The sequence below is a fragment of the Cetorhinus maximus genome, chromosome 11 (genome assembly GCF_964194155.1).
Source record: "Cetorhinus maximus chromosome 11, sCetMax3.hap1.1, whole genome shotgun sequence".
In the NCBI taxonomy this organism is placed as follows: Eukaryota; Metazoa; Chordata; class Chondrichthyes; order Lamniformes; family Cetorhinidae; genus Cetorhinus; species Cetorhinus maximus.
This window is the reverse complement of record NC_135889.1, coordinates 90,639,269-90,711,357: the sequence shown is the minus strand read 5'-3', so window position 1 is coordinate 90,711,357 and position 72,089 is coordinate 90,639,269.

Sequence of the window (72,089 nt, the reverse complement as noted above, 5' to 3'; positions counted from 1 at the left end):
AGCAGAGACAATGATGGAACCCAGGATTATTCATTAGCATCTAGATCCTTGCTTTTATTAACCGAGCTATTCGGAAGCTTTAAAGGATTGTGGCCCCATCTCACTTCTGCAAAAATGGCCCGAAGGTGGGATAGTGCCAGGACATTAGCATGCCGATCAGCCGGGGCTTAAAATTCTGCCCATAATTTTTGGAATATAAGCCTGTTTCAGGAAACTACAATTTGATCTGAACAAGAATAAAAAGATTTGGGAGAGAACCTGAAACTTAATTTTCCACTTGTCTATTCATTATAACATTCAAGGCATTCTTTAAATCACCTACATAAAAATAAACTAGTAGGAAGTTTTAATGGGTGTTCGCTGACTTCCTATTAGTAATTATGGAATAGTAAAGCACAGAAGGAGACCATTCAACCCATCAAGTCTGCGGCAGCTCTTTCAAAGAGCAATCCAATTAGTCCTGCTTTTTCCTTCAAGTAATTATCCAATTTACTGTTGAGAGCTACTACCGAAATTGTCTCCATCACCCTGTTCCAAATCCTAACCCTCATTGCATTAAAAAAATTGTCATGTTGCCTCTGTTTCTTCTGCCAATCACCTAGGAGTATAGGAACAGGATTAGGCCATTTCGCCCCTCAAACCTGTTCTATCATTAAATGAGATCATAGCTGATCTGTGATCTAATATATGCACAACTTTGTTCCATATACCTTAATGTCTTTGGATAATAAAAATCTGTTATTCTCAGATTTAAAATTACCAATTGACCTAGCATCAGTTGCCACTTGGGGAAGAGAGTTCTAAACTTTTGCCACCCTTTGTGTGTAGAAATGTTTCCTAAGTCTCTCCTGAAAGGTCTAGCTCTAATTTTTAAATTATGCCCCCTTGTCCCAGACTCCCCAACCAGGGGAAATAGTTTCCCTCTTTCTACCTATCTTTGAAATTTTGATTGAATCATCCCTTCACATTTTAAATTCCAGGGATTACAACCCTAGATCACCTTAAATCTGGAGCCTCTTTTTCAACCCTCCAGCCATTGGAAACAGTTTCTCTTTATTCTGTCTAAACCCTTCATTTTAACCACTTCTATCAGATCTCCTCTCAACCTTTTCTGCTTTAATCATGCTAGTAAATCTCATATACACCCTCTCTGAAGCTTTCCTAAAAAGTACTGCCTGGAATTGGACACAATACACCAACTGCAACTGAACCCATGTTTTATAAAGTTTAGCATAATGTTCCGGTTTTTGAGCTCCAATATCTCTATTTACAAAGCCCAGAACCCCAAGTGCTTTAATAACTGTTTTGTTAACCTGTTCTGCCTCTTTCAAAGGTTTGTACATAAGCCCATCCAATAGCCTTTCTCTTCTTGCACCCTCCTTAAAATTGTAACACTTAGCATTAATTGTCTCTTCTCATTCTTCCTACCAAAGTGGATGACCTCACACATTTACGTGTTGAATTTCATCTGAAATGTAACTATCCATTCCACCAGCTCTTCTATGTCATCTTCAAGTCTATTACTATTTTCCTCACTGTTTCCTACACTTCCAAATTTTGTGTCACCTGCAGATTTGGAAATTTTATTCTGTACAGTCTAGGTCATTAATGTGTATCAAAAACAGCAGTGGTCCCAGAACTGAACCTTGGGGAACACAACTGTATACCCTCCCTTCAGTCTGAAAACAGCCACTCATCAAAACTCTGTTTCTATCCTTTCACCAAGTTTGGATCCACGCCGCTGCTGCCTCTTTTATCCCATGGGCTTCAATTTTCCAACAAGCCTAATATGTGGTAATTTAATGAATGCCTTCTGGAAGTCCATATATATGACAACTTCATTGCCCTCGACCACCCTCTCATGTTACTTCATCAAAAAAAGCACAATCATATTAGTCAAGCCCTTAAACCCATGTTGGTTCTCCTTTCAGTCCATTCTTATACAAAAGTGGTTGTTAATTTTCTCTCAACTTTTTCTAAAATCTCCCCCACCATTGCCGTGGCCTAATATTGCTGACTAACCTGCTACTCGATAAGTTAGATTGCTTCGCATGCTGACCTGTTCTAAGCAAGTGAATGCTGCTTTGTGCACGCTATGGGGTATGCTGCAGCAACAGTTATGACAAGCGCATGGTACATTTACTTTCAAACATTTGGGTATACGTTCAGGTTGCAAGGAATTTGGTAACGTTACAAAGGGCGGGATTTCCCGCTGGTGGAATCTTCTGGTTCCGCCGAAGACGACGGAGATTTGAATAGCTCGCTGCATCTGCCACGGGGGACCCCACCACAGTGGTGCCAGGAAATCCTGGCCTAAGTTTTACCTAAAAGGTATATTGCCCTGACTATGTTGGTGCATTGCAAAATATGCCGTTAAACAGTTTTAGTAAATGAGCATATGTGTACATTCTTAACTATTATGGATATTGCAGAAAACAATAAGGGTGTTAAAGTTCATCATGAAATGCTGTAGAATGGATTTGTGTCGTCATTTAAAACTCGTGCTTTCCAGTCTTCAAAAATGTTCCTGCTGCAGCCAGTTAATTTAAGTGGGGCTTGTTCCCAAATATCCACACCCACCAACTGTACAATCTTTTGGCCAGAATTTTGAATAGCTTTATTGCACTTGAGTATCTGCAGGCATTTGGTCAAGGAACTTCTTCCGCTACAAGAAGTAAAGTAATGAACACTCGGACCGTGCCTTTTTAAATAGATTGGATTACTGACTACGTTGTTTTATTGAATAATGAAGAAACAATGCTAGATTTATGCAAGTGTTTAAGTTAGGGTCAGACAAATGCAACATGCCTCAACAAGATCCATTCAAGACCCCACCCCTACTAGAGCTGTACCTTGAGTATCCTGCCATCCATTCTTAATTAGCACATTTTCTTAGATAATATCACCACCTTCAACACCTCTTTGATCCTTTTGTCTGTGATATCTTTTGATTATCTGCTCCTATCACTGCTTGCTTGTCCCTACAACCACCGCCCCCCCCCCCCTTCAATTTCTCTCTCCCCCCCCCACCTTAAACCAGCTTATATTTCACCCCTCTCCTAACTATACTCAGTTCTGCTGAAGGGTCGTGAGGACTCGAAACGTCGACTCTTTTCTTCTCCACCGATGCTGCCAGACCTGCTGAGTTTTTCCAGGTAATTCTGTTTTTGTTTTGGATTTCCAGCATCCGTAGTAGTTTTTTGTTAAGATCCATTCAAAATGTTTGCTTTCCTTGTGCTAATACGTCAGTTCCATATTAGACCACTAGATGGCTCTATAACTTTAACATACCTTTCTTGAGCCAACTTTTCCCTGGCGGATGGATGGCCCTCATTGGGTGCTGAATGGGTGCAGCCTATTGCAGCAGGTAAGGGAGCTGTAGAGAAAAGTACACTAGATAAAGGAAGGCAAAAATATGTATATTTTGTAAGGTATATAATCCAGATCTACTGTATACTTCTTCATGATTTATATAATTTTTTTTTGATGTTTCTGTAGTCTGTACTTTCCTGGCAGATTTACAAACTGTTCCACTGAATGCTTACTCTATGCTGGCTGGCTTGTGTATCAAAGGCATTTAGGGGGAAAACAATCACAGAATAGAGAGTTGTACAGTGGCAGTAAAGGTAGATGATAATAGGCCATCAAAGCTCTGACAGGTAAGAGCAGGAATAGTGGGGGCTGATAGAAAAATAGCATGGACAGGGAGCAATGATTTCAGACAGCATAAGGGAAAAAAGTCTGCTGAAAACAAAGAAGGATTGTTTTGAATGAGAAGTCTTCAGTGCAACTTTCGAGATCAGCTCAAGGAAAGGAGCTGGTTAGTGAGGAGCTGGTGATTGTTTAAATCTTAAATTTATTTATTCTTAATTTAGTTAATAGCGTAATAAATAGAAGCATGGCCAGTCCTGTGAAATGCACATCGTGTCTCATGTGGGGATGCTAGGACACGTTTTGTGTCCTGGACAACCACATGTGCAAGAATTGTCATCAGCTGGAGGAGCTCAAGCTTTTGAGCAGCAGCTGACATCACTGATGTGCATCCGTGAGGCTGGGATTATCACATTTCTGGAGATGGTCACCTCGCAGCTTGAGAGTGAGCAGGCTGAGAGGAAAATATTGCCTGCCAAGCAGTCATGGAGGACCAGGCAGGTAGTGTACGAGCCCATCTCAGGTTGCCTCTCAATAGTGCCGGGACCAATGGCTTTGCAATAGAGTTTGCCAGTGCGAGGGGAGAAACTAATTTGTCAAGGGAATGGGAATCAGGATGTAGCTTTAGAAAGGAGAAACAAGGTGCACAAATGATTGGGAGAGATAGCACGAGAGTAAGGAATAATGAGGTATTAGCTTGGGCCAGACTAAGTTGGAATACAATAAGGTCTAAGTTAGATTTACAGTGTATGTATGTAAGGCACCAAGTGTGATAAATAAGGTTGGTGAGTGGCAAGCGCAGATAGCTACTTGGCAATATGATGCCTTGGTGATAACGGAGGCCTGGCTCAAAAAGAGCATCACTAGGTACTAAATAATGTGTTCAGAACACACAGGGTCAGAAAGAAAGAAGGAGAGGTGGCAGCATTGATTAAGGAGGAATATTAGAGTGCTGGAGAGAAAGGATGCTCTGGAGAGGTCGAGGACAGAATGTAGTTGCTGTGTTCTATTGGCTGCCAATGAGTGAGAAGACATAAAGGAGAAAATTTGCATGGAAATTACAGAGATGCCAGAAATATACAGAAATGATAATGGGGGATTTCAGTTATCCTAATATAGACTGGGATAGTATTAATGTAAAGGGCAGATAGGAGGAAAGATTTATGAAGTGTGTTCAGGAGAATTTTCTGGATTAGCATATTTCAGTGTAATGAGGAAGGAGGTATTGTTGAATTTGGTTCTGGGAACGAGATGGGTAAGGTGGATCAAGTGTCAGTATAGGAACATCTAGGGAACAATGATCATCGTATCACAAGGTTTAGATTAGGTATGGAAAAGAACAGGAAGAGGAAGTTTATACAATCAGCAGAAAGTTCCTGACTTTCGCAAAGACACCATCCACTAGACCCCGCTGGGCAGAGATTGAAGCTATGAACCTTTCAGTTCTTCATCAAGTTAGGCCAGAGGTGGTGGATACTGAAGGTACTGCGGCAGACAGTCACCATCCCCATGAAGACCTGCTGGGCCTGAATTGGCTCTTTCCAGAAGAAAGTGATGAGGAAGAATCCCTTGCTGCACTGAGTGATCTGTTGGAGGATAAGGTCTTAGATGTTGGTCTGTCTTTCCAAATGAAGTACCATATGAAGTCTCTGTTGTTTTGGAGTGAGCTATGTTTCTGGTGGCTAAGCAGCAATCAGATCTTTGTTCCACTGAACCAACCAATGTTTTGCCTAGTCTATCTCTTATTCTCCATGAAGAGTCTTTCAGAGAGAATGCTGTGCCTGAGTCCATGTCAGAGACCATTGAGGATCACACTGTCAAAAAGCTGGTAGTTTCCAGGGGTGACAGTCAAGTGAAACCCATATTTAAGTCCCAGCTGAAAGTTTTTTTCCCTCTAGAGCTGTAGGTCGACACAGAATCTGTGGCAGAATCTTTAGCACGTCTGAAGCTGTGGAATCATGTCCAGCAATCTTGTCTACGAGTTAATCGTCTACAGGAAATTCATCCAATTACATAAGATGGTGTTGTCTTATCTCAACATCCTCAGCAATTCTTAACATTGTCCAGAGTGGAGCAGCATCATACAGAGAGAGGTATGGCTTTATTACGACTGCCTACAGAAAGTAGACAGTTGTCCCTAAATATCATTTGGAAATCGTCCCTTCACCTGAAAGGCATACAGGAATGTTGTCTTTTTTTCATTCATCCTTTAAGTTCATTGAAATCTTGGATATTCAATCCCTTTTCAGTCTTCAATGCAGCAGTGAATGATACAGTTGTATCAGTCCTCTCTGGAGTTGAAGACCATTCCTCTTCTGAAGGTCTTTCCCTGTGTACTGTGAGGGAGCAGCAAGCTCCTCAGGAAGCCCTGAGTTCTTCTCTTCTAGTTTCAGGGAGCCAAAGGTTGATTCTCTTCTCTCACAAATCAGCCTTTTGTTGGAAAGTCCTCGTTGCCCGGCAGTTTAATCATCCTGAATCCTATATTCTGCTTACCAGCAATGCTGCTAATTTGCTGTCCCATTCTGATGGTGATGATCTCCTCCAACAAAGTGAGAACCCCGCTTTACTCCAAGATGTCTTCCCTAAGTGCTGAGAATACTGTGGGAGATTAAATCCCTCAAGACTGTGACTTGAGGAGCGGGAAGAGTAGGAGTTGGAGTTGGGTAGAATCTGTAGTTGTGAAAAGGGAGGTACAGAAATGCATTGCAAACAGTTAAAGATATGGTTTCATGTTCTTGTGGAAAATTGGATAGTATACTTGGGGGGGGGTGTAGTATAAAGGGTTGGCAGGTGGGATGTGCTAATGTATAACATAGATGATGATGTACAGCTGACATCAGTCAGTCATGTGTTAGATTTGAGAGAAAGAGATTGGAACACCATGCTCAGGAGCAACATGCCTACTCTGTAACCTGTTTAGATGTAGTACTAATAAACAGGTGTTAAGCAGATACCAGAGTATGACTACAGTCTGTCTAGTAACCAAGTACCATGCCTAGGGTCCACAGATAGAAGAACGATCTCAGAACACCAACATAAAGTGGAATCCAAAAGTCTGCTATAGGCATATGAATAGTGAAAGGATAGCATGGTGGGTGTGGGGTCTATCAGGGACTAAAAGTGAGGCATGCACATGGAAGCAGAGAGGATGGCTGAGTTACTAAATGACTGCTTTGCCTCTGTCTTTACCATGGAAGAGGATGTTGCCAAACTCATAGTGAAAGAGAAAGTAGTTGAAACACTAGATAGGCTAAAAAATCATAATGTGGGATATTAGAAAGGCTGGCTGTACTTAAAGTTGATTAGTCACCAGAACTGGATGGGATGCATCTGAGGATGCTGAGAGAAGTAAAGGTAGAAATTGTGGAGGTTCAGGCCATAATCTTTAAATCTTCCTTAGATACAGGGATAAGAAATTGAGATTTGCAAATGTTGTACCCTTGGTCAAAAAAGTGTGTAAGGATAAATCCAGCAGCTACAGCTTGATCAGTTTAACTTTGGTGGTGGGAAAGCTTTTAAAAACAATAATCTGGGACAAAATTAACAGTCAGTTGGGCGAGTGTAGATTAATTAAAACCAGCAGGGATTTGTTAAAGGCATACCGTAATTAATTAACTTGATTGAGACTTTTGATGAGGTAACAGAGAAGGTTGATGTGGGTAACGTGTTGATGTATACATGGGCTTCCAAAAGGCATTTGATAAAGTGCCACATAACAGGCTTGTCAGAAAAGCTGAAGGAACAGTGGAGTGTGGGGTCATGAAGTTGGCTGAATGACAAGAAACAAAGAATAGCGATGAATAGTTGTTTTTTGGACTGGAGAAAAGTACATCATTGTACAATGAGGTTCCCAGGCATCGATAGTAAGGCCACTGCTTTTATTGATGCATGTTAATAGCTTAGATTTGGGTTTACAAGAATTTGCATATGCCACAAAACTTGGAAGAAAAGTGAACTGTGAGGAGGATAGTAATAGAATTCAAGAGGATATAAACAGGCTGGTGGAATGGGCAGACACATGGCTGATGCAATTTGATACAGCGCGGTATAGAGTGATTCACTTTGGTAGGAAGAATGAAAGGAGAGACAATGTAAATAAAAGGATACAATTCTAAAGGGGTGCAAGAACTTAGGGACCTGCGGATATATGTGCCCAAATCATTGAAGGTGGCAGGGCAAGTGGAGAAAGTGGTTGAAAAGGCATAGGGGATTTTGGGCTTTCGAGGCATTGAGTATAAAAGCAAAGAATTTACAATGAACCTTTATAAATCACTGGTCCAGCCTCAACTGGACTATTGTGTCCAATTCTGGGCACTGCACTTTGGAAGGATGTGATTTGGAGAGGGTGCGGAAAAGATTTAGAGGAATGGTTCCAGGGATGAGGGACTTCAGTTATGTGGATAGATTGGAGAAACTAGGGTTGTTCCCCTTACAGAAGAGAAGGTTGAGAGGGGATTTGATAAATGTGTTCAAAATCATGAAGGGTCTGAACAGAGTAGATAGAGAGAAACTGTTCACATTTGTGGAAGGGTTGGGAACTAATGGACACTGATTTTAAAGTGAGTGGCGAATGAACTAAAGTGGATATGAAGAAAAACGTTTTTACACAGCGAGTAGTTATTGTGATGGACTACGACATCACACTATACTTTTTTTTCTAAAATATATAATTCATTGCTATTTCCAAATTTTAAAACTGGACCTTGGCTGAACATGATCCTTAATATGGCTGAAGCTATGCCTGTCTGTGACCCCAGAATAAAAGAAGCCCCTTTGCAGTTTCGGGAAAATTTGCATCTTGTTATCTCTGAAGAGCCACTAACAATCACCTAGGAACAGCACAGCTCAACTTCAAAGAGAGCTATCCAAAGGCCATTTGCATTTGATACCTCAGGCTTTCCAGCAGGAGACAGAGGGTCTGCTAAGACAAAAGGCCCCTCAAACATCCCTTTCAACTCATAATGGCTGGGATGTTTAGCAGTCTTTGAGACCCAGCCGAATTCTAGATTATGGATACAGATCCTTTGTTGAAGACCTGGTGGAGAGGTGGGGATCATGTAACCTAGACCACTGGCTTGTGGAACAAATAATATTACCTTGCTAAACTGTATAGCTCAGTTTGATCTTTAACATCTGACTAGCAGCTACATAGAAAAGAGCTCTGCCCAGGTTGAACACCTGGCCCCATCTATACCGCTCCTGTGGAAGTTCTGTACCATCACCTACAAGACTGATATAAAAACAAAAAGCTAAAAGCTACTGCGGATGCTGGAAATCCAAAACAAAAACAGAATTACCTGGAAAAACTCAGCAGGTCTGGCAGCATCGGTGGAGAAGAAATCAGTTAACGTTTCGAGCCTTCACGACCCTTCGGCAGAACTGAAGCATAGTTAGCCTACAAGACTGATTCGTCTCTTCGTGCCTACCTCATCTTGTGAACGCAACAGCACTGGAAAAGTGAAATTATGCAGTATCGGTTTTCAGTCCACTGGCCTCTGTGAAGGAATACTTAATTGGACTTTGATTCTGGACTCTGGAACTCATGTGAACCAATATTTATTTTCTCTGTAATTTCTATACTGTAAAACCTTCTTTTCTCTATCCCTCTCTTTAATGTCTGAGTGTGGAGGTGACGTTACCATGTTTTGAGTGTGTGCAAAAAAAACCTTTGCTTTCATCTTAGCTCAAGTTTGATGCAGGGTCATTAATAAAAAAAGTGATCACAAAAAAACTGAGGGGTTTGGAAATATGACACTGCTTATAAAGAGGGAAACAAATCAAAAACAGTTGTTTACAGACAAGCACTTAGAGGAGGAATTAGTGCTGTTTAAATTAACCCCCCCTCCCATGTCTGTAACAAAAATTGGGGGCTCGTCCAGGATCACCCCTTTGAATTTGACCAGTGTCCAAATTTAAGACATGAGCCAAATCTGATATAAAAGAGTCAATTGGAAGCCAAAAGCAAAAGCTTGGTGGTGGGAATTAATTTTAAAACACAGTAACTAAGCACAACAGATTCCTTTTTCTTAGCACTAAGAAGATGGCAACTTTCAGTGCCCAGATGTGGGTCAAGCAAGGAGACCTGAATGGGTGAAACATTAACATCCCTTAGCACAGAGAAACTGAAAGCTGTAGCTAGGGAGATACAGTTAAAATACTCAGCAAAGTGAAAAGAAGCGACTGATCCAGTTGTTGGTAGAACATTTGGATCTCACATCTCCGCCAGACCAGTAGAAGAAGAGCCCCACTATGACTCCAAATCCCCTCCCCTCGTCAAATTCAAGCTGGAAAAGCTCAGAATGCAGCTAGAATTTCAGGAGAGGGAAGGGGAGAGAGGAAGAGAAGCTTAGGAGAAAGACAGAGAGAGGGAGAGAGAAAGGGAAAGAGAGAGAGAGAGCTAAGAAACTGGAGGGAGAAATAGAGGCTCAGGAGAGGGAACAAGAAAGGGAAAGAGAATTCCAGCTCCAAAAATTGGAAATGGAGCTAACAGCTCAAAGGGAGAGAGAGACCAGATAGCTGGAAGCTGCGAGGCAAAATCTCTCTCTACCTGCTAGCACCTCCTAATTCCTTACCCCAGAATCACTCTCAGAGGCCGTCAAGTATGCAAATTTGAAGAGAGTGAAGTGGAGTCATTTTTTGCCACTTTCAAGAGAGTAGCAGGACAGCTAAAATGGCCATCAGATATCTGGACATTTTGAATTCAAGGGCAGCTGTCAGGGAGAGCCCAAGAGGCCTACTCCATGCTGCCTCCTGATGCGTCCTTGAATTATGAACAGACTAAAGCTGCCATCCTAACTGCCTACGAGTTAGTCCCAGAGGGATATTGCCAGCAACTCTGGAACACTGGTAAGAAGCCCACACAAATCTACATTGAGTTCGAATGGTTGAAACAAATCGCATTTGACAGATGACTAAGTGCCCTAAAGAGTGTCATGCATTTATAAGGGATTGCGTGAGTTGATATTGTTGGAGGAATTCAAAAATTGCTCACCCTCCAACCTGTGGACGCACTTGGAGCAGAGAATTCTCACAGTCTGGGATGCAGCCATCACAGCAGACAACTATGATCTCACTTATAGACATGGAAACTCAGGCAGACCCTTCCCAACCATTCCCATGACCATTAGAAAGATAAGCAGGGGGACCAAGATAGGAGAGGTCCCCCACCCATAAAATAAAACACAAAGGAAGGCGCGAGGAGTCCACCTACAGCTCGAAAGGGGAACACCTGAAAACTGGTGTTTTCCCATTGTAACAAAATAGGCTACTCAAAACCTGAGTGCTGGAAATTATGAGGAAGGTCTGTAGTCTAATGGTGCTCCACGCGAGTAGCCCCCAAAGGACGTCCCAATGAGTAGTGTGGCAATGCAGACAGACACTCTTGCTGCAGAACCCTACCCCTTGTTCAGCATGGCACTATGTGTGTGCAACCAGACGAACCTCCAGAGAGAGCTTCCAGAGTTTTGTCCTTTCAGAATCAGTGTCCCCGTACCCATCCCAAAATGTGAGCAAGTCTGTTGTACTGCTCCGGGTCATAGGGGCCACTCAGCCCTTAGTGTTGAAGGGAAACCTGAAGTCCTCCCTGAAGGCCAAAGCCCTGACCAGTGGATTGGGAGGAGGATCTGTGTTTGTGCCCCTCCATAAGGTCCACCTAGAGTGTGACCTTATTTCGCTCCCTGTCAGACTAGGAATTGTCCTGAACACCAATAGCAGGAATCGATTTCCTCCTTGGAAACAATTTGGCTGGCAGCACATTGTTAGCCAATGAAAGAAAAGAGGCCAATGTCAGCCAGCAGAAATCTGCAGGAGTGCAGAAGGCTGGGGAATGTTCAGAGGCTCAAAAGGGTGATGTAAAACCCATAACGATTGAGCAAGGGCTGCTTGAATGTAACAAGGCCAAAGTCAGGCCAGTAGAGTTAAAAGAGGTCCAGGAATGGCCAATATAATGTAAAACAGACTTGCAGAGTATCCCAGGATTAAACAGGGACCAGAAAAGTCCCAGAGCAGGGAAAGAAATAGTGAGGGAGATGCGCCATGTAGCCGAACAGCATGAAGGAAGGCACATTATTAAACCAGGAAAGGAAAAGGTTAAGGAATTGCTGGAAGTATGGCTGGCAGAAACCTTCTTCCCAAATTTAAGTCAGAGCCAAGGGAGTCCCCAAACAAATAAGCAGATAGGGAGTGAGATTCCTCACCAGGTGAAAAGTCACAAAGGAGTATAGATGGAGCTGCACCTCCACTTGAGGGCAGAAGTGTTCCAGGGTATATGGAACAAATTAGGAGAGTGCCCACTCCCAATCCAAAGGACTAGCTAAGAAGCCATTGTTAGGTCTAGCTGGCAGGCTTATGGCAAATTTAAATGGGCACCAGGAAAGTTCCCAAACTGACCCAGAAAGAGTGAGGGTGATGCCTCACTTAGCTGAAAATTCACAGGGATGTACAGTGAGAGTTGACTGTCCAGCAGAGGACAGTAGTGTTCCAAAAGACATGGAGCCTACTACCCAACTGACCAGCAGATTCAAACCACATCAGATCCCCTACTCACCCACCTTGATGCAGAAGCGTGAGGCAACCTGACAGAGATGACCACTGAACTTAAAATGACCCATACCAGCCCACCAGGCTGCAGCGCTGTAGCCCTACCCAGAGGAACCCCTTCCAGAAGGCAGTCTTCCTATTATTCAGGACCCGAAAAGTTGGCCCAGGTTCAGGAGAAGATTACCGACCCGTTGCAGTGCTAATCCCTAGTGCCTAGCAACAGTAACTGGATCCCCCCTGTTGTGCTCGCACCCAAGCCAGACACTGAACTGGACTCTTTGAAAGAGGCCAAAGACCTATTTAAGAAATCCCCTCCTGTCAATAACATTATCATCTAGGCTGCATGGCCCGAAAGGGTGATGAGGTAGATTCAAGCATGGCTTTTTAAAAATAAATTGGATGTGCGTCTGAAAGGAAAAAACATTGCAGGGCCAAGGGGAAAGGCTGGGGAATATGGCTAGCGAAGTTACTCTTGCAGAGAGTCAGCATGGACTTGAACATTCCTGACTGGTCTGACCAGCAACTGACCAAGCTAAGATATAACAGAAGACTGAACAATGGGGAAGGCCAATAGAGCAACCAGGAATACAACACATGGATTGTGAAGATGAAATAAGTGCATCTTCTCTTTTAACATAACCAATTCAGGAGAATTAAGCTACCTGATTCTTTCCTCACACCACACCCTGATGGACTAAAGATGCCCTTCTCCAAATTTGGGGAGAAATTAAATAATTCTTCAGATAGATATAAACATATTTTTTTGAAATATTAATATCTGAAAGATTTAAGTCTTAAAGACATCAATAACACCCTTTGGATTAACTGTAACCGCTACAAAAAGAAACTGAAATGCTAATTCCCTGGAACTCATATTTCAATTAGTTCTGTGCAGCACTACATATGGAGCAGTTAGGAACAGCTACTTAGGGATTAGAGCAGTCTCCGAACTGCTTCTAATTGTCATCCATCTTTCAGCAAATTATAGAAGTGATTTCTGTTGTGTAACTGTATACACCTGATTTAGATTTGGTTATATTATACTACCGTTAATCACATCTCTAACCTTACTGGTGCTGCAATAGAAGAATTGTTAGATTGCTTCTCATTTTATAGCACGCAGAGTTGAGTAAAGCCCTTAATTTTTTACTCGCATCTCTGTGAAACATTTTTGGAATTTTTTTATTTGCTTGTGGCGCACTCTACGATTGCAAGCCTTGGCATTTTAAAAAATTAATTAAGGAATAACTGGTAACACATATCAAAAGTGCAATGCTATCATATTGACTGCTAAACTGCGATCATTTTTTCTATTTGGATTGTTTTTACACTAGGACAACTCGGCTTAACATATTTAGCGTGACAATATAGTTAATCCCAGCTACAAATCCAAATTGATCATTCTCAGAGCGCTATCTACTAATGGCTATGTTTTGCTTTACCAGATTGCAAAACCTCAGATGGATTAAACTGCTATGCAGCGCTTGCTGCTTTGATCATTTCTTTACCCCTTATTGCAGCATGGAACGTCTGATTTCTTAGGCAAAATAGACTTCAGGATATGAGGATTCCTTAAGGAATCATGTCTCTCTCTTTGATGTTGCTATGCTGAGACTCTGAGATTCTGTATCATAATGTACAAATATTAAATGTGTTTTAAAGATATCATGGTAACATTTTGTCAAAGTGTTTCACACAATTTTTAATGTTTATCAGTTAAATTTCAAAATTGAAGTTAATAGGATTTTTTGGTGGACAAGGTTATTAAGGGATACGGAAGCAAAGTGGCTAAGTGGTGTTAAGATACAAATTATCCATGATCTAATTGAATGGTGGAACAGGCTTGAGGGACTGAATGGCCTACTCATGTTCCTACGCAAGGAATGTGACAAGGTCATGCATCCTGGAAAATGGCAAAAATGTGTCAAAAAAACAAAGGCTTGGAAACGACTAGGGCCAAAGTACTTTGTGGCTCAGATCTTCTGAACAACAGCAATGATTGTCGGATTGCCATTGCAAGCAAAAATTCCCCTAACTCGATGCTGCTGCACATTTCTACTGGGACATTCCGAGTCCGGCTTTCCCAGAAATGCGCAGCATCCCTCAGGGAACTCCATCGGAGCGGAGTAGAGTTGGGGGAATATAGGACACGTCCCCTTTTTATGGCACTGGCTGCCATATGATAAGTTTAAAAGTGCAGTTTGAATGTTAGTGAATGAATGTTAGTGGATAGGTGAGTGGATGGGTGAATGAGTGAATGGGTTGGTGGTGAGATATGTAAGAGGGTAAATTGGTAGTGGGGTAGGTGGGTGAGGTTGTAGGCAGGTGAAGTGGTAGGGTGGGTGGGTAGGTAGATGAGGTGGGTGAGGTGGGTAGGGTGGGTGAGGTGAAAGGTAGGCAGGGTGGGTGATGTGGTAGGTGGATGAGGTAGCAGTCGGGGTAGTTGGGTTGAGTTGAGGAAGTGTGGGGTGGTCAGATCGGATTAGGAGGGTGGTCAGGTCGGCTCCAGTCGATGAGGTAGTCGGGTCAGGTTAGGGCTGTTGTCAGGTTGGGGGGGAGGATAATTGGGTGGTCGGGGGAATTAGTTAGGTCAGATCGGCGATAGTCAGAGGGGTCAGGGGGGTGATGAGGGTGGTCAGTTGATAAGTTATACAGATATTATACTCGGTATTAATTCTGTCTAACATTTCTTTGTAACTGCCCAGGTAAGTGCCGCAGAAATGTCTGAAGTCTCTGACTCTAGCTCAGAATCGGAGACATTCGCGGAGGGTCCTGAGGAGTGGGGAATTGCCCATTGGAAGTTGCAATTTCTTAGGCAATTCTCACATGGGTCTGTGCATCAGGATCCACAGGGTCACATCATGTATCTTCAGTTGTACATCCTGTCTTGACGATCCGGAGACTGGAAGATTTGGGCCAAGGTACTTGTTGAAAAGAAGATCGTTAAATTTAAAAATGACTTGTGCACACATATCTAACGTATCCTAAATAATGCCACAATGCTCTATTTTAATCTGTCTTTAAACAGTATTAGTTAAAAAAAGTACTCTTTTAAAAGTTGTGAATTTCTCCTTGGTGTACAGTATTACCAGTTGTTAAGTTGAGAGTTCTAGCACATTGGAATTCTACTTCATTAGAATTCCTCACTTGATTTCCCACCGGACATTTCATTCATTGCCAGAAGAAACCAAAACGTGCAATTAGTGTGCAACTCACTGGCTGCCCTTCTACTCAGCATAACTGGTAACCTGCTGGAAATAACAGTCCATGTCTTCACTCACTTTGAAATTCCTAACATAGTGACATTATTTACTTAGAACTAAAGAATCTAAGAGCTTTCCTTTTATTTAGAGCCAAATAATTCCTTGGGGTCTTGCAAGTTGTTCTTTCATAATTTTCCTTCTGTTTGGACTCTTGCCCACAAGTAACTGGATTAAAAGCATCCAGAAGCATTTCGCTTGTGCTCTTTACAGAGGTTCAGAGAGACAGAGGACTTCAGTCTCATTAGTTTGGGATTGAATCAGATTCAGGTTATAGATATGAAAGCAAAGTGTCCCAATACACTACCCCACTTGGTCCCTTATTTAATTTCAGCTCAAACAAAATACCAGCAGTAAAACTACACGTTCACATTTATTTACATTTAAATAAGGGGAGGTGATGACGTAGCGGCATTGTCACTGGACTAGTAATCCAGAGACCCAGGGGAATCTCACCACGGTAGATGGTGGAATTTGAATTCAATAAAAATCTGGAATTAAAAGTCTAATGACAACCGTTGTCAGTGTTGTAAAAGCCCATTGTTGGTGTTGTAAAACCCATCTGGTTAACTAATGTCCCACAGACAACCTAATGTGGTTGACTCTGAACAAGGAAATTAGGGATGGGCAATAAATGCTGGCCTAACCAGCAAAGCCCACATTCCTTGAATGAATAAAAAAAATAGATGCAACAATGGTTTACATTTCTAGAATGTTCCTTACTTACAGAAAAACATTTCAAAACTTTTAACCATGTGGTTAAGCTTGCATTTTGTGCCTTTGATAATCTCATCTAAGCACTTCCTAGCCAATGAAATATGTTTAAAGTGTAGTTGCAACTGTTGACAAAAAAGGGAAGGCAAAAAGAGTGAAACAGGTGCAAAGAAATGAAAGTACAATTAAAGGAAAACATCTTTCAGGAAATTTTCAAAAGTAAGGAATAATTATGAGAAAGTGAATATGTTGAGGGCAAGGTGAAGTTTGTTTTATTCTTTCATGAGACGTGAGTGTCACTGGCAGGGCCAGCGTTTCTAGCCCATCCCTAATTACTCGTGAACTGAGTGGCTTGTTAGTCCACTTCAAAGGGCTGGTACGAGTTAACCACATTGCTGTGGGTTTTGAATTATATGTAGGTGGGAGCAGGTAAGAATGGCAAATTTCCTTCCCCAAACAACATAAGTGAATCAGATAGGTTTTTACAACAATAGATGATAGTTTCATGGTCACCACTACTGAGACTAGCTTTCAATTCCAGATTTTTTGTTCTATTAATTGAATTTGAATCCCACCAGCTGCCGTGGTTGGCTTTAAACCTGTGTTGTCCCCAAAGCATATGTACATACATATCAACATACAAATTAGGAGCAGGAGTAGGCTACTCTGCCCCTTGAGCCTGCTCCACCTTTCAGTAAGATCATGGCTGATCTGATTGTAACCTCAACCCCACATTCCTGCCTACCTCCCGACAACCTTTCACCACCTTGTTAATCAAGACTCTATCTAGCTCTGCCATAAAAATATTCAAAGACTCTGCTTTCACCGACTTTTGAGGAAGAGAGTTCCAAAGGCTCATGACCCTCTGAGATAAAAAATTTCTCCTCACGTCCATTTTAAATGAGCGACCCCTTATTTTTAAACAGTGCCCCCTAATTCTAGATTCTCCCACAAGAGGAAACATCCTCTCCACATCCACCCTGTCCCTCAGGATCTTAAAGGTTTCAATCAAATCAACTCTTACTCTTCTAAACTCCTGTGGATACAAGCCTAACCTGCCCAACAATTCCTCATAAGGCAACCCAACTAATTCCTGGTATTAGTAAACCTTCTCTGGTAAACCTTCTCTGAACTACTTCTACCACATTTACATCTTTCCTTAAATAAGGAGACCAGTACTGTACACAATACTCCAGATGTGGTCTCACCAGTGCCCTGTACAACTGAAGCATAACCTCCCTGCTTTTGTAATTAATTCATCTCACAATAAGTGATAACATTCCATTAGCTTTCCTAATTACTTGCTGCACCTGTATACTAGCCTTTTGTGATTCATGCGCTAGGACACCCAGATCCCTCTGAATCTCTCACCATTTAGATTCTTTTTTATCCTTCCTGCCAAATGAACAATTTCACATTTGCCCACATTATACTCCACTTACCAGATATTTGCCTACTCACTTAACCTATCTATGTCACTTTGTAGCTTCCTTATGTCCTCTTCACAATTTACTTACCTATCTTTGTGTCATCAGCAAATTTAGCAACCATTCCTTCGGTCCCTTCATCCAAGTCATTTATATAAATTGTAATAAGTTGAGGCCTTGGCACTGATCCCTGTGGTACACCACTCGTCACATCCTGCCAACCAGAAAAAGATCAATTTATGCCAACTCTCTGCTCCCTGTTTGTTAGCCAATCTTCTATCCTTGCCAATATGTTATCCCCTACACCATGAGCTTTTATTTTCTGCAATAACCTTTGATCTGGCACTTTATCAAATGCCTTCTGAAAATCTAAGTACAGTACATCGACTGGTTCCCCTTTATCCACAACACATGTAACTCCTCCAAAGAACTCCAGAAAATTGATTTCCCTTTCACAAAACCATGTTGACTCTACCTGATTGCCTTGAATTTTTCTAATTGTCCTGTTATAATATCTTTAATAATAGCTTCTAATATTTTCCCTATGACAGATGTTAGACTAACTGGCCTGTAGTTTCCAGCTCTCTGTCTTCCTCCCTTTTTGAGGAAAGGAGTTACATTTGCTATTTTCCAATCTAATGGAACCTTCCCCAAGTCTGGGGAATTTTGGAAAATTAAAACCAATGCATCAACTATCTTACTAGTGGCTTCTATCTAGACTTGAGGATGAAGTCCAACTGGACCTGGGGATTTGTCAGCAATTTGTTCATTCCACTTCCCTGTTGCTTGTAATTTGTGAGCTCCCCCCTCCCTTCTATTTCCTGATTTACAGCCATTTCCGGGTTGTTTCCTCTATAGTGAAGACCGAAACAAAATACCTGTTTAATTCATCCGCCATCTCCCTACTTCCAATATCAATTCCCTGGATGCACTTCCTATAGGTCCAATGCTCACTTTGTTAGCTTCTTTCGTATTTAAATACCTATAGAAACTCTTACTATTTGTCTTTATATTACTAGCAAGCTTTCTCTCGTACCCTAATTTTTCTTTCCTTAATTTTTTTGTCATTCTTTGCTGTTCTTTATATTCTTTCCAAACTTCTGATTTGCCACCCATCTTTGCATAATTATATGCTTTTTCTTTAAGTTTGGTCCTATCCTTAACTTATTTGGTTAACCATGGACAGTGGGCCCTCCCCTTGGAATTTTTCTTTCTCATTAGAATGTGTATGTTCTTTGTATTCTGAAATATCCCTTTAAATGTCTGCCACTGAACCTCTATTGATCTATCTCTTAACCTCATTTGCCAGTTCACTTTAGTTAGCTCTGCTTTCTTGCCCTCATTTAAGATTAAAATACTAGTCTTGGGCTCACTCATTTCTCCCTCAAAATGAATGTAAAACTCAATCATATTATGATCGCTACCCTCTAAGGATGCCTTCACTGTGAGTTTATCAATTAATCCTATCTCGTTGTTCAACGCCAGGTCTAGTATAGCTTTCTCTCTGGTTGGCTCCAGAACATGCTGTTCTAAGAAACAATCCTGAAAACATTCGGTGAACTCTTCATCTATGCTACCTTTGCCCATTTCATTTTTCTGGTCTACATGTAGATTAAGATACCCCCATGATTATTGCTGTACCTTTCTGACAAGCTCCCATTGTCTCTTCTTTTATACTCCGTCCTACTGTGTAGTTACAATTAGGGGGCCTGTACATCACTCATACAAGTGATTTTTTGCCTTTATCATTTCTCATCCCAACCCAAACCGCTTCTACATCCTGGTTTCCTGAACTTAGGCCATTCCTCTCTAATGTGCTAATACCATCATTAATTAACAGAGCCGCTGCTCCACCTTTTCCTAACTTCCTGTCCTTCCTAGATGTCATGTGCCCTTCAATATTCATGTCCCAATCTTTGTCATCCTGTAGCCATGTCTCTGTAATGATTATACTTACTTATTTCTATTTGTTCTATCAGTTCATCTGTTTTGTTTCGAATGCTACATGTGTTTAAATGTCGAGCCTTTAGTTTTGTCCTTTTATTATTTTTGTAGCGTCTAGCCTTATCTGCTGACTTACTTTTAGATTTGTACTCTTTGTCCCTTCCTGTCACAGTCTGTTTATCATTTCCCATATTAATACCTTTCTCCCTTGCCTTGTCTCTTCTTGGTTTACCACATCTACCCAAATTTGATCCCTTGCCTCCACTATTTAGTTTTAAACCCTCTCTACTTGCCTAGTTATGTAGCTCACAAGGACACCAGCCCCAGCACGGTTCAGGTGTAGACCGTCCCAACGGTACAGATCCCACTTTCCCCAATATTGGTGCTATTGCCCCACGAACTAGAACCCACTTCTCCCACACCAGTCTTTAAGCCACACATTCATTTCTCTAATCTTATTTGTCCTGTGCCAATTTGCAAGTGGCTTAGGTAATAATCCAGAAATTATTACATTTGAGGTTCTGCTTCTTAATTTGTTGCCTAGTTCCCCATACTGACTATGCAGAGTTTCCTTCCTTATCCTGCCTTTGTCATTGGTACCTACATGGACCACAACCCCCAGATCCTCCCCCTCTCACTGCAAGTTCCTCTCCAGCCCAGAGCAGATGTTCTGAACCCTGGCACTAGGCAGGCAACACAGCTGTCTGGACTCTCACTCTTTGCTACAGAGAACAATGTCATTCTGTCTCAGTATACTGTCCCCTACTACCACTATATTCCTCTTGGTGCCCCCACGCCCCCACTTGAATGGCTTCCTGTACCACAGTGCCATAGTCAGTTTGCTCATCCACACTGCAGCTCCTGCTGTCATCCAATCTGAGAGAACCCCAAGCCTATTGGACAATTGCAGAGATTCACACTCCTGCACTCCTGCCGTCTGGGTCCCCTTACCTGCCTCACTTGCAGTCACGGCTTCCTGTCCCTGACCACTGACCAAATCAGAAGACCCTATTCTAAGTGGTGTGACTGCCTCCTGGTATAAATCATCTAGAATACTTTTCCCCTCCCTGATGTGGGCCTCTGGATTACTGCTATCACTACACCACCGTATTCCCCTACAGTACAAGTACCAATGCTAGGGCAAAAGGGTGGAGGAATGAGGAGTAAACTAACTTTGGAGGAGTGGAACATGTGAGTATGGAGGCAGGAGCTCACTGAGTGATGTGAGGTAAGGAGGGTTTCAAAGGGAAGAAATCTTTTTGTTGGGAATAGACAAACAATAGACCTCACTGAGGGTGAAGGCGGGGTTGGGAGATAGGTAAATGGTCCATTGTGAAGCAAAGATGCATGTTATCAATCAACAGCATGAAATACATTGTAGTTTAGTATTATAGCCCAATGTAATATTTGTTTTTCACCAGTTTAACTAAGACCCCATACCTTCAATACTTAAACACATATATTTCAGAAATAGCCTAAATGTAGGATTCATGATTGTTACAAAGTTTTATTGGCAAACCCCCAAATCCTCTGCAATTCTGAAATGTAGTGATGTAGACAATTTGTATTTTTCTCAATTATTCAGCAGAAAAGAACCTATTAGCATTTTTGGTGAAGAATTTTAGTAATTATTGAAGCTTTCAGCATTATGGAATAAGTAAGTACAAATAGATTACAGGTATTTTACTTTCTATTCATGCTGAGATGCAAACTGGATATTGCTATCATCAGGAGGAGTATATCCAAAGACACCACTCTTGATAACAAACTATGCTGTGAGTGGTGGGGTAAACTTCCTTCCGTTTGCTGCATCACAGCTTGATCTGGAGTCTACCTCCAGTTGATTTTTTTCTCCTCTCTATAGTAGGTTATGTTTCTATTTCATGCCAGAAATAAATCTGAAATTGGAGCTTTTTTGTTGTTGAGAAGAGCCGCGGGAATTCTTTAGATAGTTTCTTGAGTCCTCTGAAGCTGATACAGCAATTTAATTGTACAAGGTTCTTGTGTCCTTTCTTAATTCCACCTTGAGTGGAGACGCTTTGCAGCCTGCACTGTTCACAATGACTTTGGCCAACGTTGGCCATTATCTCCAGCTGGCTCCTTGCTTTAAGATTTGAGTTGAGTACTAAACTTTTCCACTTGACTGACAACTGCCTAAACTCTCTTCCATCATCTAAAGGCATTATGTTTATTCGAGACCTGATACAAATACTGGATATGACCATCTTATTTTTTGGAAGGCAATCTTGCTTATGTTATGACTGGGTCAGGAGAGATGAACTGGCCTCCCTTTATTCAGCCTCCTTGGTTGGCCACAACAAAGGTTTTTTAATTTATTTTCCCCATGGACGAATACTTCACATCTGTCTTCACCCAAGAGAATGAGGATGAAGGTATCGAACTCGGGAAGAGAGACTGCGAGGTTCTTCAGCAAATTGATATAGGGAGTGACAAGGTATTGGAGGTGTTGGCAGGCTTAAAAGTGGACAAATCTCCAGGTCCGGATGATTTGTGTCCCAGACTGCTGAGGGAGGCAAGGGAGGAGATCGCAGGGGCTCTGACCCAAATTTTTAATTCCTCTCTGGCCACGGGAGAAGTGCCAGAGGACTGGAGAACAGCTAATGTGGTTTCACTATTTAAGAAGGGTTGTAGAGAGAAGCCAGGGAACTACAGGCCAGTGAGTCTCACATCAGTGGTAGGGAAACTATTGGAGAAAACTCTGAAGGAAAGAATCCATCTCCACTTGAAGAGCCAAGGTTTGATCAGGGATAGTCAGCATGGCTTTGTCAGAGGGAGGTCATGCCTAACAAATTTGATTAAATTTTTTGAGGACGTGACCAGGTGTGTAGATAAGGGTAGTGCAGTTGATGTAGTTTATATGGATTTCAGCAAAGCCTTTGACAAGGTCCCACATGGGAGACTTATAAAGAAGGCAAATACACATGGGATACAGGGTAATATGATAAGGTGGATTCAAAATTGGCTTAGTTGTAGGAGACAGAGGGTGATGACAGAAGGATGCTTTAGTGACTGGAAGCCAGTGTCCAGTGGCGTACCACAGGGATCTGTGCTGGGTCCCCTATTATTCGTCATTTATATAAACGACATAGATGACTATGTGGGGGGTAGGATTAGTAAGTTTGCGGATGACACAAAGATTGGCCGGTTGGTTAACAGTGAGATTGAGTGTCTTGGGCTACAGGAAGATATAGACGGGATGATCAAATGGGCAGATAAGTGGCATATGGAATTTAACCCTGAAAAGTGTGAGGTGATACACTTTGGAAGGAGTAATTTGGAAGGAAGTATTCAATGAACGGCATGACACTAGGAAGTTCTGAGGAACAAAGGGACCTTGGTGTGTGTGTCCATAGGTCTCTGAAGGTGGAGGGGCATGTTAGTGGGGTGGTGAAAAAGGCGTATGGGAAACTTGCCTTTATCTCTTGAGGCATAGATTACAAAAGTAGGGAGGCCATGTTGGAGTTGTATAGAACCTTGGTGAGGCCACAGCTGGAGTACTGTGTGCAGTTCTGGTCACCACATTATAGGAACGATGTGATTGCGCTGGAGTGGGTGCAGACGAGGTTCACCAGGAAGTTATGAAGAGAGGTTGGATAGACTTGGGTTGTTTTTGTTGGAGCAGGGAAGACTGAGGGGTGACCTGATCGAGGTGTATAAGATTATGAGGGGCATGGACAGGGTGGATAGGGAGCAGCGTTCCCCTTAGTTGAAGGGTCAGCCATGAGGGGACATAAGTTCAAGGTGAGGGGCAGGAAGTTTAGAGGGGATGTGAGGAAAAACTTTTTTACCCAGAGGGTGGTGACGGTCTGGAATGCGCTGCCTGGGAGGGTGGTGGAGGCGGGTTGCCTCACATCCTTTAAAAAGTACCTGGATGAGCACTTGGCACATCATAACATTCAAGGCTATGGGCCAAGTGCTGGTAAATGGGATTAAGTAGGTAGGTTAGGTGTTTCTCACGTGTTGGTGCAGACTCAATGGGCTGAAGGGCCTCTTCTGCAATCTGTGATTCTGTGATTGCATGCCTTTTCCAATCCAAATGTATTTACTTTTTAATAAGGAGCCAATCAAACCAGGTTTTCTTGAGCCAAAGAAAGAGTAAGTTTATTAGCTGCTAAACCTGAGGAAAATTAATAGAAGATGCGATCTCTCTCTCACACACACACATCAAAAGTAAGAAAAGTTAGAGTCCAAATAAAAGAATATATGATTAAGCCCTTTGCTTGTCCTTGAGATGTAGATTGTTGAATGTTGCGGCCGTTTGAATTTAGCTGGTTCCCTTTAAAATCCTGACGTTGAATTGAAGTCCAGGTAACTTCACTTTGCTGGAGACAATTTCCTTCCTTTTAATTCCATGATCTGTCTACCAGAAAGTGATGGGTTTCTCCTGAGGTTCTTTCCGATGGACATTGACTGTCTCTTGGGTTGGATTTTTACGCTGTAGAAATAATGCTTTTCTTAACTTAAGGAAGAGAACGTGATTCCTTCCTTTGCCCTTCAGCAGGTTTTCCAAATGACGTTGATGACTTCTCTATGTGACTGGCTTGGAAAATCCAATTCTTAAAACCTTCTGTCTGTATATTCCCTAAAATGAATTTGGTTAACATCTCGTGCAGTCATTGTTGCAGAACAAGTAACCGCATTTTGATTTTTCATCTAAGAATCTATTGACACATTTCAAGATAGTAGAAGCCAATAGGAGATGGGATTATTTCATTCTCCACGGATGGGGTTTGAGTGTCAATTGTGTGTATCTGGTTGATTAGCAGTTCCCATTGTCTTTATTGTTGATTAAAATTTAGCACTTTGCATTTTTAATCTCTTCCTTAGTTAGAGTGTTGGGTTTTGATGTCTGTAGGTTTCCTTTGAATTATCTCTCTCTTCATGCTTCCTTTCAGAGAGGATTCTTGTTTGCTTTTCACACCTTCACCTTGGAAGGTGGCCTTACATTTCAAAGCAGTTTGCTGTCTCATTTTTTAAAGTTCCAGATTTTCAGTCAATTGAAAGTTTTTAAAAAAACATTTTTCAAAAATAAAGAGGCATTTTTCATGACACTTAAAAGAATGTCAAGCTTGATGATTTTGATGCAGAGAGATTATGGAATCCAACCTAGTTTCAGTTCTCCACTCTAATCCATAACATGGAAACAGGCCATTCGACCGAACCAGTCCATGATGGTGTTTCTCCCCTCACATCAGTCCTAATCCCACTTTGCCACTCTGTTCTATACATTTTTGCTGCCTTTTCTTTCAACTACCTATCTTACCTATTGAATGTTCACAAGCCTTGGCTTCAATGGTAAGCAATAATGCATTTCATAGTTTTGCAAGCCTCTATGTTAAAAAAAAGTTTCTCCTGCTCTCCATCCTAAATCTTTCATGTTTTATCTTGTCCATGTCTCCCTGAGGCCTCTCAATCATTAGATAAGGTACCACACATAAGGCTACTTAATAAGATAAGAGCCCATGGTGCTGGGGGGTAGTATATTTGCATGGATAGTGGACTGGCTAACTAATAGAAGACAGAACGGGGGGCATTTTCAGGATGGCAACTTGTAACTAGTGGAGTGCCACAAGGATCAGTGCTAGGGCCACAATTATTTACAATATATATTAATGACTTGGATGAGAGAAATGAATGTACTATCGCCAAGTTTGCAGATGACACAAAAATATGTGGGAAGGTAAGTGGTGAGGATACACAGAGTCTACAGAGGGATATAGACAGGTTAAGTGAATGGGCAAAAACGTGGTAGATGGAATATAATGTGGAACATGTGAGGGTATGCATTTTGGCAGGAAGAATAGAGGAGCTGAATATTATTTAAATGGAGAAAGACTGAAGAAAGCTGCAGCACAGATGAGTTTGGGGGTTCTTGTGCATGAATCACAAAAAGCTAGCATTCAAGTTCAGCAGGTAATAGGTAAGGCAAATGGAATGTTGGCCTTTATTTCAAAGGGAGTGGAGTATAAGAATAGGGAAGTCTTGCTAAAACTATACAAGGCACTAGTTAGACCACACCTAGAACACTGTAAACAGTTTTGGTTTCCTTACTAAAGGAAAGATATACTGGCATTGGAGGCAGCCCAGAGAAGGTTCACTAGGTTGATCCCAGGGATGGAGGGATTTTCTTATGAGGAGAGGTTGAGTAGGTTGGGCCTGTACTCATTGGAGTTTAGAAGAATGAGAGGCGACCTTATTGAAACATATAAGAATCTTAGGGGGCTTGACAGGGTAGATGCTGAGAAGTTGTTTCCACTTGTGGGAGAGTCTAGGACCAGAGGGCATAATCTCAGAGTAATGGAGAGCCTACTTAAAACAGAGATGGTTAGGAATTTCTTCTCTCAGAGGGTAGTCAACCTGTGGAATTCTTTACCGCAAAGGGCTGTGGAGGTTGGGTCGTTAAGAATATTCAAGGCTGAGATAGACAGATTTTTAATCAGTAAGGGAATAAAGGGTTATGGGGAAAAGGCAGGAAAGTGGAGTTGAGGATTATCAAATCAGCCATGATCTCATTGAATGGCGGAGCAGACTCAGTGGGCCAAATGGCCTAACTCTGCTCCTATGTCTTATGGTCTTATAGATATAGCCTGTTCTTATCTACTCTATTCATAACTTTAAGAACTTCTATTAATTTGCCCCTTAATTTCTGGAGAATGATAGGCCTCATCTCAATGGATGTGCTTGCTTCTAGTTGCTGACTGAGCTGGGAGGTGGGAACTCCTGGTGTTGGAAGTTCTCTCTTGCTGCACCTCTCCACAATAAAATTTGGTTTGTGGTGAGTGTGTAGAAGTTCCGTATCTTTTACAAAAAGCCATAAAATGCCAGAAACAGCAGAAAAGGGCCCAACTGGATCCCTGGTGTTTCCCAGTGGGTCTGTCAATCTTCCATTGGAATTACAGTTGGAGACCTGCAAAACCCTTGCAATTTTTGGGGCCGGAGAACTGCCTCCATCTGAGTGCACCTTGGTATTGTGGGCTTCATAAAAGTTAGATAAAAGTGGAGCATGCAGGTAAGGTAATTTATAATGAGCATAGGCAATTGATTCACAGACATCATGGAAAGTCATAAAGAATCATGGAACTAAAAGTCTAAAATAATGTTATTTCACTTAGTCAGATAATGCTATAGGACATATAACATTCTTGTTAATAAAACATGTTTCACTTAAGTGTGACTAACACCATGCAAGATTGATTTGTGTGAATAATATAGCTCAAGTTTAATATAGCTCTACATAAGATAGCATACTTCAAAGTGACAAAATATAAAAGGAGTCAAGGAAAGAGTTGTTTCATGCTGGTTTCTCCTGCCTGGAAATTTACAAGCTTCTGCCAATCTGTAAACTTTGTCAATAGCAATTCACCACTAATTGATCTCAGGAACTCCTAATTGCAGTAATTGGATTTTGTGGCATAAGAGAACCACTACTGGTCAAACACAGCTGGATCTTTCATGCAAAACAATACAATGTGCAATAAATGTCACTGTTATAAAATCTCACATTAGCTGAACAAAAACATGATGGTTCAGCTAGTTCTCTGCTGAAATGCAGAATGGACATTTGTTTACGTCTGCTTTTGCTCAGTGGTGGCACTATTACCTCCTGAGTCAGAAGTTAGAGATTCAAACCCCATTTCAGATACTGTTGGAGTCGGGCGTCATGGTGGCTGGGAGGGGAGATAATATGTCAAGAAGGCCAAAAATTGGTTTTACGCTGTTGTGAAACCAGTTTGCGATCGGCCGCTCCACCTGTCAATGGTGGGCTGTGTTTCCCACCTCCGCTTGTCGGGAATGGCATTTTAATAGATTTGCATCTAATTATAAGCCCTACTTGCCCGGATCATCCCCCCATGTCAAATTTCACCGTCTACATCGGTGTAACTTCAGAATGGTTTGCTTCACGACTGCCTTTAAAAGGTGTGCACCTGACGACCCGAACTTCGAGGGGAACTCGGAGGTGAGTGCACACAACGTTTAGCAGCGCTTGCGAGCAGCGCCCGTAGAACATCAAGGAAGAGGCACCGCGCATTCGCGGGGGGCACAGGCAAGTCGCTTTTTCCCTGCTGGCTTTCAGTGTGGTCCTGGGGCAAGGGCTCCAATGCAGGTCAGACCGGGGTGGCAGGGGTGGGAAGGAAATACTCAAACACATGCCAGAGAGTGGTGGATGGCTAAGCAGCACAGCCAGACTGAAGGAAATACTCAAGTACATGCCGGGGGGGGGTTGGGGTGCAGGGTGTGCGGATGAAAGAAGCAACCACGTACTTGGAAAACTTTGTCAAAAGTGAGCATTCTTCTGCAGCTGAGACCGTTCAGCAGCAGCTCCATTGACATGCTTGGAATCGGGCCACTGAAGCTTTTCTGTCCACTCGAGCAACGCAAAAGCATGTCAGTGCCACCTAATGTTCCAGAACTTTTCACCCCTCAGGCGCAGACTGCAAATTAATGTGCGGTTTAGGGGGCAGCACAGCAACTGGCCAACTGGGCAAGTTGTACAACCCTTTTGTGAAAGGTGGCCATGGCGCAGGCACTGGTGGAGGTGCTCAGAGCAATGCCTTTATTAAAGTTTGGACCAGTATCCCTCATGGCTCAAGCTAACAGTGCAGCCTTGCAGTGCAAGTTAGGAGAATGCATGTGTCTGAGCTGAGAGCACAGTATGCAGTCCAGTGGGCGAAGCTGCCACCAGTCGGTCAGGTGGAGTGGGGCGGAGTTGGGGGCAGTGGTTTCAGACAGCCAATGAGCGCATTACACACTGGCCATCCAAGTGATGCACAGCACTCTCCTCCATGTGTGAAGGGACATTCAGACTTAACAAAGAGAGGTTCTTCGAACACATATGCTAACCCAAGCATCTCTTTCTTTGATCATGCAGAAGGAGAACATCAGGATCATGGAGCCTGGTGATTCAGCAGTATGCCTTATGGCTTACAGAGACCAAGAAGAAGAAGAAGAGAGCAGCAGAGGTGCCTCGCTCAGCAAAGGAGGGAGCACCTAGCCAAGCTGTACAGCGACAACACTGGCATCTACCCAGCAATGTGGAAAATTACCCAGGTATGTCCTGTACACAAAAAGCAGGACAAATCCAACGCAGCCAATTACTGCCTCATCAGCTTACTCCCCATCATCAGTAAAGTGATGGAAGGGGTCATCAACAGTGCTATCAGGTGGCACTTGCTTAGCAATAACCTGCTCACTGACCCTCAGTTTAGGTTCCACGAAGGCCACTCAGCTCCTGACCTCATTACAGCCTTGGTTCAAACATGGAGAAAAGAGCTGAACTCTGGAGGTGAGGTGAGAGTGGGCAGAAAAGCTTCAACGTTGACACCAAAGTCGCATTTAACAGAGTGTGGCATCAAGGAGCCCTAGCAAAACTGGAGTCAATGGGAATCAGGTGGAAAGTTGGAGTTATATCTAGCACAAAGGAAGATGATTGTGGCTGTTGGAGGTCAGTCATCTCAGCTCCAGTACATCACCGCAGGAGTTCCCCAGGGTCGTGTCCTCGGCCCAACCATCTTCAGCTGCTTCATCAATGACCTTCCATCATAAGGTCAGAAGCAGGGATGTTCCCTGATTATTGCACGATGTTCAGCACCATTCATGACTCCTCAGATATTGAGTCAGTCCATGTCCAAATGCAGCAAGATCTGAACAATATCCAGGCTTGGGCTGACAAGTGGCAAGTAACATTCACGCCACACAAGTGTCAGGCAATGACCATCTCCCATAAGAGAGAATCCAACTATCGGCGCTTGATGTTCAATATACCATCACTGAATCTCCCACTATCAACATCATACCGGTTGCCATTGAGCAGAAATTGAACTGGACTAGCCATATAAATACTGTGGCTACAAGAGCCGGTCAGAGACTAGGAATCGTGCGATTAGTAATCCACCTCCTGACTCCCCAAAGCTTGTCCACCATCTTCAAGGCACAAGTCTGGAGTATGAAGGAATATTACCCACTTGCCTGGATGAGTGCTGCTCCCACAACACTCAAGAAGCTTGACACCATCCAGGGCAAAGCAGCCCGCTTGATTGGCACCACGTCCACAAACATTCACTCCCTTCACCACCGACGCACAATAGCAACAGTGTGTACCATCTACAAGATGCATTGCAGGAATTCACCAAGGCTCCTTCAACAGCACTTTCCAAACCCATGACCACTACCACCTATAAGGACAAGGGCAGCAGATAGATGGGAACACCACCACCTGGAAGTTTCCCTCCAAGTCACTCACTGTCCTGACTTGGAAATATATTGCCATTCCTTCACTGTCGCTGGGTCAAAACTCTGGAACTCCCTTCCAAACAGCACTGTGGGTGTACCTACACCACATGGAATGCAGCGGTTTAAAAAGGCAGCTCACCACCACCTTCTCAAGGGCAATTAGGGATGGGCAATAAATGCTGGCCCAGCCAGCGATGCCCACATCCTATAAATGAATGAAAAAAAAGGTTGTTATGACAAAGTCCGGAGGGGTGAATAAATTCCTTTCTTTTCCGTTCCTGCAGTTGGTTATAACAATGTTTGAATTTTTAGAAAATTGTGATTTTTCAATTCAATATGTACCTGACCCATATGTAAAGCTACATGAAGAAATAAGGCAGCCATATCTCTTGAGTTAACAAGTAAAGAGTTAGTTTTATTGTTAAAAACTCAATCAGGTAAAAGTATAAGGCTTATTAGAAAGGTAAAAACATGTCCCAAATCCTGCAACATGCACACACACGTACACAGTAGCATGTAAAAACAAAACAAACTACAGGGTGGAGGCGGTGGAATTGATAAAAAGTCAAGTCCACAAGAAATCCCAGTGATGCTGTAGCCAATGTAATCTGGCTGTTTTTCTGGAGACAGTCTTTTTAAAATCCATCTTTTTTCAAAGTGGATGCTATGACATTTGAAGTTCCTTTCGATCAAAATTCTCTGTGATGTATTCCAAAATGTAACAGAAAGATGGTTCCGACCCTTAGAATAGCATGGAGAGAGAGATGATGTTACATTCTGCAGTCTTCTTCTTGATGTTACTGGTGCATTCTGCAGACTCCTTTTGCTGTAACAAACAGACAAGCTTATAATCATAGCTTTTCACAAATGAGGTTCTGATCATTTGAAAGCTGACTATTGGCACACAATTGAGGGTAATGCATATTATTGAAAGTGCTTAGATCTTCCATTGGCAAAGCTATCAAGATGCCATTGAAACAGAGAGCTCCCACCTTATATAATGAATTTCAGTAGTTCTTCTTTGTACCTGGCAGTTTCTGGAGTCAGTATGTCTGGTCGCCTAATGTATTGCAGAGAGTTCAAACAATGGTAGGTGTGATGTCCATCAGGGGAATTGCCTGGACGTGCCCCTGGTGATCCACTTTCAGAGGCTTCTAGAAACTTAGCTAATTTGTAGGTCAGATGACTTCTGCAGCTATTTTAAAACACAGCGTCATTACATTTCTAGCTGTTTCTTTCCTTTATAAAAGCAATCCAGGGCATTATACCTATTGATGAAACTAGCGATTAATATTTCACATTGCGCACAACACATTATCGTGAAAAGGGTACAGCAAGTAATTAGGAAGGCAAATGTAACGTTGGTCTTCATTGCAAGGGAGATAGAATATAAAAGTAGGGATGTCTTGCTACATGGGCATTGATGAGACCACACCCAGAGTACAGTGTACAATTTTAGTCTTGATATTTAAGGAAGGATTTACTTGCATTGGAGGCACTTCAGAGAAGATTCACTAGGTTGATTCCTGGGATTGTAGGGTTGTGCTATGAGGAAAATAATTGGAGGTTGGACCTATACTCAGTGGAGTTTATAAGAATGAAAGGTGATCTCATTGAAACATGTAAGATTCTGAGGGGGCTTGGCAGGGCAAATGCTGAGAGGATGTTTCCTCTCATGGGGGATTCTAGAACTAGGGGGCACAGCTTCAGAAAAAGGGGTCTTGCCTTTAAGCGAGAGGAGGAGGAGGAATTTCTTCTCTCAGTGGGTCATTAATGTTTGGATTTCTCTACCCCAGAAAGCAATGGATGCTGAGTCATTGAGCATATTCAAGTCTGAGTTAGACAGATTTTTGATCTACAAGGGAGTTAAGGATTATGGGAGTGTGGTGGCAGGCAGGAAAGTGGAGTTTAGGGTACAGTCAGATCTGCCATGATCTTATTGAATGCCGGAGTAAGCCCGAGGGGCCAACTCTTGTTCCTATTTCTTTCTTATTTTGGGATGTATGTTCCCTTTCAAAGGACTTGAAGCCCAAACTTTCCAAACATGTATATGTGAAGTTACGCTTTTAAGTAACCACAATAGAGATTAATTCCTCCAATTATAAATTCTGCTGCAAGGAACATACTTTCTGTCGAAATTGATTGAATAAAGATTCCTCAGTAAACAGCTGTCTGTGTGAAGTGACTGGGGAGTTTCTCAATCACAGTTATTAATACAGTACAGTAACACAAATGCACGTGAGCAGAACATTGCTGTGCATGCTTCAGAATGGCACTGGAGCTGCTGCTTCTCTGAAGATTTGAACAGGAACTAAAGTAAGTAGTCTGAGACAATTTTCTCCAGACTTCTTTCAGCTAGTTATGTTGAGTTCCATGAATTATAGCTGATTGTTCGATTGAGAATGTAAAAGGATTCATCAATTTAGTATTTTCCATTTTTATTATCAAGTGAACAAGTAGATTTGCATGCAAGAGCAGCAGAAAGTAAATCGTGAGACTATGTTTTGCAAATTTCAGCTGATATTTGTTTAAATGTTCCCCTATTGACGGAAATGTAATCAGTACTGTAAAGGAGTATGCATTGGTAAAATAAGTTTCTTAATCCTAGAATGCTTGCAAAGATCGTTGTCCATGCTCACAGAAAAGCAATTGATCACGTCTTGTCTACACTGAGTTTTTGTGCTGTGTTGGAAATAAGGATAATGTAGAGTAGTGTTGCAGTGCACGCAAACTGCCTCAATAAATCAAAGTTACATATGTATTAAGAGGTGGATAAACCTGTTTATTTACATTATTGCAGCAACCTCAGATGTTTGTGACAGCATTTGGAAGCTGCTATGCTGGCATCCTGCACTAGACATCAGTAAACAATTTAACTTGTCTGTCTGCTTAGCCCGACTTTCAATGGATAAATGTACACTTTAGCATTTGTTTGGATTGAGCTCAGATGTAAGGCATTTTTGTTATCTTACAGCGACAGCAACTTCTTCATTGCTTTGGTGTTTTGTGATTGCGGAGATTTCTCACTGTTTGTTAACTGAGAAATTCCTCTTTGAAATTCAGTGTTGCTTCCCTGATGGCTCAGTGGTTATATGCATTCAGCAGGGAGGATGAAGCCATGGCAGAGTTAGTAATGAGTACTTTGTCTGACTATTTCCTAGAATGCAACAGCGAAAGAGGAGGAGCCAATTAGATAGGATAACTCTGGATAACAAAGTGGTGCTGAAGAAGTTGGTAAAGCTTAAAATGCGAAAGGCACTAGACACTGAAGGCATGTGTTCTAGAATGCCGCAGAAATTGGAGGAGGACTGGCTGAGGATCTGACTGCAATTATTAAAACATCTTTGAATATGGAGTTGTTCAACAGGTTGTTATTATCTTTGTCCAATGTTGGCTTGATCTCTTCCTCTTTTCAAACCAGTAACTAAAGAAATAAAGGCCCTGAATTTCCCCAGCGGATGTCGATCTCCTGCCAAAGTTTTATCGGGAGATTTCTGGAACTCTTGGAGAAATCATGTGCATAGTCTTTTTCAGTTAATTATTCTATTGTTCAAGGGAAAACCATGCAAACTTCAGGGCTAAGTAGTTTCAAAGCTAGATGCAGTTATTAAATTTTTGAATTAATAGCAAAGCACCAAGAAAGGAACAAAGAAGTTTAAACAACAAAGTTGATAGCATAAAGACAAAAAGCTAAAAGCTACTGCGGATGCTGGAAATCCAAAACAAAAACAGAATTACCTGGAAAAACTCAGCAGGTCTGGCAGCATCGGTGGAGAAGAAATCAGTTAACGTTTCGAGTCTTCATGACCCTTCGGCCGAAGGGTCATGAAGACTCGAAACGTTAACTGATTTCTTCTCCACCGATGCTGCCAGACCTGCTGAGTTTTTCCAGGTAATTCTGTTAAAGTTGATAGCATTGCTGATCGGCAAAGTGTTTGAAGTTTTCTTGTCCATGCAGTAGTCAGTATGAAACTGTAAAATGTGTCATTTACAAAAATAAATCATGACCAGGAGCATATGGGCAAAACAGTTTGAAAATCAGCTGTTCTGCCCATCCATGTAATTCTGCTGCAAGCTCACCAAATTTTACTAGGGCAGGCTTGAAATTGGCTTGACGAATTCAAACCAATCAATCATTGCATTATGCTGGGATGGACTTCAGTGGTGCTGGAGAAAAAAACATGAAGACATGGAGGAATTCAGGGTAGCTAAAGCAATTAAATCTAACTTCCTCCATGCCACATATTACCACACAATGCCACTGCAGGAATTTAAATAAATGCTCGATTCTGCATGCTTTACCTATAAGAATGATGACTCATCACTTTACATGTCATGCCCTCACTGTGAAATTAATTGGGTAAAAGGAAGGTTGCACTATTGACCAGAAACTCCATACCACCATTCGCAATTTCACTGCTTTGCAGGTTGCTCTGGGCTATGAGGAGAGATGATCGAATGGAGCCTGCACCTGTGAACATTATGATTATGAAATGGATGCAGAGACCTGGGTGAAAAGAAGTGTAATTGTTCATTGTTTTAGTGCAGTGCAGACAAGCAACAGCAGATGTGTGAGGATGGCATATGACAGACGAGCGTGACAAACGGTGACAGCAGATATCCTGGTAGGAGTAGCAGCAGCAGCTTTCTTTACAGGAAAAAGTAACTCAAGTAACTGCAAAAGAAATGCAGCAAGGTGAGGAATAACTACTCTAAGAAGTTTGCATTTGCACAAGGATGACACATAGGACATGCAGTGGGATATGGGAATAAAAGGAAATCAGCTGTCAAGGAGAGGTTAGCAACTGAAAGTAGAGGGAACAGCTTCTGCTTTATGTGGGATTTCAAGGTATGTAGATGGACTGCTAAACTTTGCTGCATCTTTATCCAAAGAAACATTAGTGTTAGTAAGCTCTGGTGCATAAAGGGTTAATATGGGACTGAGTACCATACTGCCCAGACAATGATGTAGGAAGACACATGACCCAGAGCCAGAGTCAGCCTAGAAATGGACAGAGTTGGGTGAAGACCTAGGATGGAGTCAGCTCCATACCTGTACCTTCTACTGTCATTATATACATAGTTATGAGTTGTTAATAAAGACTTGCTGTTACTCATTCCTTTGAGGAAGAGCTGAAGAAATCCCTGAAAAACGGCATGAAAGGCATTTACCCTATTTTTCCCAGTTTTTCCTAGCTCTCTTTTCAGGGTTACAGCAGATAAGTGGGGAACCCCTGTGGAAATTCACCTCTACAGTGCATGGCAAACGGTTGGCCGTGATGCAGGTCTTTCTGGAGAGGTTGCACATCTCAGTCACAGCCTTTACGGTGGGACCTCTATAGCCCACCCATTTCCGTCATCCACTTCATTATGGCAGATAAACAAGTTTCACCATAGTGAATAAATTGAAGAGGGAAGCAGTGCTGGAAGTACTCGCTGAGTACTTAGTGAGCTGGAGCCTCCACAGGCACTGCTCCTCTGCCGTGCCGAGGTAGATGGCTCTGTTTCAGTTCCTCTACTGCCCAGGGTAAAACTTGTTATATGTCACCCGCCTCACAAGTCATCTATCATTCTCGGCTCCCTGTTCCAATCTTACATTCCTGTTAACGGGTACAGTAACCATGCTCACAGGCAGGAAACTCCTACATAGCACTCATTTATTTTATTGCTGTGGCTAGATTTTGAAATCATCCTATTCTGTCCAGTTGACTAACTCCAGATATAATTTGGAGTGAAATAATCAGTTTTCTGTGTGACTGCAGTTGTAGAATCCTGCAAAGGTTCATTGCTAATAATCTGTAACTTGGCATTGAGCTAAATTGATCTGTTTTCTCGTGGGTTTTCTGCTGCTTTATACAGATGAGTCATACATTACATTTTTCCAAGCATTTTTCAACTCTTTGCCCATGTCCAATTTTTTTTTTACTAAGCTTAGTGAACACTGAAATGTTGGCCCATCTGTGATAAAGCTGGTAAAATTACCCATGGCAGCTTGACCTATATAAGCTTATAAACGAGTGCTTGCAGCCATTCTCCTTCCTTTCGTATTTATTTACCTGGATTATTTGGCAGAATGAACAAAACATAAGAAACACAAGAAATAGGAGCAGGAGTGGGCCATTCAGTCCCTCAAGCCTGCCCCGCTATTTAATAAGATCATGACTGATCTGCCCCAGGCCTCAACTCCTCTTTCGTGCCCGCTCCTCATAGCCCTCAACTCCCCGATATTTCACAAATCTATTTATCTCTCCTTTAAATACTTTCAGTGATCTAGCCTCCACAACTCTCTGAGGTAGAGAATTCCAGACATTCACTACCCTCTGAGAGAAGAAATTCCTTTGCATCTCAGTTTTAAATGACTGTCCCCTTATTCTGTAACTATGCCCTCTAGTTCGAGATTCCCTCATTAATGGAAACATCTTCTCAACATCTATCCTGTCAAGCCCACTCAGAATCTTGCACGTTTCAATAAGATCACCCCTCATTCTCCTGCACTCTTATGAATAAAGGCCTAACCTTTTTAGCTGTTCTTGATAAGTCAACCCCTTCATCCCACGTATCAGCCTAGTGAATCTCTTTTGAACTGCCTCCAATGCCAGCATATCCTTTCTTAAATAGGGGCACCAAAACTTTACACAGTGGTCCAGGTGCGGCTTCACCAACACCCTGTACAGTTGTAACAAGACTTCCCCATTTTTAATCTCCAACCCCAAGCAATGCAGGCCAAAATTCCATTTGCCTTCTTAATTACTTGCTGCACCTGCATGAAAACTTTTTCTGTTTTATGCACAAGAACATCCAGATCCCTCTGTGCTGCACTTTTTTGGAGTCTCTCTCTCCATTTAAATAATAGTCTGCCTTTTGCTTTTTCCTACCAAAGTGCATGACCTCACACTTTCCTACATTAAGTTCCACCTGCCAAGTTTTTGCCCAATCACTCAACCTGTCTACATCCACTTGCAGATTCCTTATGTCCTCATCACAACATGCCTTCCCGTCTATTTGGATACATTACACTCTGCCCCCTCCTACAAGTCATTAATATAGATAGTAAATAATTGAGGCCCTAGGACTGATCCTTGTGGCACTCCACTAGTTACGTCTTTCCAACCTGAGAAAGACGCATTAATCCTGACTCTCTGTCTTCTGTGTGCTAACCAATCCTCAATCCAGGCTAATACATTACCTTCAATAATGTGAGCTCTTATCTTGTGCAATAACCTTTTACGTGGCACCTTATCGAATGCCTTCTGGAAATTCAAATGTATTACATCTACCAGTTCCCCTTTATTAACTCTGCTTGTTATATCCTCAAAGGACTCAAGAAAATTTGTGAAACATAATTTCCCTTTCACAAAACCATGTTGACTCTGTTTGATTGCATTAAGCTTTTCTAAATGTCGTGTTATTTCTTCCTTAATAATGGACTCTAGCATTTTCCCAATGACAGATGTTAGGCTAACTGGCCTATAGTTTCCTACTTTTTGTCTCCCTCCCTTCTTGAACAGGGATGCCACCTTAGCAGTTTTCCAATCCGCTGGGACCCTCCCAGAATTCAGTGAGTTCTGGAATATTCCCTGCATATCTCTGCAGCCACTTTCTTTAAAACACTTGGATGCAGGTCATCAGGTCCTGGCGACTTGTCCTCCTTTAGCCCCGTGAGTTTCTCAAATACTTTGTCCCTCGTAATAGAGACCGTTACAGGATCTTTCCCCCCCCATAAGCTCCATGCTTATCTGATACTTTTGGTATGTTTATAGAGTCCTCCACCATGAAGGCCGATGCAAAATATTGATTTAAGTTATCTGCCATTTCCCTATTCCCCATTATCAATTCTCCAGTCGCATCCTTCAAGGGTTCCATGCTCACTTTAGCTCTCTTTCTTTTTATATACCCGTGGAAACTCTTTGTGTTTGTTTTTATATTTCTTGCTAATTTACTTTCACAATCAATTTTCTCCCTCTTTATTAGCTTTTTAATCATCTGCTGCTGGTTCCTAAAAAATTCCCAAACCCGCTGGCCCTAAACTAGTTTTTGCTGCTTTGTATGCCTTAGTTTTTGATTGGATACTCTCCTTGACCACCTTTGTTAACCAACGGTAGTTCATCCTTTTCATCGAGTCCTTTTTGACCAGAATAGTTTTTTGCTGAGCTTTATGAAATATCTGCTTAAATGTCTACCACTGCTCATCCACTGACCTTCCCCTTAGTTTATTTTCCCAGCCCGCCTTAGACAACTCTTTCTTCATATCTCTATAATTGCCCTTATTTAAGTTGAGGACACAGGTTTGAGATCTGAGCTGCTTGCCCTCAAACTAAATTTGAAATTCTACCATGTTGTGATCACTACCCCTTAGAGGATCCTTAACTATGAGAACTCTTATTAATCCTACCTTATTACACATTACTAGATCTAAAATAACCTGTTCCTGGGTAGGTTCTGCAATGTATTGCTCTAAGAAACAACCCCTGATGCACTCTACAAATTCGTCTTCCATGTTACCCCTGCCAATTTGATTTGTCCAGTCAATATGCAGATTAAATTCACCCATGACAATTGTAGTGCCCTTCTTACACGCCTCCAATATTTCCCAATATTCCCACTGTCCTACAGTGAGGCAACTCTTCGGGGGCCTATAAGCGATTCGCGCCCATGACTTCTTCCCCTTGCCATTCCTTATTTCCACCCAAACTGATTCCACATCACGATCTATTGCTCCTATATCACTACTCACCACCGCACTGATACCTTCCTTTTTTAACAGAGCTACCCCATCTTTTTTTCCTTTTTGCCTATTTTTCCAGAATGCTGAATAGCCTTGAATATTGAGTTCCCAGTCTTGGTCATCCTGCAACCACATCTCTGTAATAGCTATCAAGTCATATTCATTTATTTCTATTTGTGCTGTCAACTCATCTACCTTGTTACAAATGCTGCGTGCATTCAGATAAAGAGCTTTAAGCTTTGACTTTTTACCATTATTATTCATTCTGGTTCTAATTTCTACTGCACTCTTCTGCTTATATTTTCTGCCCCTACCTGTCACACTTTGATTATCATTCGCCTCTTCACTACCCCTGCACCTCTGCTCTCTTGTTTATTTTTGATTTTCTAAACTTCCCTTCAATTGAACCTTCAAAGAAGGGGAGTACCCTGGTTGATACTGAAAATTCATGAGCTATGAAGTCCAACTGTACAGGCTAATATCCAGGGTATATTTTACCATATTTAATCTAGCATGGCAACACTGGTACAAAAAATATAGGCTAGTAACATTTACTGAAAACTTAGCAATGATATTTCTTAAGGGGGATTGTGTTTGGATTTCATTTTTAAACTTGAAGTAAATAGGTTGACATTAATGGGGAGTCACAGCTGTAAGGTACAGAAGCAGAGATTTAAGTTAAAATTAGAAGAGTTTTATTTATTATGTGCTGTTGATATTTCTTATTAAACATGTTATCAGCTTGTATGGCGAGGCTGCAAAAAATTATGAAAGGGGCTGGATTAGTTCATTCTTTTGGCTATTATTCACTGCGTGGTCATTGTGACATTGATTGCCTTTAGGAATCGGAGAGGAATGTCTCAGTTTTTTCTTCCCTGAATGGCCCAAGGGTTTTTTTTTCGCTTTTCCATGGAATTTACATGATAATAAGTGGGACCGCACATTGGGAAACATTGAGCTGATTTTTTCTGATTGGCTTCAATCCCAACATTTACCTCAATTCTGGGTCAGAAATTTGGAAGTGGCTGTGGGGGGATGTCGGCCATGATGTACTGTCAGGCAGATAACTAAGAAGCCACCTGTGGGAGCCCTGCCCAATTAAGGATAGTAGTGGACCATTGAAGTGGGAGGCTTAATGCAAGAGTCCACAGCAATGTCCAACCGGCAGCCCCACCAGGTGAGGTGGGCACTGCTGAGGCAGGCAGGAGACCATGAAGGTCCATCAAAATAGAGGTGGTCTCTGCAGCATTGTGAAAAATTAAACTTCTGGCATGGCCAAAACTATCAGACTGTCATTATAGAGGGGGATCCCTCCTCAGGATGGCTTATGGCTTGTCGCATTGCAGTAGGAAGGTGTTGTGGGCATTGAGATGGAGCATTGATGGACACCTGACCTGCTGGTGGAAGGCTACCTCCAGTTACTTGCCAGGCTCTGGTCTATACATGAGCCCTGCCAGTCAGAAGGAAGATCCTGGCTGCGCCATCAGCTTTTCCCCAATTGGCCCATTGATGGACCTAATTAGCTATCAAATCTCCTTTGCAATATTTACTTTTAATCATCCATGTGGGCTGAAGGTACAATCTAGATTATTTGTCTTCCCAATATTCTACAGGAGACCAAGCTGGACTGAACATGAATTAAGTTGGGTGAGGTTGGAAGAGCAGCAGATATTGGGTGCAGTTACCTCATGCTGATTGCTAACACCAGCATCATGCTGGATCAATACAATTCAAGGTGATGGTGGGCCAGTGAAGTGGGAGGCTCAATACAAGAACCCACAGCAATGTCAAACTGGCAGCCCCACCAGGAGAGGTAGGCACTGCTGAGGCAGGCAGGAGACCATGAGGGTGCATCAAAGTGGAGGTGTTCTCTGCAACACGCTAGCATTATGGAGGGGACACCTCCACAGGATGTCAGAAACATAATCTGCTTGTAAGACTGTCTGATGAGACAACAGTGGCACTTTGAATTTGGATGATTTATTCTTAAATTTCAGACAGACATATGAAATGAGAGACAGGAAAATAACGGTCAGCCCATCAAGCCTGTCTCAAACAGTCATGGTGCAACTAAACGGCCCATGGAGGCAGTTTGGAGGCAGGACTGGAAAAAAAAAGGTTGATCGGTTATCCGATGAACTTCCGCCTACAAGCAATCTTGTTGGAGACAGGATTAATGATAGCAGAGACTACCTGCTCAGCACAAATGGCGAGCATCCCGGCATTATTGTGGACTCGCGCCATGTTTTGGTCGGCGGGCAAGCATGGGAGTCAGCAGTGCACCCGCTGACAATTAACAGGCCTATCCATGGGTGGGATGAGGTTTCCAACAGGAATTAAAAATAAAATAAAAATGTTGAAATATCATTTATAACATGTCCCTGCCCATGTGAGAGACTCACGTGAGGGGATATGTTTTTAACATTTGTAAAATCTTTATTTGCATTTTTAAAAATCTGCAGCTCCCTGAGGCAGCTCTGTGCCTCAGGGAGCTTTCAGTGCATGCACCTGTGCACATGCGCAAACATCCACACTTGCCCTTCTCCCTCCTCCCATTGATTTCACGCTGGCTGGCTAATTAATGTCAGTGCCCGATCGCGGGCAATGGTTGGCTTCACGACCACCCCCGGGCTCACCCGCTGTGCCCACCCGACGATGCTAACATCCTGCCCCATGTGAAATTTATAGTTCATACAGTCTGCGGTTACCTGTTAAGTTATGTTTAAGTTACGTTGATTCTCATTTGTGCTAAATGAAACTTACAAAAAGTAAAATCTTGTTTCGTAATTCCTTCATTTGAGGTTTGTTCAGTTTGTTCTTTTGGTTTACAGATCCCCAGAGGGATCATAACGCTGCAAAGGACTATTTAGTGAAGGCTTAACCTTGATGCAGTTCACATTGCAGTGGAAGAGAGATGGAATAAGATCACTGCATAAGAGGATTCACCTTTGTTCAGATGGTCCAACCATTTCCAGAGCAAAGAGATACTAAGAGATGAGACTTGGGTAGAGAAGGTAAAATTTGCATTGATTATGCTATTCTTCAAATTACAAAGGACAATCACATTTAGGGATGATTTCCCAAATAGATACAAGTGGCCACATGTATCAAAAATTGCAAGTGTGTAGCCCGTAACTTTCCATCTATTAAACTCAATGGATGGAAATCTTAGACATATGTCTTTGAATTTATGATATGTGCTACTAGTGTCAACATATACTCAGACTGTTACCTCTTCTGGTCTGAAGTATTAAGACAGGATATGTTGGGGCTGATTTTCTTTTGCCCTGCTGTGAATTAGTTGGTCTGTTTTTGGAAACTGACTGACTTGAACGCACCTGAATCTACCTGTATTCCTGGGTTCAGGCCATCAGTGTGTTGTGAATGAATGTTGGGTAAACCTATTGCACAGTTTTGGCAGTTGTCCTAATATGTTATGACCATAGCTGGAGTTAATTGCTGCACAAACCAAATTCCAGAGGGAAACACCCTCTTCTTCACGTTCTGAAAATGAGAAGAAGATGTACCAATCTCAGCAGTAAGAGGTCCAGTGAAACTTTTGGGACTTTAAAAAATGAATGGTAACAGGTTTATTAACAAGAATATAATAAATAACATGGTTACAGTTACACATTTAAGGTTAGTCTTATAAACCATTCCCCCAAAACTCTCTACTTGGTTAAACCCATAAGTAAACACCTTCCAGGCAACACTCCCATATAGATGTCTACTATGAAATCCAACAATATTACACAAGACAAACTCAATAAAGGCGTACCACATGACCTCTAACCTCTTTCACTCTGCGGTGGAATTTGGAAGGATTTGAGTTTCAACAAGAACAATGGAACTGGAGATCAAAGGGGAAAAATACATTTTAGAGTTACTGTGGAGAGCTTTTTCACTGAGCTATGGGTGGGAAAGCAAACTGGTGGGATTCGAAGCTTGGCAGGGGATAATAGATACCATCAATGCCAACCAATACCGTACAGAGGATATGGGCATTAGAAGAATTTTAATGATTTCATTGGATGGAGGCAGGACTGCAACACCATCCCACCTGACACTGATCCACACCAGATTGCCAGAAGTCCAGCCTGTGGTGAGCAATGAGTTGCTGCAGTCCTTTGGAAGGAAACTTGGCTAATTTCTAAGAGGGCATTCCAATTAGAGGAGATAAGTTGCTGGTTGTGATTGTGATGAGTCATGAGCACTCAAGGTTTCCTGGAGTTTAGCTTGATTGCCTTGGGGAGTGACAGGAATTTCCCAGAGTTTTTCTTTGAATTGGCAGCAAGTTTTTTTCCTTTTGTAAATTCATTCATGGGATGTGGGCATCGCTGGCTGGGCCTGCATTTATTGCCTATCCCTAATTGCCCTTGAGAAGATGGTGGTGAGCTGCCTTCTTGAACCGCTATAGCCCATGTGGTGTAGGTACGCCCACAGTGCTGTTGTGCAGGGAGTTCCAGGATTTTGACCCAGCGACAGTGAAGGAATGGCGATATATTTCCAAATCAGGATGGTAAGTGATTTGGAAGGGAACTTCCAGGTGGTGGCGTTCCCATCTAACTGCTGCCCTTGTCCTTCTAGATGGTAGTGGTCGTGGGTTTGGAAGGTGCTGTTGAAAGAGCCTTGGTGAATTCCTGCAATGCATCTTGTAGACAGTACACACTGCTGCTACTGTGCGTCAGTGGTGAAGGGAGTGAATGTTTGTGGATGTGGTGCCAATCAAGCAGGCTACTTTGTCTTGGACGGTGTGAAGCTCCTTGAGTGTTGTGGGAGCTGCACTTATCCAGGCAAGTGGGGAATATTCCATCATACCCCTGACTTGTGCCTTGCAGATGGTGGACAGGCTTTGGGGAGCCAGGAGGTGAGTTACTCGTCGAACAATTCCTAGCCTCTGATCTGCTCTTGTAGCCACTGTATTTATATGGCTAATCCAGTTCAGTTTCTCTTGCCTCTTGCCTTTTGACTTATCCAGTAGCTAGGGCGGTTATTGTGTGGATGCATAGTGTACCAAACCGTACTGTTCACTGGAGTGGGCAGGTTTGTGCTTCCCAATCTGTGTTGGCTCCAGGTTCAATAACACCTCGATTTTAAAATTTCTTTTTTCTTGTTATCAACCCAAATCTTCAGAGGAGTGGCAATCATTGTTGCATTGCTGCTCCACTCGAAAATTCCCCCGACTCGATTATGCACGGTATTTCTTCCAGGGTCTTCTGAGCCAGTTTTTCCAGGAATGTGGAATGCAATGCCCCTCGGAGAGCTCTGTCGGAGCAGAGTGGAGTTGGGGAAGACAGCACATGTTACCTTTTTATGGAACCAGCTGCCATGTGCTAAGTGTAAATGCCTAGTTTGAATGTTAGTGAATGGGTGGGTGAATGAATGAATGAAGAGGTAATGTGGATCGGTGGGTGAGGTAAGTGGGTAGGTTGGTGAGGTGGGTAAATGTGTAACTGGGTAGGGTGGGTGAGATGGATAAGTGGATAGGGTGGATGAGGTGTTTAAGTGGTTAGGGTGGGTGAGGTGGGTATGTGGGCAGGGTGGGTGAGGTGGGTAAGTAGGTAGGATGGGTAAGGTCGGTAGGTTAGTGAGGTGGGTACTGTGGGTAGAGGGTGAAATGGGTGAGGTGGGTAGTGTGGATGAGGGTGGCTGAGGAGGCCGGCGTGTGAGTTGGCAGGTGGGTAAGTGTGTAGGGGTGAGGTGAGTAAGTGGGTGAGGTGGATAAGTGGGTAGGGTGGGTGAAATGGGTAAATGGGTAGGGAGGGTAAGGTGATAGATGAATGAGAGGGGTAAAGTGGATGAGGTATCTAAGTGGGTGAGGTTATTAGGGTGGGTGAGGAGGCAGTTGTATAAGTTGGCAGGTGGGTAGGGGTGAGCTGAGTAAGTGGGTGAGCTGGATAATTGGGTAGGGTAGGTGAGGTGGTAGTCGGATAGTCGGGTGGTTGGGTGGGGGTGGTTTAGTCTGATTTGGATAGTGCGATGGTTGGGAGGTAGTCGGATTGGGTCAGGGGTTAGTCCGGTGCAGGGGTCAGTATGAGTGATTTGCAGGTCAGTTATGTAGTTACCCAGATATTAGACTAGATTTTAATCTGTGTAACATTTCCTGGATAGCTATCCAGGTAAGTACATCGGAACTGTTCAGAGCTCTGACTCTAATTCAGAGCCGGAGACATTAGTGGAGGATCGAGGAGCAGGGGAATTGCCCATCAGAAGTTTAAACTTCCCAGGCAATTCCCACATAGGCCAGCGCACTAGGGCCTCCACAGGGTTCTGACACACATCTTAATCATTTGTCTGATCTTCAACCGTCAGGAGACTGGAAGAGTTGGGCCCCCATGCCCTTCCATGGCCTCACTCTTCCCTACCTCTGTAACCTCACCCAGCCCTACAACCCTTCAAGATCTCTGTACTCCTCTAATTCTGTCTTTTGGGTATTCCCAATTTTAATTACAATGTTGGCAGCCATGCCTCCAGCTCCCAAGGCCCTGAGTTCAAGAATTTCATTCTTAAATGTCTCTGCTTCTCTCTCCTTCTTTAAGACACTCCTTAAAGCCTATCTATTTGACCAAGTTTTTGGTCACCTGCCCTCACACCTCCTTACATTGCTGGCTGTCAAATTCTGTTAATCTCTTTCTTGCGAAGCACCATGGGATGTTTTACAATATCAGCGTTTCTATATAAATGCAAGCTGTTGTTAGTTTGAAGTTGACCTTTTCTTATATCCATAGAGTTAAGTTTATGTGCTGTCATGGCCCATATTTTTTACACCCTCAGTTTTTGTACCAAAGAAAGAATCTTTGGGCAGAATTTTTCGTCCTGCGGACGAGCGCGTGCCCAATCCGAACGGGAGTAAAATAGTGCGCAATGACATTGGGTGAGCGTCCCGACATCATCGCGCACTCGTGCGATATTTTGCTCAGCGGGCGTGTGCGGGTGCCGGAGTGGCGCCCGCTATGAATTAAGCGGCCACTTAAGGCCCTTAACAGTCCAATTGACTGTGACTTTCCTTGCCCATGCGATTTTCTGCTCGTCGTATGGGCAAAACGGGCAGGCGGCCAACTGACATTTTTACAAACCTCATCCAACCGTGGGATTAAAAAGGGTCAGCATCATTGCCAGCATGAGTAGTCAGGAGTTTTGGAGATAGTTTGCAGCTGGTTGCTTATTGGTATTTGTCAGCTTCATCTCTGTTCGGGGCTTCATTCTTAGCATTCCCAGGCTTCATTTCAGGACTCGTTGCTGTCTGCTAGGCCCCTAGAGGATTCAGACCGTGTGGACCCTTCCAGGTATCAGACAGCCTTCCCTTACCCTGGCAATGGGGATTGTGGTCTCAGCTGGTGGCACCTCCTCTGAGGAGGAAGAGAGGGGCAGAAAGGGAGAGGAGGCCAGATGTCCCAATGCAGCTTCCAGGGGAGGGACCTGTGGGAGGAGAGGTGCAGGCACAAGGGGCGCAGGGCCAGCAGGTAGTCCAAGGTGGAAGGGGCCGCAGAAGCCACCACTATCCTGTTGCCAGGGTTTACAGGCGGCGATGCAGCTACCTCAATATGTTTGACTCCAGTGTTGAAGGAGGCTCTGCCTCTCTAGGGAGAGCATTTAGGACCTCCATTTGCCAGATGATTGGGCCTGAGATCAGCTCCGACTGTGTGGGTGGACAACCCATGCCAGTGGCTCTGAAGTTCACAGTGGCCCTCAACTCCTATGCCTCCGGCTCTTTCCAGGGGTCAGTGGGGGAATCTGTGTGGAATCTCCCAATCAGCTGTCCACAGTTGCATCAAGCTGGCGACAGAAGCTCTGTTCTGGTGGGTACTGACTTTTATTCTTTAACGTATGGACGAGGCCAGCCAGGCTGAGCGAGCCAAAGGCTTTGCAGCGATTGCTGGGTTCCCCCATGTCCAGGGTGCAATCGGCTGAACACATGTGGCCATCAAGGTGCCAGCGGATCAGCCGGCTGCCTTAGTTAACAGGAAGGGATTTCACTCCATGAACATCCAGATAGTGTGTGACCATAGGTTGTATATTCTGCAAGTCTGTGCAATGTACCCTGGCAGCTCCCATGATGCATACATCCTGAGACACTCCCAGATGCCGAGGCTCTTCAGTGCTCCAGCCCAACTGGATGGATGGCTGCTGGGTGATATGGGCTATCCGTTAAAGAGGTGGCTCATGACGCCTCTCCACCACCCAAGAACAGAGGCAGAGAAGCGTTACAATACGAGTCGTGCCTCCACAAGGGCGGTGATAGAGAGAGCCATAGGTCTTCTCAAGATGTGCTTCTGATGCCTGGACTGTTCAGGGGGAGCACTACAATACTCCTCAGAGCGGGTGTCACTGATCGTGGTTGCCCACTGCGCTCTCCACAATCTGGCACTGGCAAGGGGGACCCACTGGAGGAAATGGATGTTGACGCAACAGCACACGCCTCAGATGATGTGTCCAGTAGTGAGTTAGAAGAGGAGCACGGTGAGGAGAATGCTGAGGGCGTGGAACCAGACCTCGGTAACCTCCAGGCAGGCAGGGACACCAGGGACGCCTTGATCTAATGCTCCTTCAGCTAGGTTACCAAAGATCAGCTTCAAACGCATGCCAGGGCTGCTATCCCAGATATAATTTGCACACAAGGAACACTCAATACCCATGCAATAAAGTTCAGAGCCACCTACGAACAGCATTACATACTGGCATTCCCCACACCAATGAAATAAAAAGGTGAAGCATACTCATGCCATGAAGACAAAACTTAATTTAAGTCATTCTGACAATTCAATAATGTTAACAGAAATGTTTCTGGTATTCAACATTGGATCAGTATACATAAAGTTAAAAATGGACATAAAATCATCCATGACCTGTCCCTCTTGTGCTCATGGTGCCTTTAACTTCCATTTGTGAGTGCCACGTCTAGGCGCTCCCCCTTTGCTGGCACCGTCATTGGAGATAGCCTGCTGTCTCTGCTGTTTTGTTGACTTTGGTGGTCAACCTCTGGCCAGTGGAGTCTGTGCTGGCCCCGCCTAGGAGGGAGCAGCCAGTGCCATGGCTGGCATCTCCCAGTCGCTGCAGCATCATTGGATGCCACTGTCACTGGCAGAGTGGTGGAGTGCCCTGAGAGGAGCCCGCGGAGATGACAGGCAGCTTCTGTGCCAACATGAGGTCACTGTGGACCTCCCTGCATGTCATTGATGGACGGGCACCTAGCTGGGATACTGGGTGCCTCACCCATCTCCCACACTGGCACTGACCACCTGAGGTCAGTGCCTGTGTGAGGCCTTGCAGGTCTGAGCGTTACCCCAGGAACCCCCCATTCGGTTCCTGGAGCTGCCTCTCCGTGAGAGTCGCCACCCTCTCAATGGAGGAGGCAGTGCACCTGGCCATGAGGGTTAACGCAGTGCTCAGGGTCTGCATGGACTCCTCCATCACGGAGACCATGGCACACAGACCCTCATAGATTTCTGCCAGATCCTCTTGCACATTTTGCTGGACATCCAACATCTGCCGCCTAATGGACAACTCCAGAGTCTCATTATCAGCCTTTGACTGAGCATCGCCCTGGTCCCCAGCAGTCCTCCGACTGCCGGTGCCCTGGGCACTCTCTGCCTCCACCTGCACCTCAAGTGATTTTGAAGTGCCCTCACCAATGCGTACTGATAAACTAGCTGCCGCTCTAATGCCCACCGAGGTGCTGGTATATCTGCTGGTGCCTGCTTCGGAGAGCTGGTGTGACGCAGGTGCAAATGATGCCCGGTGCCTCCGGGTATCAGGTGTGGCCCTTCGAGGTCCGGAGATCGAACGCCTGCTGGCGAACCTAAAAGGACGAAGAAGGACATATCATTAGTTAAAGTCATCATACTGTCACTGTGCATGCCAGGCACCCTGGTGAGACAGCGGAGATCTGCATCATGGTGCCCTTGATCAATGGGGACTCCAGGTTCGAGGCTCACTTCAATGAAAAGACTACACTAGAATGGTTGACAAACCGAAAATCCCACCTCTGTGTACTGCGCTCTTACATTCATCTGGCACCCCTGCCTCTCCGCACCCAGTTGCACGTGGGGTGTGCAGGCTCTCAAGCTCCAGGGCATCTTGCTCATACTCGAAAAGATTAGGAGGTTAGCACTGTCTCCGCCAATCTGCGACCTTTCTATATTGTTGTGGGCAGACTTCTCCTGAAACAACAGAGGAGCATTGATTAGTCCACTCTATACCTGCAGCGCCATTGCAGCCTGGCCAACCCCAGTTGAGGAGCACCTCCCAGGGCACTTCCCAGTCGTGGCCCTCGAGCCACAAGGCACTCAGTCCAAGCAGCCAGGACTTACCCCCTTGGCCAGCTCTGGCGTAACTGACAGTTGGCACTCAGACTCTAGCACCCCTGAGGTCCACGGGGGGATGGCCAGACCTTAACATTTGCACATTGACACAGGCCAACACGGTACTCACCCTGCTGAGCGCAGCAGGTCACTGAAGCGCTTCCGGCACTGGACCCAGGAGTGCCGCACCACATCCCGGCTGCTGAGCTGCGCTGCTACCTCCTCCCATGCACTCTTGGGTGTCCCTCCTGGCAGCCACCTCCTCCAAGAGGACGGCGGGGCAGTCATCAGAGAAGCGGCTTCCGAGTACCCACCCGTCCTGCCCTCCCACCTGCCATGTCCAGCCGCACGTGACTCCATTGCAAACGTACAGGAGACGTCTTCCGTGGCAGACTTTCACGGGCTGCCTGGGCCGTCTTTAAATTGAACCTGGTGGCCGACAAGCCCCAGACCCAGCTCAGCCCCTCCCGGCCAGAGCAGAGCCTTGTTTCACGCTGGGCGGGCCTTAAATGGCCCACCAGCGTAAAATCGCGGTTGGGGCCCGATCACGGGTGGTGGTCCGTTTCGCGGCCATTCCTGGGCCCGCCGAAGGGAAAATCCTACCCTTTATGTCTGGGAAATTGTTCAATTATAAGTTTTATCTATGTGAATGTACTTGTAAATCTTTGTTTGAAATGGTCTCCATTTTCTGACCTCTATTGTATGGTATCCCATTTATTGACATAGGCTAAGCATTTAATTCCTGCTCACTGAGCAGGAACATGTGAATGTTTTCAGCATCTGAATGAGCCACTTAATTACTACCAGCGGTTAATGAGACAATGAAGGCAAAATTCAATTTTGGTTTCAATGGGAAGGAAAATCAGAATGGACATCCAATGTCAGCAATAGTGTGCTATCAAGAAGGCAAAAATTGACTAAATTCTTACGCTTGAATAATAGTAATTAGTAATTAATTATAGTACTGATGCATTGTTCATCAATTTTAAAAATGAGCATTATTTGAAGAATTCTAGAAAAAAGTTTTCAAAAATATCTTATATTATGGTTTGTAATTGGTGCTACAATAAGTTAGAATTTTTTGTGACTTGTATATTTTTAGTATAAATTGACCTGATCTCTAACATTTATTTTAATGCTACTGTTTCCCTATATCAATGTTCGTGGAAATTACAACTGACTGAGTGAGGACAACCATGATGATTAGCAATCCTCACAAGTAGGCATTTATATTCACATTTTTGTGGCTGAAAATTAAAGTAGAATCTTAACCAAACAGAATTGGCCACCATAGTTTGCAAAAGATTTATTCCACCTTTTTAATTACTTTCCATTCTAATACCCCTTAATATAAAATACTCAGAACTGAATAAGTTAGATTTTCCTAAGTGCTGAAAAGCAATTATATTTTACACTATGTTATTACAATAAGATAAAAATGTTAGCAGTGCAACATTAATAGGACTAGAATTTATTTCACTACAAGGAAATTAAAATGTTCGTAATCTGATAAAGATGGGAATATTTTATTACTTAGAGTACTATCCTACTTTAATTAAAAATGTTTATTATTGTGCAAACTCTGTTTTCTTACCCATTATTTACAATTTTGTTTCCCTCAGGGTCTGAGTTATTTTGTGAACAACAATTTTCCACACATTTGGAGGTAAGCTCTCATCAGTCTTATAAATGATAATTAATAATGCCTCACGCTCTGAAGCGACAAACTCTCAAAAAGTGAAAGGTTAAAAGGTTGGGACAATGTAATTGCAACCCTTTATTTTACTGTTTCTACTTTGTTGGTTATTGTTGAGATTAAATGCATTTTTATCAAAGGTTGGTGGATTTATCTTGTAACATGGGAGAGCAGATGTTGATTGGATATTACAACTCTGTGGAACTGTGCCCCAGGTTGTACTGTATTCTGTGAAAGATGCAAATTGTACTTGACATACAGTATCTGTATGGTGGCTCTGTTTGGCATGGAAGAGAATACTATGCATATAAGTGGCTGTGAAACAGATAAGGCAAATTGAGGGCTGGAGCAGAATGAAATTATATAGCTAAATAACAGATGGCAAACAAATTACTTGAAAATTATTCCATTTGCCTGATACTATTTATAAGTTGAATATTTGTTTAATTTTGGGAAAAAATAGTGTTGGGACTACATTGTTTGAATATCTCCCTATATTTGTCATGTCTTCCATTGTGGGCAGGTATTTGGGAGGCAACAACACTTTGAGGACTCTGGGGAGGAAAGGAAGTTGGGGATGGGGCAGTAATTTGGAAGGATAGTGGCTCACTGGCCTTTTTTGGAAGGATAGTGGGATCACAGGTAGATTTATTGAGGAGAGAGGTGGTGATGGCTGATTTAATGGAGAGAGGGATAACACCTAAAGGGACAGAACTTTTATCAATATTGGTCAGGAGGGGATGTTGGGTAGTCAGCAGTTGAGAGATAATATGGTTGAGGGAGCATGAGGTGGGTCTCATGGATATGATGAGCTCAGAGAGGGCTTGAGGGGACATTGGAGAGAATCTAGAGAAGGGGCGAGTTCAGAGGTAGGGCTTGGGTGTGAGGGTTGGTTGGGGGGCATTTCTTTAGAGCAAGTTTGAACCGGTGAGCCAGTGGAAGGGAGAGATGCAACAGAGGCAGCTGATCGGATGGTCTCCATCTTAATGACACAAAAGCCCATGAGCTCCTCGCTCTTATTGTTGGAGGTGAGGGCGGAAAAGACAGGGGAGAGGGCTTTAAGAAGATGGTTTACAGAAGAGAAAGGAGCCAGGGTTACCAATGCTCATGGCTTTGCCCGGACATTAGTACCTACAACTTTGTTGGATCCTGGTCACCAGTTTGTTGGGGACTTATGGATCCGGGTTGCATGCTTGTTTTGTGATGGCTGAGTTGGTACAATGGACAGTTGATCAGCAGACAGTTCTTAGGTGGAGCACATTCTGTTTATTTACAAAGGCACTCAGCAGCTACACTTGTGTGATTTCAACTCAAACCCTGTCTCCATTCTTCTGCTTACTAACTCAGACCACTGACTACAGAGGTAGCCCGTGCTACTCCTCTGTTGGTTACGTAAGATCATGTGATCTTCCTTTATAACATCCTTCTTAAAGATATACTATGCATTACATAATGCCATGATTATCACAAACTTCCTGCTCCATTTTGATGAGGGCTTTGACATTAGATATTCCTCCTTTGATCTTGTTCATCTTCCTTATATTATGCATTTTCTTGCCCTGCAGAAAGAAAGAGAGGCTAAGGGCTAAGAAAAATGGATAAGTGTATTTGCTCTGGGTATGGTCCCAGGAGTGTGCAGGAACATGATCACCCTCCTTGTCCTTAGTACCTTCACTATGACCTCCAGGGAGGCTATGGGCTTACCATATTCTGAAGTGATTGGTTGGATAGCCAGCTATCAAAATAAAATGAGACCCAGGCTCTAAAACTGGCTGTGCCTCATGCTGGTCACAGTAGAGGCAAGAAACCTGCTGCCTGGCCTGATTTAAAATCAGGGTTCCAATGTGCTCCATCAAATCTCTTCGCTCAAATCGTGCAGCCTTATGTAATGTGACCCTGCCCACATGAACCTGGATAGACAAAACTGTACACTAAATGGACACTGTACTCCAGAATTCTTTTCCTGTTAATGGCCTGATTAAAGAGGTATATAAACTCCTCCAGCAGATTTGAGCTAGAGGATTGAAGGGTCTGACTCCATCTCACATGTTTGATTTTCCCTGACATTTTGCTGCAGACCCTCCAATTTGTTTAGTATAGCCCACAGGAGGCTGTTTGGAGAAGGTAGCAACAGATCATGTTGTCAGTGTTGTGGGATCTGCCTTCCCTGATGGAATGTCTTCTCTGGCTGAGGTTTCTTTTACCTGAGGAAGTCTCCTTGTGCTTTGTCACATCTCTGCTATGAATATTGCAGTGGCCAAATGTGACTCAGTTTATAGAGATTGTTCTATTAATGGTTTCAGACTAATCATTACAAGATATGTAGAAGGTCTGTTATAATTGGCAAATAGGTACTAAATAATCGATACAATTGAAGTGTATGATAGAGTCGGATTTTATTGATGTGAATTTGTGGCTGCACTGATATTAGGTAACCATAATCAATTGTGGTTTTCAAATAACTTACACTGAATGGGAATATTGTTTTAAAATATACCATACTTTACTCATCAGATTGCTTAACCCCTTGGAAAGTATTTTCTTCCTTATGGATTAGATGAAATTGATGATCACATGTTGAAGACAGGTTGGCGTAGTTTTTGGTTGAGGGTTTTTGTGATGAGGTTTGGACTTTTTCTGATCCAATATCAGCTCTTAATCCATTTCTCATTATCATGTTACATTTTGGAATATTTGTTAATTTTCTCAGGTATCAAACATTATGCATTTGTTCACCCTTTAATCATTGTCAATATTAATCCATGCCAAAAAAACTCTAAAAAATTGCTTGTTTAGGTAAACCACTGGTGAAATATTGCTTTTCAATTTATGATCATTAGAATATATTAGTATTGGTAATGTGCTTCAAATAAAACAAGAGTTTGCACTGGTCTAGCACTTTTAATGCAATAAAATTTCCATAACGGCTTCGCAGAAAGAAGAATGTGGCAGAAAAGGATACTAAGCAGGAGTAATTAGAAGAGAAAAAGGAAGTGACTGAAAGCATTAGCGAAGTGCATTGATTTTAGAAGGCTGTGAAGAGGGAGAAACAAACAGTGGGGTCTAAACTCAACATCATGCACCTGTTTTCCAGGAATGAAATGGCCACAATGATAACCAATTTGCATCCAATCTCCATGGATGTTTGGGCCACTGCTAACCTGGTCAGTGTCTTTTTTAGGCAGCTCTGGCACAGCCAGCTAAAATCATGTCCGTGCTCATTGTACAAGCTCCAACTAGCAGTTCTGGCTCCTGAGTTGAATAATAAGTAATTCTTAAATGGATTGCTCAAAAAAAGGCCCTGAAATGTCCAAGTCTGGAGTCAGTAGGAGCAGGAATGCTGGTGGTATGCCCTCAACCCACCACCCCCCTCTCAATTACCTTCCCAGACCTACTTATGTCCCTCAGCGCCAGTTAAAGTGATTAGGCTCTGAGAGAAGAGCTACATTGAGATGTTTGATTGCCACCCGCAGCTCACCTGAATTGGGGTGACGAGACTGGGAGATGAATTTTGGACTCTCCTTGGACCTCTCCACTCTGGAGTACTGTTGCTATGCATTGCTGGACTTGTTCATATCTTGTCACTCTCATCTTATCCTACTGAGTCAGGGGTTTAGGAAAAGAATTCTGGCATGCAGGACAATAATGTCTGAAAACTTTGCTGCAAATGGGGAGGTGGGGATAACATATAGTTAGTCAAAGTGTGAACAATGGAGTTTGTGAGCTAGGACATAGGGTTGGAGGAGATTGTAGCAGTGGTGTGGCATCAGGCTAAGGAGAGATTTGTAAATAGGAATAAGGAATTTGAAATCAGTCCATTGGGGAAAAGGGCTCCAGTGAACCTTGATAGGGCAGGAATGAGAGGAGAGTAGGACTTAATATTTGGTAGGGTGTGGGTGGCAGAGTTTTGAATGACTTAGAGTTTTTGCAGGACAGAGGCCAGCTTTAGAGTGTTGAAGAATTCAGATTTTCAGGTGACAAAGGCTTGGATGAGGCAAGTATAGGCAATCATGAAGAATGTATGGATCATTTTGATGGTGGTAGAATAACAACAATAACCATTTACATTTATATAGCATCTTCAATGTTGCAAAACATTCCAAGTTGCAATCCAGGATCAAACAAAATCTGACATCAAGCCATATAAGGAGTCTTTAGGAGAGTAGAAGTAGATTTTAAGGAACATTTTAAAGGAGGAGAGAGAGGTGGAGATGTGGAGAGGTTTAGGGAGGGAATTCCAAAACTTTGGTCCTGTTGACAGTTGAAGGTATGGTCGCCATGGTGGGTGTGATAAAAATCAGGGATGCTCAAGAGGCCAGGATTGGAGGAATGCAGAGCTCTTGGAGGTTTGCAAGGCTGGAGGAAAGTACAGAGAAAGGATGGAGTGACACCTTGGAGGAATTTCAAAACAAGGGTGAGGATTTTGAAATTGAGGTGATTGCCAATTTCGGGTTTGAAGTTCAGCTCTGGCTAAACCGGTGAGCAGTGTGGTGTTCAGTCAGCTGTGGTAATGGAAACAGGCTAGGATGCAAAGTTTCTGGCAGTAGCTGAACAGGGTGACTTAATTCTTGCTGATGTCAAACCACAAAAAAGATTGTGTGGAAAGCCAAAGTCACAAAGGACTTTTAGGTCTAAATAATTTAAATTGATTTTTGATTGGAGGTATTAATTTACTGCAATGGTAAGATAATAGGTGGTGTGTTAGAATTGACACCATTGTCACCTGGCACTGAGAACTTGCATCACAAAGCTGCTTAAAAACTCCCCTGGAATTAAGAAGAGCAGGGTGATCCCCCAGTGTCATAGCCAGCAGTCATTCCTCAACCAACACCACCTGAAACACATTTACTGCTCACGCTTTCATTTGCTGTTTGTGGGATTGGCTGCCATATGTTTTCATACATCATAGAAGTGATTGTACTTCAGAAAAGTAACTCACTGGAACATTAGTACATTCTGAGCACTTGCTATATAAACGCAAATTCCTTCTTCCTTAAAGTACATTCACGCCCGAAATCTGCTTCCTTTGTTTTTGTACTTTGTTCTATACTTTGTGCATGCATTTATATTGTTCAGTTAGTAGAATTCTGTTGTAATCTGGAAAATATGTATTGGGTGCAACATGTTTTACATGTGATGAAATGCATAGAAACCATTATCATAAGCCTTGTTCACAGTGATTCAAATTTACTGAGGCTGTATGTTTGCTATGTAATTAACTGAGCAGCATTTGTCATCAGGTTCAATACTGCTTTTATTAAATCACATGATTGTATCTTTCTTAATGTATGTAAAATATTGGGCATCTTAAGCAATTCTGTAATTAAAGTTTGCTGATTTTGCAGCAATTGGGGCATTCAATTAACAATGCAGACTGCTGTCATAACAGATGTTAGAGGTCCCTTAAAAGGAAACTCCTTCTCAGCATCTAATTATGGAGTGCACAAAAGATTAACAGATGTTTTGCCTTCACCCTAGATTAAATTCAATGAATCATTTAATTTGCTTCTTCTCAAACACTTAAGTGTGACCTATACATGCATTTGAAATATGCACATAGAGTAACATTCATTTAAGATTAATTCCGAAAGGGATCAGGTTCTGCTTAAAACCTTCAATAGAAGACTATTTTTATTTTCTCAGTTTAATATATTATTTTCTGATGTGCATTACTACTGACTTCATGTACAACGTTAGTTTCAAACACCACAATTTATGCATACGAGTACATTTTTTTGTGAAAGTTTTTTACTTGAATATGTTTGAATAGGAACACTGAAGTGTATGTTTTACAGTTGGGATTTATAGTTGCACGGAAAAGCGAGCTGTGTAATGTAAGGGTCTGAACAAAGGGCAGAATTTCACCCATGTTGGACGGGCTCGGCAGGGTCAGGAAGCTGACTGCCGTCCGCGATCGGGGCCGGCAGGCAATTTCATGCGAGCAGGCCAATTCAGGACTGCCTAGCATGAAACATGGGGTGGAGGTTTGGAGTGCAAGCCAGGTGAGTGCTACCTTTGCTCATGCACGTGGCTGCGCGCTTCATAGTCTCCCCGAGGCACAGAGCTGCCTCAGGGAGATGATGTGTTATAAAAAAATTCATAAAGAAAATCAAAATGTCATGAAACATGTCCCCCCATGTGACTCTGTCACATGAGCAGGGGCAAGTTATTAAGTTTTAAAATTTTAATTTTATTTTTATTTGCTTTAGGAAACCTCACCCCGGCCATGGATTAGGTTTCCTAATAAGTGCAAAGGCTACTTGGCCTTTTCGCCTGCCTGCCAATCATAAGGTTGGATGGGCAGTGAAAAATTCAAGTTAATTGATCATTTAATGGTCATAACAGGCCTTTTAATTGTTGGCGGGCGCACTGCCGACTTTGATGCGCGCCCACCGACCGAAATATCGCACAAGTGCACAATAATGTCGGGATGCTTGTCCAATGTCATTGCACATCACTTTACTCCCAGTTGGGCTGGGCATGCGCCCGCCGAGCTAAAAATTTTACTCTTAAAGGGTTTGCGTGGGACTGAGTACAATACCATGCCAAAAAAATGTCAAGGCTGAGATCGTGAATGCCATTACAGCAGAAGCCCACCAAAACCGGCAAGTGCAGGAAAACCCTTTGTGAAGAAGCGTACAGTGGCACAATCCTGGATTTTCGGAAACTTCTTAAAACTGAAGCTGCAATTAAAAAAATTTAACCATGGATCAGAAATCCATGCTTCCAGATCAATTTCAACCAGATCAATCACAAAATTGAGTACTTTGGAGAAAGAGATTCCTTAATGCATGATTGCTTCAGGTCTGGATAAAAAGACAGAAACCAGACAAGTTAACATAGTTTTACTTGGTAGGCCCGATAGCTGATGATATAATAGCTAGATGATGAATCATCTAATTATCTGCTACGATAACTTGATGGAACAGCAGGTTTGGTGAAGAAAAGGGTAAACTTTATTTATGAGACATGTGGAGGTGCATACATCTGTCCATTGGAAGCACCACCTGCGCAATAAGACCATTGGTCAAAACCCACGTAATTGCTTCACATGATGAGTGATTCACAGGAGGGAGCAACAATACATCTAGTTACTTCATCTGCAAAATTTGATAAAATTTTAAAATCATTTGACGCTTATTTTAACCTCAGGAGTAACAAAATCCTTGAAAGGGCAAAATGTAATAAATGTGTTCAGGCCAGGAGAGTCTGTTGGCTCCTTCATTAATGAGCTGTACTGAAGAGCTGAATCTGAGCTAATCAGGGATAGAATAGTTGTAGGAGCGGCAGATGATGCACTCTCAGACATGCTTCAAGCGATTGAAATTCTAACCCTCGAGAAACGATCCAGATTGTCAGGAAATCTGGAATCTGTTTGCAGCACAGGTCCATTTTAAGAGGAGAAAGTAAACCATAGAACAAAGTAAACCCCACAGTCCATTTAGTTAAATGGCACAAACAGGGACACTCCAGACCAAGGGAAGCAATATCCTAACCGACCAGTAGAGAGACTCTGCCAGCACTGTGGAGCAAAGGCTGTCCACAGGCACAATCCATGTCTGGCAATTTCAGCCCAATGCTTTCAATGTAACCAGTTAGGACGCTTCGGGACACTGTGAAAAGCCATAATATCAAAACACACAGAAGATTTCAAGAGGATTCGTGAGGTTGAGACAGCACACCAGGACACATAATCACGCTTCTAGGGTGAGGTCAATGATCCTGGATTTTTGTTCTGGAATGCAGACATCTTGGTTAATGGCCATTTCACAAACTTTAAATTGGACATGAGAGACAGTGTTACGGTCCTATTGGACAGGGAACCATGGCTGGTTACCCAACCAATGGTTGATGCCACCCACAATGTACCTGTACTGGGCAGGGGGCATCAAACTCCTGCTAAATGGTACTCTGCAGACAACACTCAGATACAAAGACATAACAATCCGAGACCCCGTTCAGTCCATAACCAGGATTGTTCACTGCTCAGCTGAAAAACCTGTGTCAACCTTAACCTTTTACAAAAAAATTGATGAGGTCAACCAACAAGGGCCTGGCTCTATGTTTAAAAGGGAGCTTCCGAAGCTCCTAATAGGATTGGGGCAACTGAAGAACTCGTACAAGATCAGACTGAGGGAGGATGCTAAACCAGTGTGCATGTTCAGGCCACTAAAGATTCCCCTCCCACTCATGAAGCAAGTGCAGCGGCAGCTGGATGAGATGACAAACATGGGAGTCATCTCCCCAGTCACACAACTTACCACATGGTGTTCCGGGATGGTCCGTGTCCCATATCCAAACAGGTCCATCCGTATTTGCGTCGCCTTGACACAGCTGAATGAAGCCGCAGCTGGAGAAGTGCACCCAATATCCTCAGTGGACGAAAGACTGACTGAACTCTCTAAGAGCATGACATTTTCAAAACTTGATACCAACAGCGGCTTTTGGCAACTTCCCCTAGACGAAGGGTCCAGGTTGCTGACTACATTCGTTACTCCCTTTGGCAGATTCTGCTTCAGCAGCCTGCTGATTGGAATCACCTCGGCACTGGAAATATTTCAACATAGAATGTTGGCCATTTTGCAAGGCTGACAGGGTGTCATCTGCAATATGTTATAGTTCACTGCACAACAGTGGAGGAATACGACAAAAGACTCACAGCAGCCCTAGGAAGGCTGCAGGAAGCAGGGTTGACGCTGAATGATAAACGCAAGTTCTGCAAGACATCACTTTATTTCTTGGGACACATCTTCAGCGATAAAGGCATCATGGCAGACTCACAGAAAACAAAAGTTGTTCATTAATCCCTAACCCCATTCTCAATTCTGGGCCACCAGAGATTCCTGGGGATGGTGAACCAGTTGGCAAAATTTCTACCCAATGTGGCACAGATCACAGAACCTTTGAGACATCTACTTAGGAAAGGCTAGGCATATTCACTCGCATCAACGTGATGCTGCTCTCCACCAGCATAGCAGTGGATGGTTCATCCACAAGCCTTAGAGCGGTCCTATTTCAAGTGCAACTGGATGGTAGTCGCCGGCTGGTGTACTATGCTTCTAGAGGACTGTCGGACACAGAGACGAGGCATGCTGTCATTGAAATGGAATCCCTCGCAGTCACGCGGGCGTGCAAAAACATTTCAAGCTACATCATTGGCCTAAAGGTCACAATTGAGACAGACCATAAGCCAATGGTCTCATTGTTGGATGAAAAGAAGCTGGCAAAGATGCCTCCATTCTGCCTACATCTCATGAGCTTCACCAATGAGACAGTACAAGTCCAGGGCAAAAACCAAACTACGGCAGATACACTTTCCAGGACCATAGTGGACCTTCTGACAAAATGGGATGTCAATCTGATCGAGGAGCTTTGAAGTTATTCCCAATTGACAAGGAGACACTTGCTGGCGACCGCATGTAAACTCCAACAGATTCACCAGGAACAAATCCGTGATGAGGAGTGTGCCCAAATCCGCCATTACTGCCAACAAGGGTGGTCGCAACAGAAACCAAGTGGCGGTACCATGAAAGCTTGGTTCAAACAACAAAAACACTTTACTGTTACTGATGATCTCCTGGTTTACAATGAGTGGCTGGTCATCCCAGTTGTCCTTTGGCCAGAGATCCTTCAAAAAATACACCAGGGCCACCTGGGAATCACCAAGTGCAGGGCATGGGCCCAATCCGCTGTCTGGTAGCCATGCATTTCCAGGGTGATTGAACACACGATTGTCAGATGTGTGCGCTGCACAAGCAGGACCAAAGAGAGCCTCTTATCCCCACACAGTTCCCTACCAGGACATGGGAGAGGCTGGGCATCAGTTTATTTGTCCCCAAGACACCCACAATCAAACGGGGGGAGTGCAAAAGAGGGGTCCACACGATAAAAGCCCTTCGAGAAAAGAACAAAGCCTTCCAAAAAGCACTGTTAACCTTCAGGCCCACCCCATTACAATGTGGCCTCACCCTATCTGAACTCCTGATGGGCAGAAAACTCTGCACACAACTCCCAATCTTGCCAAAGAATCTAATACCAGGGTTGGTAGCCAAGGATTACCAGGACAACCACGACAAAGAGCAGTCCTGCAGGCAAAATCAGGCTCCTGCCTACAATAAAAGGTACCTCACCAGACACTTGCCACCACTACAGAAGGACGACCTCGAGAGAGAGGGCACTATCATCCAGGAAGACGATGATAAGCCCTGGTTATACCTGGTTGGCACCCCAGGTGGCACGGTCAGGAGAAACAGGAGGAGCCGCCTCCTCATCCCGCGAAGGGTCCCTCCCACTGTACAGTGGAGAGAAATTGAGGAAGACACCCAGATGCCAGAACAACCTCCAAGTGAACAAAGTTTACCTGCAGCGATAGAGTCTACCGTAGTATAAGTGTCTGGCACATATATAGGGTTAATGTGAGACAGAGTACAGTACCGCCCACACAGTGATGTAAGAAAGCACATGACCTGCACCCAGGGTCAGTTGAGTATTGGACAGTGCCATGTGTACCAGCAAACATGGAGACAGCTCCTAGCTTGTGTATTTACAGTATATTTGTACATGGTTCAAAGAGACAATAAAAAACTTATCGTTAACCTACGTATGACTATGAAGACTCCCTTTGACCATCTGAACTATAACCAACACCTTACATACCTACCACTCCTCTGTCAATAGTGCAAACAAGATATGGAAGTTTTTTAAAACCTCAAGACCATCTGAACCTATCAACTCAGAGACTTGAGGGTGGGGAGATGGGTAGTAGTAATGATGTAAATGCATGGGATAAATTGGAATAACTTATTATCATCACATAAAAATGTCAATCAAGCAAAATAAACATGGCACTCATTTGTCCTTAGGGAGATTACTTTCACTTATGAAACATTGAAGAAAGGTGAAAAAAAAATTAAGGACATGCCCCCTCATGCAAAACTGTCACATGAGCTTGGACATGTCTATTAATTTTTCAAAATTTTTTATTTAATTAATAAACCCTTCATGAAACCTCATCCCACTCGTGGATGAAGTTTCATGAAAAATGTGAAGGTCGCCTGGGCTCTTCGCCTGCCCACCAACCTTAAGGTTGGACGGGCAGCATTCCTAACAACTTTAATTACTTTCTTAATGGCCTTAATAGGCCTTTTACAGTTTGGCGGGTGCGCAGCCGAGTCAGCAGCTGCCGGACTGACAATCTAAATGACGTGCGGTGACGTCGGGACGCACGCCTGATGTCACCGTGCGTAATTTTACGTGTTGGCGAGCGGGCCCCGCTCCCGCTCACCGACCCAAAAAATCTTCCCCGGGAGTTCCCTTACCCCCTTGCTGTAACTTTGACAGCAGATTGGTGGACCCCCTGGTGAAACAGCTTAAACAGCTGCTAATGGGCACGTTTGCCATTTTTTCAGAATTCCTGCCAGGAAACATGGCAGATGACTGGTGGTAACTCTGTAGCACTGCAGGAAAATTGAAGAGAAATTCAGCTTTTGGCCACCAACTTTGCATGTCATGAATGGTCCCTTGGCCTCTGAATGTTGTGCTTCAACCTGTTTGCCTGATCAGAACTGGAAGCATACTGTTTGCCATATCGGTTTGGGTGATTTCTAGTGCTCTTGGCCGGTTATGTATGAGATTTGGCTGATTTCCCTCCCCATCTGGTGAACTGCAGTCAGATGCTCATTTAGCACATGGGGTGATCGCTCCTTTGACTTTGCATTTGGTTGGATACAAGTCAAATTTCTATCCATTATATGCGACTTCCAAAGTAATGTAAAATAAACAAATTACATTTCCATAGGGACCAAATTCTTCTGTTTTCAAAGTTTTAAATATACAGGCATGTAATAATAAGGCCCAACATTTCACTCAGGCTGCTGCCAGCAAAATTATTTGGACCAAACAGCATTATGACAGGAAAGTGGTTAGTGAAAAATGCGCTATAAGAACTTTAATTCCCCACAGTCCTAAGAGCCTCCTTCACAATCCGTGCATAATTTTGCTTTACTTTGTCAATACGATACAAGCCTGTTGGTGAAGCAAAAACCAAGACACATCTTTTCTTTATTGAGAGAGTTTATTGACTTGTGCAGTCTCACAGCTCTCCTCCCACTCAACCCAGTGTCCCAGCTATCCCCTATTTATAGGTGCTCAGTTAACACCCATCGCCTGTTTCTCTTAACCTTAACAATGTAATTGCCAAACCTTAACAATGCAATTTTACAAGGCATTAAAAGATTCTCCTCTTTTCTTTAAATTAAAACTTCCGAAAACACAAGAACAATCTATCATTAAAAAACTTAATCAAAGAAACAAAATTTATATATTTTGTCATCTTCGATTTCTCACATTATAATACAACCAACCATTAACAGATCCCATACTCCCCTTTATTTAAACATTTTTTTCTTTAACATGTATTAATAATTACAAAGTCATCAAAGAACATATTGGTTTTCCATATTGTCATTATAACGCAAGACGTCCCCTCCTCCAGTACATCTAATAATTTCTTGGAGCAAGTACTTCTCTGACTTGCATCCACCCATTTTATTTTGGAAACCTCTCTTCGTTTCAATATTTCCTTCATGTTAGCAAGGTCAATGCTCAGCCTTTTTTCAATGACACCCTTTGTCAAATGAACATTGTCCCAAAGAGAATGGTTATCCACATAGCATTCTATGGGCAAACTTTTCTCAGATTTCCCCTTTTATAGGATTTCCTTCACAATATTAAATAAGTACATGCCCATATCAATTGCTTCTACTAGCACCAGTGTTTCAGTAACTTCAGGTGCTTTTAACTACCCTCTTTATTTTCTTCACTTCCCAGACTGATGGACAACATTTATTGTTCTTTCCCACCAAAATATGATAAACCCTGCTGTGCTAGAATATCCACCTGGAAAATTGGCATGTGAAGCATTGCTAAAAATGACGAACTTCATATCTTCTGGATCACTCATGGCTGGAAACTTGAGCCTGAATTTCTCTGAATTTAATTTCTTTAATGTTTTATTTGCTCTCAGAACCTCCCCAATTATAGCATGTTTCACTATAGTTCCAATACATCATAACTGGCATCAGGTCTAGTCTGAGTGCACAACCAATTCAACTTATAATTGGTTTGTTCCTTCCTTGGATGCAAGATCATTTTGTGAGGACCTGGCCTGATTTATTGACATTTTCTAAGTAAGATTGTTGATTCAAGGTCACTCCCAGCTTATTCTGCTTAATGTCTAACCTGATATATTTAAAGGGCCCCAAAGCCTGACTGCCAATCTTAAACTCCTTCTTTATGTTATCTATCACCCGTTGCTCAAATTCTGCAGAACCTCCCTACAGAAAATCATCAACATGCGTCATAAAGATGTCTGTTAGTTTCTCCTTGTGATACCAACAAAACATTGCTGGGTCTGCTTTTAGATGAATACAACCTGTTTTCAGCAGGATAGACATAACTGAGAAATGCCATTACCTTGATATATCATTCAACCCATAAATACACTTGTTTAGTTTCCAGTTTCTCTTCTATATTACCAGTTCTTTAGATGATTTCAAAAACACATCCCTTTGACATTTCTGACCCTGCAAAAATGAAGCTTTTATATCAATCAATTTATATTCCACGGAATATTTATTTTTTGATTCGTTCATGGGGTGCGAATGTTGTTGGCTCAGTCAACATTTATTGCCCATCCCCAGTTGCCCTTGAGAAGGTGTTAGCGAGCTGCCTTCTTGAACCACTGCAGTCCATGTGGTGTAGGTACACCCACAGTGCTGTTAGGGAGGGAGTTCCAGGATGTTGACTCAGTGATAGTGAAGGAACAATGATATATTTCCCAGTCAGGATGGTGAGTGACTTGGAGGGTAACTTCCAGGTGTTGGTGTTCCCATTTGTATGCTGCCCTTGTCCTTCTAGATGGTAGTGATCATGGGTTTGGAAGGTGCTGTTGAAGGAGGCTTGGTGTGTTCCTGCAGTGCATCTTGTAGATGGTACATATTGCTGCTATTGTGTGTCGGTGGTGGAGGGAGTGAATGTTTGTGGATGGGGCTCCAATCAAGCGGACTGCTCTTTTCTGAATGGTGTCAAGCTTCTTGAGCATTGTGGGAGCTGCACTCACCCAGGCAAGTGGGGAGTATTCTATGATACTCTAGATTTGTGCCTTGGAGATGTTAGACAGGCTTTGAGGAGTCAGGAGGTGAATTACTCGCCGCAGGATTCCTAGCCTCTGACCTGCTCTTGTAGCCACAGTATTTATATGGCTAGTCCAGTTCAGTTTCTGGTCAATGGTAACCCCCCAGGATGTTGATAACTGGGGATTCAGCAATGGTAATGCCATTGAATATCATGGGGCGATGGTTAGATTCTCTCTTGTTGGAGATGGTCATTGACTGCACTTGTGTGGCATGACTGTTACTTGCAACTTGTCGGCCCAAGCCTGGATATTGCCCAGGTCCTGCTGCATTTGAACATGGACTGCTTCAGTATCTGAGGAGTCGCGAATGGTGCTGAATATTGTCTAATCATCAATGAACATCCCTACTCCTGACCTTATGATGGAAGGAAGGTCATTGATGAAACAGCTGAAGATGGTTGGGCCTAGGACACTACCCTGAGGAACTCCTGCAGTGATGTCCTAGAACTGAGATGATTGACTCCAACGACCACAACCATCTTCCTTTGTGCTAGGTATGACTCCAGCCAGTGAAAGATTTCTCCCTAATTTCCATTGAGCTCAGTTTTGCTGGGGCTCCTTGATGCCACACTTGGTCAAATGCTTCTTTGATGCAAAGAACAGTCACTTTCACCTCACCTCTGGAGTTCAGCTCTCTTATCCATGTTTGAACCAAGGCTGTAATGAGGTCAGGAGCTGGGTGACCCTAATGAATCCAAACTGAGTGTCAGTGAGCATGATGTTGCTAAGCAAGTGCCGTTTGATAGCACTGTTGATGACCCCTTCCATCACTTTACTGATGATCAAGAGAAGACTGATGGGGTGGTAATTGGCTGGATTGGATTTGTCCTGCTTTTTGTGTGCAAGCCACAGCTGGGCAATTTTTCACATTGCCAGGTAGATGCCAGTGTTATAAATGTATTGGCTAGGGATACTGCAAGTTCTGGAGCACAAGTCTTCAGTGCTATTGCTGGAATATTGCCAAGGCCCATGGCCTTTGCGGTATCCAGTGCCATCAGCTGTTACTTGACATCACGTGGAATGAATTGAATTGGTTGAAGACTAGCATCTATGATGCTGGGGGCCCCCGCAGGATATTTTGTTATAAGAGCTAAGGAAATCTTCAAGCTCACTTTTCCACTCTGACGTCTTGATCGTCTCATTGAAACCCCGAGCTATTAGTATAGCTTTTATCTTACATGTGCCATCAGGAAGTAATTTTGCTGTGTACATCCACTTGAATGTTAAGGCTAGCTGTCTCCTGTCTGGTATTTCAGTGTATACACCAAATTCTTTTCAATTTTGCAACTCTTTTTGTTTTGCATCCTTTATCAACTTTTCTTGTAAATTGTTAGTCTCAATCATAAGGGCTTCTACTTCTCGTGGCATTCCTAGCCTGTTGTATGGTCCTTGTTCTTGTCAAACTATGACCTCTACTCACCCTCCTATCTCTTTCTGAACTACTGCTACACTATCTCTCTCTCCTACAATCACAATCCCTTTCACAAGTCCAAGATATTTTCCTAGGACTGAGATCACTTCCCGGTCCACTTTCCAGACTCATTGCATTTTCTGGCCTTCCACATCCTTACCTCATTTTGCCAATACATGGATCTTACCTTCTGTCCCCCATCTTGCACTTTCAGCCCATGTTTGCATTTGCTAGTAGCTTTTGGCTCTCCCTATAATGGTGGCATCCCTCCATTCACTGGCTCATTCTGGCATATATGTGTCAACTTCAGGTAGTTGGCCTTTGGAATAAATAGTCTCATCCTATGCTTCAGCATCACTTTGTTCATATTCAGTCAGCTCTTTATATGCCACAATTTGCTCCTCATAATTGTCTAAAGTATGTGTATGTGAAGTGCATGGTGCCTTTTCACTTTCTATTACTTGTTCAGATTCTGTAAGTGTATAATCGGTGCCAATTAACCTTGAGGAATGTACCCTCAGTTTGATTGCCACATTGTAAAATTACTGTTTTTCCATCACTGCCTATCGCCTTACCTGGTTCTTTCCACTCTTTCTGCCCTTCTCTATTGTAATATACCAAATCCTCTGGATTAAAATTTAGTTCTGGTTGTCTTATGCGGTACATTAAGGCTCCCCAAATTTCCTCTGAAACCTCAGCCTTGAAAAATGCATACATACAGGGCATTCAAATGCTCAGAAAAAAATGAACTAATTGTAGTCCCTTCCAAGGCCAGGGTATAATCCCACATCATCAAAGGTATTTTTGGGTTTCTCCCATAAACCAATTGATAGGGAGTTTGAAGTGAATTATTTGCATGGACTGCCCATGCCAGGGCAGATGTCAATTTACAACTTGGCTAGTGTTATGATGTGGCAGGTGATGTGGATTTGGTTTGCCTGGTATGCAAGGGAAACTTGGCCATGCTATCACGACGGTTTTGCAATTTGTATTTATTATGAAAAGATTTGGGCACCGAATTCAGAAGTAATGAGTCCACTAACACCTTTAGAGTTTTTAAAATCTACATTAGAACATTTACTAACAAAATAAGATTTCAAACACATACTTAAGATTACAGTTACTTAGTATTACAACAAATACCAAAATTCCTAATTAAACTGACTCCCAGCTATACAGTCCCTTTAAGGCAACAGTCCAAAATAGTTTTTAAAATTTAAATAGCAAGCCAGCATGTTTACCACAGCACCCACATGACAATGGAATTCCAAAGGCTTTTCTCCAACTTTAGTTATTGGACACAGCAGACTTTTGCAAAAATGGCTGGAGGCTTTTGCAAGGCTGTTTTCACACACACTTGTTAGATCTTACATGGCCCCACAACATCACTTTCTTTCCTTCTTTATAGATGTTTCTCTCTCTTTAATCTGTAATTTCACGGTTCTATATCTTTGGGAATGTACTTTTCCTATAATATAAAAATCTTTCATGTTGCCAGTATGGTCAGTACCTTGCAGGAAAAAAAAATAACCTTGCCCTATTTATCTTGTTAGTTGTAAGCATTTTACTATCTGTTTGAAACCTAAACAACTCCTTCACTTATCTAAAAATGCAAATTTCCTTCATACCCTACATGCTAAGACCTCATCCATGTTTACTCATTAGCATTTCAAATGCCTTTTACCCCTAACTTCTTCTGATAATTTCAAGCTTGCAGCCTATCTGACTCTAATTTAATTAAATCACACAGACAGAACCATCTACATTCACACCCATAAACCTACTTTACAATAAACCACAATAATAGTATGAAAATTATTATAGTTTCGTGACGCTAGTTAGCTTAGATTTTGTGAAGCATCTCATCAACTACTGCATGATTCCTTTCACAAACTCCATTACTATAGGGATTTTCCACTGCCGTGTTCATTGCTACGATGTTCATATTTTCACATATTTAAATTCGTCAACCACCCCCACCATTATCAGATAGGAATTTAGCCCATGCTGCCAGCCCAGTTCCTACAGTTCCTATCCATTTTTCCATTATCTTGTCCACAATTACATTTTTGAATTTATTATATATTACTGCTGACAGACTGAATTGAGTTGCTATGTCTATGAAGTGAAAGAGAAAAATGTTTTTGTCCTTATCCCATACCTTCAAGCCCATTGCTATCATTTCATTAAAGTCTCTAGCTAATGGGAGACTCTCTATAGGTTGTGATGGTGTCCTCCTGTTTATTTTTACATATATTGTATTTCTCACTGATCTCTTCTATAAATTTAGTTCATTTATCTTCCATTACCCCAGCATCCTTTAATAGGATTTTTAACCTTTGACAAGATGGATGGGCAAACTGCCGATGTAGTTCTAAAACAATTTGCCTTTTTTTCCTTTAAACTTCTTTAAAGTTTGAATTAAAGATGTTAGGTCTTGTCAACAGGATGCAATAATGTCCGATTGTGTAAACTGTAAATCTACAGATTTCCCAAATACAATTGTCTTATCATGTTCCATAGGTAATTTCATTTCAGCCTTTTTCGTAGACGGTTCACTCAACTGTAAGTGTATTTTGCTGGATACTACTTCTATGCTAATAAAGTGGTTTACCCCAAACATATCACATGGGATCACCACTCTTTAGTGATGTTAACGTGTTGTCATCCACAAACCTGAAGCAAGTAGTACTTTCATATTCCTTAACCTTACTTCGGTTTTTACTATTTAGAGAATCCAGGTAACATTTAAACCAATTCACACCACATACTGTGGACGTGTACCCACTATCTAACAGCACAATTGAATGAATCCACAACTGGAACACCCATTACTGGACTAAACCTTCTGGTGACCAGTAGAATTCCTTCCGACTGATCGATATTGTCATCTTCCCCTTCTGAACCTCCTGTGTCATGTGTCATTTCAAAACCTCTGGGTGGAATTGTCCCAGATTTGGACTAAGTGAGGTAGCGGTTGGGTAAAATGGTGGGTTTTCATACTGTATCATCCCAAACCCACTGCATTACTTATGCATTCCGGGAAACACATTGTTTCCATGGCAGGTGGGCTGACATTCGCCCTCCACACCATCACCTTGCCATCATGCCAGGCACCTCATTTAAAGGACAGCTATGCTCAGTGCTATGCAGCAAAGAAGACATGGCCCCGAAAAGCAAGATGACTGCAGCTCTCGAGTGCCATTTGGACATCATGGAGGCCCGCTGTATGTCCTCTACCCCTCCTCTGGCTGCAGGAGGGCAGCTACATTACCGCTCCGGCTTGGTAGGCGATGGCAGTGGTGGTCAGTGCCAACGCTGCACAGAAGAGGTTGGCTGTCCAATGCAGATAGAGGATGAATGATCTCATCCGTGCATCCAGGGTAAGGCAACCATCTCACCATTCTAAACTCACACACTCAAGCCCATCACGCATTCACTGGCACCTCACTCACTGCAAGCTCAAGGAACATCACCACCCATTCTCACACATATGCCTTCACATGTCCATCTGACCTCATCTCCTCTGGAGACTGCCTCCTCAATCCTCACCATCTTGAAGCCACTTGCACAAATCAACATGTGCCCTCAGACACATCCCTGGGATACCCTCCTCCCCAGTACAGCTCTCGTCCTGCAGCCTCTTCCCTTGCCTGAGGCCACTTCTCCTTCTTCCCCAAGCAAGACCTTGCCTTGCAGCTATTGAAAAGACACCCATATATGGCTGATCTGGTAGATAGAGACCTGCCTGTGACCTCCCGTAAAAGTGATGTGATGCTGTCTGTGAAGCCAGCCGCTGATGACTGCGAGTGCTGACCGAAGAAAGATGGGCAAACAAACCTTTAAATCCTGAGCGATGCGCAGCCCGCCACATGCTGTTGTGAAACATGTTGGCAGGGCGGGCGATCCAGCAGAGTGGGGTGATGAGTCCAGCTGGCTGGCGTTATGATATGCTGATATATTACAATGAGGTTCCCAATGTCCAATGGCGGGGAACGCGGACCGCCATTGGTGGGCAGAGCGGACGATTACAAACTGGTTTCATGGCGTCATGAAACCGATTTTTGGTCCTCTCGCCATATTGTCCACTCACGCCACTGAACACGTCCGACGCTGGTGGGCACGGAAATTCCCGGCCTCTGTTATTCCCGTTTCAGACAATTCATGGCATAATATTTTGAGTCACATTCGAAACACTTGTCAACCATTCCTCAGTTATTCCTGGGGTTCATTCTTCTGCTATTGTTACCCAACTCCTGTCGTCTGTTAGAGCTGCCAAAAGGGTCTCTGTGCTCATTCCTTTTGTTTGTGGTCCTTCTTTTCATATTGACATTTGTGCACCGTATCTGAACGGTCTCAAAATGCCGCTAGTATTGAATCCTTCATCCTCCTTGTTACCGCTGATGGTCCTGTTTGTGGCATGTAAGTGACTGGAATATTTCCACAGGAATTTTTTTTAAGCTTCACTCATCTGTTCCAAAAGTGTACCTCTGTCTGAGAATCTAGCTCCAGCTAAGACCAGGAACCTATCCATGTTTGATATTTGATATCCAACAATTTGAATGCATGCACTGAATTAGGAATCTCCAAATAGAATTTCTGCAGTCTGGTATATAACCTGTTAAATTCCATCCAACTTTCTAAATGTATCAAAGTCTGACCATGCCTCATATGCATTTAATAGATCATCTTTCTTATAAATTCTGTCCATAAATTTAAGAGATTATCCAAACCTTCCTCAGTATACAACTGACGAGCCTCTAGCTCTAAAAATATTTTGCACCTAATCCTGCTTCTGGTGGGAAGCGAAAGTGCCAAGGCGACGGGGCTTGCCATTTCAACACACCACCCTGCCCTCATGCCCACATGTCCGTCCTTGGCCTGCTGCAATGTTCCAGTGAAGCTCAACGCAAACTGGAGGAACAGCACCTCATCTTCCGACTAGGCACTTTACAGCCTTCCGAACTGAATATTGAATTCAACAACTTTAGATCATGAACTCTCTCCTCCATCCCCACCCCCTTTCCAATCCCCCTTTTTCCAATAATTTATATATATTTTTCTTTTCCCACCTATTTCCATTATTTTTAAGTGTATTTCCATCCATTGTTTTATCTCTACCTTTTAGCCTATTTTGATCCCTTCACCCTACCCCACCCCCACTAGGGCTATCTGTACCTTGCTCGTCCTGCTTTCTACCCTTAATGTTACCATTAGCACTTATCTCAGCTAATATCACCACCGTCAACACCTCTTTGTCCTTATGTCTATGACATCTTTTGGCAATCTCCACCTATTACTGGCCCTCTATCCAGCTCTACCTGTCCCACCCCCCTTTAAACCAGCTTATATTTCACCTCTTTCCTATTTTTCCTTAGTCCTGATGAAGAGTCATTCGGACTCAAAACGTTAACTGTGTTCCTCTCCGCAGATGCTGTCAGACCTGCTGAGCTTTTCCAGGTATTTTTGTTGTTGTTGTTTTGGATTTCCAGCATCCGCAGTTTTTTGCTTTTAACTTAAAATTTGCCCATCTAACCTTACAGTTGGCGGGCAGGCAAAAAGGCCAAGCAGTCTTTGCATTTTTTTTTAAAGAAACCTTACCCACAGGCAGGATGAGATTTCCAAAACCAAATAAAAATAAAATAAAAACTTTAATTTTTCATTAATAACATGTCCCTGCTTATGTGACAGCCACATGAGGGGGCATGTTTCATTACATTTTTTTTTCATATCCCTTCATCTCTCTGAGGCAGCTCCATGCCACAGGGAGATTATGGAGTGCTCACTCGCGCGTATGCGTGAAGTTCGCACTCGCCCTCCTCTACCCCTCCTCCCTACACAAGCAGTGCTCAGCGCTGCTGTTCGCATTTCATGCTGGGAGGGCCTTAACTGGCCCTGCAGCGTGAAATCACAGTCCGGTGCCATTCATGGGCAGCTTCCTGGCCACCCCAGCCGACCCCCGTCAAGCCCGCCCGCC